The 72,089-nt window shown below is 38.1% G+C and overlaps 2 protein-coding genes and 1 long non-coding RNA gene across 6 annotated transcripts; 2 read left to right on the top strand and 1 right to left on the bottom strand.

Annotated features, from left to right (window-relative positions):
• Nucleotides 1–15,887: 15,887 nt before the first annotated feature.
• LOC139117852 (pulmonary surfactant-associated protein D-like) lies at nt 15,888–22,428 on the top strand. Its single transcript, XM_070681084.1, has 7 exons — nt 15,888–15,973; nt 18,142–18,237; nt 18,684–18,816; nt 19,226–19,375; nt 20,607–20,642; nt 21,117–21,230; nt 21,789–22,428. The coding sequence occupies exons 2-7, from the start codon at nt 18,160–18,162 to the stop codon at nt 21,923–21,925; spliced, it is 648 nt and encodes a 215-aa protein (XP_070537185.1). The 5' UTR covers nt 15,888–15,973; nt 18,142–18,159; the 3' UTR covers nt 21,926–22,428.
• Nucleotides 22,429–24,675: 2,247 nt separating this feature from the next.
• Nucleotides 24,676–68,368, top strand: LOC139117414 (carbonic anhydrase-related protein-like). 4 transcript variants are annotated; one of them, XM_070680514.1, is made up of 10 exons: nt 24,676–24,806; nt 26,027–26,098; nt 29,034–29,228; nt 39,908–39,970; nt 42,572–42,696; nt 56,664–56,759; nt 57,350–57,412; nt 57,887–57,938; nt 66,403–66,515; nt 67,650–68,368. In XM_070680514.1, exons 2-10 carry the CDS (start codon nt 26,050–26,052, stop codon nt 67,782–67,784), a joined length of 891 nt encoding a protein of 296 aa, XP_070536615.1. In that variant the 5' UTR covers nt 24,676–24,806; nt 26,027–26,049; the 3' UTR covers nt 67,785–68,368. The 4 variants fall into 4 exon arrangements, with proteins under 4 accessions (XP_070536615.1, XP_070536617.1, XP_070536614.1 ...); XM_070680516.1 differs by lacking the exon at nt 26,027–26,098 and having other exon boundaries at nt 24,701–24,806; XM_070680513.1 differs by lacking the exon at nt 24,676–24,806 and having other exon boundaries at nt 25,709–26,098.
• On the bottom strand, nt 46,058–60,732 carry LOC139117415 (uncharacterized). Its single transcript, XR_011548532.1, has 3 exons — nt 60,603–60,732; nt 47,419–47,507; nt 46,058–46,191 (listed from the first exon to the last, which is right to left on the bottom strand). It is a non-coding gene; the product is annotated as an uncharacterized lncRNA (long non-coding RNA).
• Nucleotides 68,369–72,089: the final 3,721 nt, after the last annotated feature.

The following is a 72,089-nucleotide window of genomic DNA, read 5'->3' as shown; positions in this document are numbered from 1 at the left end:
TAGAATAGGACGACTTTAAAATGAATTTTTTTGACAAATTTGAAATTTTTTACCCAAAATACCATGTAACAATTGTGATTTACTTGTTATTAAGCAAAATTTTGACAGCTTTTTGTGTTTGAATTATTAATTCCCACATATTAAACAAGAAAAAAAGTGTTAACATTAGATATTTAACTATACACTACTTCTCTTGAGTCAATTTTGAATTGCGTGTATCTGTATGGGGTGTGCAAAAGCTAGGGGTAGGGGTACAACATTCTTTCCTTGATGAAGTAAACTGGCTTGAAATGCCATATACCTTATAGTTTTAGAAAGCTTAGATACTGGTCTTTCTAAAATGCATAAAGTTTCAGTGAAAAAATATGACGTCATAGAATTGGATAACTTTAAATCGATTTTTTCTGGTAATTCAGTATTTTTAACCGGAAGAAAATACGATAACTATTCTTTCCTCCTTATGAAGCGAATCAAACACATTTATGGATGTTATTTACTAATTGCAATGTGCTAAAGAAGAAAATAAATGTCAAAATTGGGTATTTACTATGCATTATTGTCTTTAGTCGCTAATAGCAAGTTTTGCTACATTGGTATATCGTGAATGGGCATTTTATTGTTATGCAATGAACTAATGCACAGCCTTAAAACAAGACTCGAAAACGTGCACACATAGTCATATTGCCATTTTCTCCTTCAAGTAAATAGATTATTGACAACTGTCTATTGTTATAATTTAATTTTTAAAATTTTTTCTATAAAATAATTTTGTTTAAGGCGTATTTGGAAAATTGTCTATGCCTCCTTGTCTTACTTTATATACAGCAAGCATTACTAACAATCTATTAGGCCGAGGCTAGAGGGACGTCTACGTGCACCTCCCCCCTCACCCCACAGGATAACAAACCTGTAATTTTCAGAAGCCTTGGGATCCCTAGAATAAGAAATGGGATTTTAACAGACAAAATATAGGGACTCAATAGCTGTTACGGTCATGTTTTGAAGTGTACCACAAAATCACGATTTTGTGACCCACGTGGATTTTTGTCAAACCTGTCTTCTTGTACATGATCTGCTGAGCTTACTGTTTAACATGACCTAGGTTATGGGGTATCATTAGAAAGGTGATTTATTCTTCTTGAAAATGGTATATAGCAATATGCAATATCTTCTATAGTTTTTATGAAATAAGGCCATAATTTACCCCATACCCCAAAGTTTTATGTCACAAATTACTGTCAAAACTAATCTAAATTCCACCAATTATTTTACCTATACATAATACAAAGGGCATACTGTGTATTAACTTTGTGTTATTTGCTACAGGTACATGTTAGAAACTTGGAATAAACTTTTAAGAGAAAGAATATTGGGATCCTGTAGCTATAACAGTCATATTTTGAAGGGTACCGAAAATCACAGTATAACTGACTCGCATTCGTTTTTGTTAAACCTGTCTTCTTGTAAGTCTTCTGTTGAGCTTATTTTGAACATAACGAGGCCAATGGGGTACCATTAGAAAGTTAATTTACTCTTCTTTAAAGTGATATGTTGCAATATGCAATATCTTCTATAGTTTTCATGAAATAAGATCAAAACTTACCCCATACTCCAACATTTTATGTCGCAAATTACCATCAAAACTAATCTCAAATTCTATCAATTGTTTTCCTAGACACATTACAAAAGGCAATTCTTTGAATAAAATATATTTTATTTGGTACAGGGACATGTCAAAAATATGAGTTAGACTTTAAAGAGACAAAATATTGGTATTGAATGACTGTTACTGGCACGGTTTGAAGGGTACCGTGAAGTCAGAGTATTACCGACTCGCATATGTTTTTGTTAAATGTGTCGTCTTGTAAGTTTTCTGCTGAGCTTACCTTTTACCATAGTCTAGATTATGGGCTGCCATTAGAAAGACAATTTATTTGGCTTTAAAATGACATATTGTAATATGCTATATCTTCTATAGTTTTCAAGAAATAGGACCAAACCTTACCCCATACCCCAAAGTTTTATGTCACAAATTACTGTCAAAACTAATCTTAAATTCTACCAATTATTTACCTAGACATTATACAAAGGGCAATGATTTGTATAAAATTTGTTTTATTTGATACAGGTAAATGTTATTAACTTGAAATAAACTTTTAACAGAAAAATATCCAGATGCTCTAGCTGTAACAGTCATATTTTGAATGGTACTGCAAAATCACAGTACTGCCAACTCGCATACATTTTTGTTAAACCTGTCTTCTTGTAAGTCTTCTACTGAGCTTACTTTTTAACATAATGTAGCAAGGTGGGCATCATTAGAAAGGTAATTTACTCTTCTTTAGAATAATATATTGCAATATGCAATATCTTATATAGTTTTCATGAAATAGGACCACAACTTACCCCATACCCCAAAGTTTTATATTCCAAATTACCGTCAAAACTAATCTCAAATTCTGACAACTATTGACCGGGACACAATATAAAGGGCAATGATTTGTATTAAATTTAGTATATTTGCTTTAGGTTTATGTTAGAAACTTGAAACGAACTTTTAACAGAAAAAATATTGTGATGGTGTAGCTGTAACAGTCATATTTTGAAGGGTACCACAAACTCACAGTATTGCCAACTCGTATACGTTTGGTTAAACCTGTCTTATTATAAGTCATCTGCTGAGCCTATTTTTTAATATAACCCAGCTATTGAGGTATCGTTAGAAAGGTAAATTTTTCTTCTTTGATATGACATATTGAAATATATAATATCTTCTTAAGTATTCAGGAAATAAGTCCAAAACTTACCCAACACCCCTAACTTTATATTGCAAATTATTATCACTACTAATCTCAAATTCTACCAAACTTTTACCTAGACATACTACAAAAGGCAATGATTTGTATGAAATCTGTTTTATTTGCTACAGAGACATGTTACAAATATTAGATAGACTTTTAACAGACAAAATATTGGGAATGAATGGTTGTTGCTGTCATGTTTTGAAGGGTACTGTAAAGTCTCAGTCTTGCCCACTCGTATGTGTTTTTGTTAAATGTGTCATCTTGTAAGTCATCTGCTGAGCTTACTTTTTACTGTAACCTATCTTATAGGCTATCATTGGAAAGAAATTTATTTTGCCTTAAAGTGACATATTGTAATATGAAATATCTTTAATAGTTTTCATGAAATAGGACCAAACTTACCCCATATCCCAAATTCGCAAACTGCAAAGTTTTCGAACAGATGTTGTTTGTACATAAAACTAAGGGCTGGGTAAGTTTTTTGCCATTTCATTACAACTTCAGATGATAATGCACTTTATCATATGCTAAAATAAAGAGTGATAAAAGCTTTGTAATGATACCCTATAATCTGCGTTACGGATAAAATAAAGGTTGGCAGATAAATTTCATGGAAACTTGTTTAATAAAATTTCCCGGGTTTCAGCAACACATATCCTGCTATCCTTCAAACTATGATGCTAACAGCTATTAAATCACAATAATTATCCTGTTAATGGTATCTTTCATAGTTGGAAATGTCTCTGTAACAAATAAAATAGGTTTCATACAAAGTTTGTCTTTTTTATAGAATTTATCGAAATTAATTGCTAGTTTTGACAGTAATATACAACATAAAACTTTGGGGTATGGGGTAAGGTTTGGTCCTATTTCTTGAAAACTATAGAAGATATAGCATATTACAATATGTCATTTTAAAGCCAAATAAATTGTCTTTCCAATGGCAGCCCATAATCTAGACTATGGTAAAAAGTAAGCTCAGCAGAAAACTTACAAGACGACACATTTAACAAAAACATATGCGAGTCGGTAATACTCTGACTTCACGGTACCCTTCAAACCGTGCCAGTAACAGTCATTCAATACCAATATTTTGTCTCTTTAAAGTCTAACTCATATTTTTGACATGTCCCTGTACCAAATAAAATATATTTTATTCAAAGAATTGCCTTTTGTAATGTGTCTAGGAAAACAATTGATAGAATTTGAGATTAGTTTTGATGGTAATTTGCGACATAAAACGTTGGAGTATGGGGTAAGTTTTGGTCTTATTTCATGAAAACTATAGAAGATATTGCATATTGCAACATATCACTTTAAAGAAGAGTAAATTAACTTTCTAATGGTACCCCATTGGCCTCGTTATGTTCAAAATAAGCTCAACAGAAGACTTATAAGAAGACAGGTTTAACAAAAACGAATGCGAGTCAGTAATACTGTGATTTTCGGTACCCTTCAAAATATGACTGTTATAGCTACAGGATTCCAATATTTTTTCTCTTAAAAGTTTATTCCAAGTTTCTAACATGTACCTGTAGCAAATAACACAAAGTTAATACACAGTATGCCCTTTGTATTATGTATAGGTAAAATAATTGGTGGAATTTAGATTAGTTTTGACAGTAATTTGTGACATAAAACTTTGGGGTATGGGGTAAATTATGGCCCTATTTCATGAAACTATAGAAGATATTGCATATTGCTATATACCATTTTCAAGAAGAATAAATCACCTTTCTAATGATACCCCATAACCTAGGTCATGTTAAACAGTAAGCTCAGCAGATCACGTACAAGAAGACAGGTTTGACAAAAATCCACGTGGGTCACAAAATCGTGATTTTGTGGTACCCTTCAAAACATGACCGTAACAGCTATTGAGTCCCTATATTTTGTCTGTTAAAATCCCATTTCTTATTCTAGGGATCCCAAGGCTTCTGAAAATTACAGGTTTGTTATCCTGTGGGGTGAGGGGGGAGGTGCACGTAGACGCCCCCTCTAGCCTCGGCCTAATAGATTGTTAGTAATGCTTGCTGTATATAAAGTAAGACAAGGAGGCAAAGACAATTTTCCAAATACGCCTTAACAAAATTATTTTATAGAAAAATTTTTAAAAATGAAATTATAACAATAGACAGTCGTCAATAATCTATTTACTTGAAGGAGAAAATGGCAATATGACTATGTGTGCACGTTTTCGAGTCTTGTTTTTAAGGCTGTGCATTAGTTCATTGCATAACAATAAAATGCCCATTCACGATATACCAGTGTAGCAAAACTTGCTATTTTAGTGACTAAAGACAATAATGCATGGTAAATACCTAATTTTGACATTTATTTTCTTCTTCAGCACATTGCAATTAGTAAATAACATCCATAAATGTGTTTGATTGCTTCATAAGGAGGAAAGAATAGTTATCGTATTTTCTTCCGGTTAAAAATACTGAATTACCAGAAAAAATCGATTTAAAGTTATCCAATTCTATGACGTCATATTTTTTCACTGAAACTTTATGCATTTTAGAAAGACCAGTATCTAAGCTTTCTAAAACTATAAGGTATATGGCATTTCAAGCCAGTTTACTTCATCAAGGAAAGAATGTTGTACCCCTACCCCTAGCTTTTGCACACCCCATACAGATACACGCAATTCAAAATTGACTCAAGAGAAGTAGTGTATAGTTAAATATCTAATGTTAACACTTTTTTTCTTGTTTAATATGTGGGAATTAATAATTCAAACACAAAAAGCTGTCAAAATTTTGCTTAATAACAAGTAAATCACAATTGTTACATGGTATTTTGGGTAAAAAATTTCAAATTTGTCAAAAAAATTCATTTAAGTCGTCCTATTCTATGTACACAAATTAATTTTGCTAAAGTTGGTGTTCCTCATGAAGAGCAGAATCTCAGCTTTCCAAAATGTATGGTTTGTGCTATTTCGCTGTTTACTCAATGTAGGGGAGGATATAGTACCCCCTACCTCTACTCATTTTTCGCCATTTTTTGCGGTACATGCAAATCAAAAACCAGCCCAGATAGGTAGTGCATCCCAAAATATCCAATGTTAACATCTTTTTTCTTGTTCAGCAGGTCCTAAAGAACAAAAAAATACCCAAGAAGTAGGGATGTGGGGGGGTGCACGGTGGGCCCACCAGCCCACGGACTACAAGCGTTACATAAAAAGGGTCAGACCCTAAAATATGCAGAAGCATTTATAGAATTCCACTGAAAGGCCATCAGAACTTGATAACTTATTGTTGGCCATTGTCTTTAAAGGTTGAGAGCTTCTTCCTGTGTAATTTGACCTTCTCAACACTATTTGTCTTGAGCAATGTTAGTTTTATTTATTAATTCCCTCTGTAGTATGGTGTCAACATTTTCTTGTTTGTAAAGATCTTCATAAAATTCTGCTTGTATATCTAATATAGAATCTATATCAGAGACAATTTTGCCATTCTTGTCTCTAACCTCCTTGAAAACTTTTTCTTTCCCTCTCTGTTTTTCTAGATTGAGGAAATATTTTGAAGACTTCTCTCCTTGTTCAACCCATAGGGCCCTTGACCGAATTTGCTGTCCTTGTATTTGAGCTAATTCATTATGATTTTGACTGGTTTTTAACCCCTTCAGTATCATTTGCGGATCGATATGATGTCATCATATTGTGAAGCCTCTTTTCGAAAGCAGATATCCATGTTCTTATTAATTCCGTTTCTCTGAAAACTATACTTAATGGCCAATTCTCGAAGTTTATCATCCCACCAAACTGAAATGTCATCAAAAGAGGTTTTTGACTTTGCCAATATTTCCAAAGCTTCTCTACTTGGTTTTTGAAATGAATAATGACAAGTGACTGTTATTGAATTTCCAAGTCCATTTTCCACGTTTTACACCTTCCAAAGATTCCATATCAACTGCAACTGGTTGATGATCTGAAATAACACGAGGCAAAATTTTTTTAACCACAGTGAGCAAGTCGCCCGTGAAGAGCCGCCGGTCCAGCCTAACTTTTGTTTGAAAGCTCTTTTTGTCTTTGCAGAGTCTGTGCCACGTGTACTGGAGAAGATGTGGGTGTAGTATTCTCCATACATCAGTCAAATTTAAGTGATTCATCATAGCTTTAATCTCCTTTACTCTGCTGTCATTACACAATCTAGCTGAGGATGTCTTATCTTTGGGTGTATCTACATCGCAGTTGAAATCACCGCCACATATTATGGATTCTGATACATGATCTCGTGAGACTTTTTCAATTTCCTCACTGAGTAAATTGCAATAGTTTTTGGTTCCTTGACAGAGTTTGGAGAATAGATGTTTAGTAGTAAAATATTAGCATTGTCATGTTTTAACGTAGCGATAATTGTTCGTCCTTTGTGAGCGATTCTAGTTATTTAATGTCAAGTTCACAGTCTTTCTTCCAGAGTATGGCCGTTCCTCTTCTATTATTTTTATAGCTGTTAAATATTCCATCTCCACCCAATTCTTTTGACCATGCGTCAGCTTCAATCTGTGATGCATTTCCTATAGAAAATGGTGTCCGCTCTTTGTCTTTTCATGAACTCGAAATTGTTTCCATTTTGTTGGGTTTCTCAGACCAATAGACCTCATGATTTCACACTGTTCCCATCCAAAGCGCCACCTACGACAACATCTGATACCCAGGACGAGTAGATGAAGACTCGAGTCAAATGTTTTCTTCCCATGAAGTACCGAGAAGGAGACATTTTTCAGTGCGATGTGTGGTTTTACGTGCAATGGTGGCCGGTACAAATTCAAATTACTTTCGGCTTTTTATTTCCATACAGTCACAGCTTTGCAGATTCGACAAGGAACAGGGACTGCGCCGTTTTCTTCACAATTCGATGATGGTGATGTCCGTTTCGAAAAGGTTATAATTTCTAAAAAATTACATGGTCACACCAAATAGCTCATTATTCTGTTTAAAAAACGGCAGCTCAATCTTTTTTGGCAAAGAAAGTATTTCTCTTCCTTTTAGAACAATATTTTTTTATCTTTTCCATAAGAGCACCATAGGAGGCACCGTGGACCAGTGGTTAGGGTAACGGACTCACTACCAGAGGATGGTGAGTTCGGGACCCGGTTCAAGTCCCGGTAGATCCAGAGTAGCGGATTCACTGGCGCAGGACGGTGAAGTAAGTCTGCGCGTATAGACTAGACTTACCCCAAGTCTGTGGATATATAAGAGTAAGTTGAAAGCATATTAAAGCAATATACTCTGAGGCCATGGCAGGCCGTTTACAGCGTGCATCGTGGGGTGACCGTTGTGGCCCACCAGCCAGAAACTGCTGCCAAGAAAAACCAAGCAACTGTGGCCAACGTACAGCGAAACGTACGTTTCGTTCCATATGTCATTATTTTCCCTTTAGATTCCACCAAATATTGCCGACAATATTCTACTTTGACATTGAAAACTAAATGCACGACACAAAAATTAAACTTTAATTAGTTATCTTTACAACGTATCAAATGGCTGAATTTGTCTCATTCGCACAGGTGAAAGAAAATAAAAGTTAAACCACGATTACAGTGTAACCGCGGACAAACGATCTTTCACACGCATAAGCTTATCACTGTTGTCAGAAACACGACTCTCGCGACTCAACGAGTATATGTTACATCCACTTAATAAATGTTTGTGAGCGTGCGAAAAGACCTTAAATGAGGACCTGACTTCAAAGGTGTCCTCGTGCTAAATGTGCCTTAAAAACGTGCCCATTGCAATCCAGTGTAGTGATTGAATATAGTACACACAGACTCAAACATATCACCATTCATTGTTGTTTTTAACGAGGCAAAAATGTCAACGGGTATTCTTTACAAGCGATACCTTTTAGACATGTTTATTTTACAAATTTCCAATAAGACGACATGATTTTCTATTCCTTGATGCTGCAAGCTACATCTGAAAAGGGCTTTACGAATAAATTCAAATTGACGCTTCCAATCGCTAAGAGTTTCAATTTTAAAATGTGTATTCTATAAGACAATGGCCTGACTTCCTCGTGAATACAATTTCATGCAGTTTGGAAACATTTGAGTTTGGACGGGGCAGTTTGGAAAGGTTGGCTGCGTGGAAGCTATGAAAAGTGGTTTGAATTCTGAACGAGAATTTGATACAGGACTGGTCATCACCAGTGAAAGTGCCGGTAGTAGCAATCTTACCGCTGTTTTTGCCGTCATGTCCTATTTAAGCATAAAAGTGTTTAGCCTTCTCTTGTCATGTACATGAATTACCCCTCCTCTCTCTCTCTCTCTCTCTCTCTCTCTCTCTCTCTCTCTCTCTCTCTCTCTCTCCCACACTCACAACCCTTTACATATACTTCAAGAATATTTTAGCTGTGCTAAACATCATGATCATCACCATGAAATGATTTCAGGAGCGGCCACAGCTTTACCTGCACATCAATATTCCAGTTGAATGTAAGTTGTCCAAATTTGGCCATGAAAGGAAAAAGTTTGCATGTTTTGATAATCCGTAAAATTTGCCTCCTCACCGGCATCTGACGTTTCACTAGTCAAACAAATTTCCTTTATTTACGGATTATGATAAAACGTATATACGGAGTTTCTCGGCAAAAACTGTCGAAATTCAAAGTATGGTTTAGCTTTTTTCGCAATTCTTCAAACAAATGTACCATAGAGCAGGAAAACATGGTTATTTCATGGAAATCTGATAATAAGTTGGTTTAGACAATCCAAACAGTACTGCAATCTGTACAACTGGTTAGTTCAAGTTGTAACCTTTACCAAAGGGGCTCTGGGTGTCAAGATCTTCAAAAACACACTTGACCTCTGACATACTGTTGCGAACTTCGGGGTAATTTAGCAGGATATGGCCTTACCATTTAGTTTTAAAGAAGGGTTATTGTGTCACCATTGACACTGATAAGAGAGAGAGCACATCTTTGCAAAGAAATGTGCTAAACATTTGCTTCGAAAACTGTCACCAGGTCAGCCGAGCACAAAAATCTAGGACAGGGTCGTCGAAAAACTGTTAAAAACGAGATGTAGCAGACCGAACCCAGACACCTACCACTTAAGGGTTGTTCTTTGTCGATTGTGAGCAATACAAGGAGTTTATGCAGCTACTGGTCGTTGGTGGCCTCGGGTGATTGAGTAGGTGACTGCCGTTTTGCCCCACCAAGCTACACACAATAAACGTTTAGACAGAGGTATTCTAAGGACCATCTACTTTAATTACTACCATACGCTATGTGACACCGTGTCTGCCTTGAGGTCCGCACATTGAGAGTGTGGCACTGGTTTCCATTGTCGCGTCGAAACACTCAATTTCCAATTCTGGTCTTTTCATGGTAAAAGCCCCGTTTCCTCCAGCCCTGAAACTCGTGACCGGCGGATGTAACATAAATCGTAGCTGGGAAATGGGTATAATTTAGTATTTTGATCCGCTCAATGACTGTTAACAGTAAACGTTTGTTCACACTCTTCGGTAAAACGATCCAGAAATTGCAATGGAAGACGACTTTAATGTTGTTCTGTACTCTCCGTGAGGTGAAAAGTAACAAAGACGTGTAGACTGTAGCGTCTATATTTTTCCTCCATCACCTTATTGCGAATACATGTGCGGTACCCATCTCACCCCTGACACTTATACTTTGGGAAAAGGGAATTTTATGACTGATTTTTTGAGCTCACAAACCTTAAATGTACTTTCATAAGTACCGGTTGGACAGTGGCTAAGGTTTTTCCGCGTCATTTTGAAGTGAAATTTTCAAAGTCTTCTTCGAACTCCAGTCAAAGAGTCAAGGCTTTGTAACTCGAAAATTGCTGGCAGTGTGCAGCAACTCGGAAGGCTCTACCTGATTGGTAGACTGTCATTATTTAGAGCAACTAAGGGAGTCTGAAACTAAGGCTATTCTCTGCCTGACTGGCTGTTTGGAAATAATTCAGTAAGAAGAAAAAGTTTCAGCCAACAAAATGCTTACGAGGCGCTGCACATTGGCCCTAAAACTGAGGCTAGCGGTCCGGCTCTTCCGTAAATACTGCCCGGAGCTACGTGTGCTGCAGATATTGACTTAAGGTACCATACAATATAAGTCTTAAAATATGATGGTTGTCATCTTGAAGAAGCTCAATACGGTGACTCTTCTCTGTGAAAAATAAGCTCTGTTTTTTCTTTATTATGTTTGTTTGTTTGTTTTGTTTTTTGTTTGTAAAATCACAGTAATTATTCAAATGTACGTGCACTTTCCATAACCGTTCCCTTTAAGGCTGTATGCGCCTCGAAAGTGGAACACTTAATCTTTTGTTCAAACTTTCCTCCACTAAACCTTAAACTGTCCCCTTACCAAATCAAGAATAAAAATCAGGGGTCACCGTGCAAAGATTGGTACTAGGGAAACAAATTACCATACATTTACAAATATTTGAAATTGAAAATGGCCGCAATCCCTGTTGAGAAAAATAAAATTTTACATTTTCATAAAACTAAAACAATTAGCATTTACTTACTCCAAAGGCTATCATGAGCCCCAAAAGCGGTAGATCAGAAAAGAAGTGTAAAATGTGTGAGTCTGAATACCTGTCCCAAAGGCGCGTTCTACCTTAAAAAACTTAGATTATGTTGTGTGGATAGGGATTACTAGAGGTCACGATAATGATATTATTGGATGATATAAGGAGCCTTTATATTTAAAGTAGTGAATTTCAATGCACCCCATAACAGATCAAGCCAACCTAATTTTTCCGTTACTGTTTCATGGCATTGAGTCGTCTTTTATAAGTAAATGGTTTGTAAGCGTTTATAATAATGATTCGTTAAAATCTGTTATTGTGCTTCTCGTTTATATTCCTCTTTTCTTTGACGCCATGTTTTTACTAAGTCGACATCCAAATTGGCCATTTTTTCGATAAATGCGGATAACATCATTCGGCCCCGATCTGGGAAGCAGTATACGCTCGGGATTGGCAGTTCTTTCTATATTTCATATTCGCATGACTTCGTTCTTCAATTAGTGTTAGTTGATATAATTGTCCGTGAAAATTAAGTTTTATGCTAAATTAAACTTAAGAAGGCCTAGGCAGGTTCCCGTTTCAAATATTGCTTACACTGTCCACACGTAACAGGCGTTTCTTACAAAGACAAAATCCAGACAAATACCTAACCCTTGGACTTGTAGTAACGATGATATAATGGTGCCACGACCAAACAGCGATGGTCAAAAAGCCTCGATTTCGCAAGGTTTATGGTACCCCATCCACACGTATTACCCCAGAAACTTAGCTACACCTAGTCCACTACCTGTTCTTCGTATTCTAGTCACTGCTGAAATCGTGAGAAAGTTCTAGATATCACCCATGTGTGCTTATATGTGTGTGGAACACTTCAAATTTGTCAAGAGCGTGCCTTTATTGTGTCAAGTCTCTCTTCCGCCCTTTCTGCATTTCTTCAAATCCCAAATAATTCCACTAAATCCCTCCAAGGTATTTGAGAAAACAGCCGGGCTAAGTATTTTTTTTGTAGAAACAAGTCATGTTCCACAACCATTCACAATGTTTCAGTCAAACGATTTGTTGACTTTCTATTCTTTAATTCGCCTTTGACTCCGAGTCGTTGTATCTTGTAGAAAGGTAATCTCAATGCTATATTTCCTCTCTGCACTGAATATTGAATTCATTTGCTCATAGCTCCCTTCTCTATCCGTCTCTATCTCTGTCTCTTCCTGTCTCTCTCTGTCTCTTTATATCATTCTGTCTGCCTATCTGTATGTCTGTCTATCTGTCTGTTTTTCTTGTCTTTCTGTCTATCTGTCTGTGTTTGTCAATCTGTCTTTCTGTTCGCCTCTCTGTGTCTGTCTCCCTTACTCTCCCCTCCCACTTCTCCATCTGCCTCTCTCTCTCTCTCTCTCTCTCTCTCTCTCTCTCTCTCTCTCTCTCTCTCTCTCTCTCTCTCTCTCTCTCTCTCTCTCAAACATATGTTAACCGTGCTGTTGGCACTCTTGTATGTCAAACGAACAACTTTAAAATGACTAATTTGAGAATTATTTTGGCGAGTTTGTTTCAGCAGCAATGTACGTACTTTTTCCGTCAATCTTGTCACAGCGGGAAATAAACAATGAACTCGTGTTCTGAAGGGAGCTTGTTGGTCTACGAGTTTAAGGCATTGCTCAAACAATGAACGAATTAAAACATTCCAATCTACGTTATGGTCACTGAGCACTTAAATATAGCCTGCGTGTTCTGCGAGTTTGAATTAAATCGGCACGGCCAAGGACGCAGCGAGCCGAACTTTTCTTTCTGCGCTCTCCATGGCCAGGAATTTCATCTAGTTTCAGACGAAAAAGGGCTGGTTGGATAAAGGAAACCGTGCGGAATAAACATGATACTTCAATAGCTGGTACTCATGCAAAAGTCAGGAGGTGGAACACCAAACACTTAACTTGGAGAACACATCAATTACAGTAATGTTGTGGCAACTGATAGAAATCTTCTCGCTATGGTGGTAGCTTCTTTAGACTTTATTCTGACACTGTCGAACAAGGTCGTCACCTTTTTATCGACCTTCACACATAGCTTTTTGCAACATCAGTCTTCGTTGCCGATGTCCCTATATTGTAGGTTATTTGTCAAACACATTTTACCTAGAAAATCGACTTTTAGTCACATAAGTTACCATGCGAACAAATTCTGACCCAAGACACGCCAGCGATTACATTCAAATGGTTTGCATTTTTCTTCGACCACAGGAACTAAGCTTTGATGTTCTCGTTTTAAGGAGAAAAATTGATTTTTCACGGAAACCTGCAATCGCCCGTCCCAATGAACTGGAAATGTTGCAAAGATTTCTTTCAGGAAAATTACTGTGACGGCCAAAGTCCCGATCTAGAAGTTCCCATGTTCGAGAGTTTCCCATGTCTTCGACGACCGGAAAAGGGAAGGAATGTAAATGAGTTTGATGATTTTAGACACGGGATTATTATTTGTGAAATTCTGTCACCAGTCCATGTACTAGTATTTTGTTTTATGGTGACGAATATCTGTATCATAATAAACCTCGAATCTCCAATATTACATAGTCAAGGTGATTCATAATCACAAGAACCATTGAAAATCTATCAAAAATGTTCTGATGAGAGCCTCTAATCAGTAAAGTGATCTTCTAACCAAGGCCATCACCTAGTCTTAACTCGATGGGCCATTCAACAACGCTGTTAAGGTAGTAAACGCCTAAAACTAGGTGACTTAAAATTTCGCTCAAACTTTCCGCAAGGATAATTTAAACGATTACCTTTCGAAATCAAGATAAAAAGCAGGAGCCACCGTGCAAAATTTGGTACTACAGAAACAAATTAGCCACCGACTCTTTGCATTCAAAATGGTCGCCATTCCTGTGTTAACTCTATGGGATAAAATAAATTTTCTATTTTCATAAAATAAGCTGGTCAAAACTTTAGTTAGTCCGCAAGCTTCAAAATGAACCCCCACAAGTGGTAGACCAAAAAAGTATTCAAAAGTTTGAGAGTTCGAATATCTGTCCCCGGAGCGCATTCTACCTTAATTGTAAATGTAGGTAGTTTTCAATACGCGGATTAACAACTGTGAACCAAGCAAGAAACAGTACAAGGTCAGTTTTTACAGCACAATATCCATTACTGAAACTGTCAACAATCTGCAACGCACTCTCAAATAAGTACGTTTCATACCATTATTTTTCCTTAATGTTCAGAAGCAAACTATCCCTGTCTCGACTTGTGACGATTCTAATTTCTAATGTCGTTTGACAGAACTCTTAATCTCTCTGAATCTTTTACAATTTCTGGCGCTTCCAACTCGCACCGCATTAACCAGAAGTAATAAAAATTCTTCATCTCCAAATAACCGGGAAAGCCGCCCATGGCTGCATTGTGTGTACACATGACAGGTGCAACAAAGCACCTGGATTACATGTGACGGGAAACACCACACAGATGTGAGATGTTGGCGAATTCTGTGGTGTGCGACGAATATAATTGTTAGCGCTCAAGGAGATAGGGTGATGTATGTTCCCTGTAAAGATAAAAACAGAAATATCACTGCAAATATGAGAACGGCTACAAAAATAAAAGACTGTAGTTCGCTGAGTGGCTTAACATGGCGATTTAGGGTTCGTCTGACATTTTTCAATTAAATATATATTTTTGTCTCCGCTAACAAGCCTCGTCGAGCAGCCAACAACCACTTTGCAAAACTATCACTGCAAAAAAATCCTGTCTCACCAGATATACGCAGGAACGGATCATTCTATGAATATCTTATCATCATGAAATATTCCATTTCGAAAATTGACAGGTTTTATCTCTGCAGGAATGAAGTACCCATCACCAACAGGTTTGCCATCCATAAAAATTGATTTAAAATGAATCATGACCCCTTTTTTCAATGAGGTCAGACAAGGTGCGCAATGGTCGACTCGTTACACTGAAGGTGGTGTCTAGTACTCGTACCGCGTGACCTTACAGGCAAAAGAGAAATGTATGGTTTTTACAGACTCGTTATGTTACATCGCCTTTCAGTCAACACCAGACTACCTTCAATAGTCTGATACGCCCCACTGCAAGCTATCAAATACCATGCACTTGTTAATTTGGACGGATTTTTGGACGGGACAGACAGACTTTTGGTTCAATGAAGAACAACATATGAGCTTGTCATGGGATATTTTAATGGAATTCCTTGCTCGCTGCCATTAACAATAGATGGAAAGGGTACATTTTAGCTGCCTTTGAGACTTGTAAAAACTGAAATATTGCAAACATTGAGCAGTCGCAAAAAATATTTCGAGTAAAGATAATTGCTCCTGATGCGTAAAAGATAAGCCGATCAGAAAATAGGAAAACCTTTGTGGGTCGTTCAATTTATTGCAAATTCAATCTGGCCCAGAATTGCACAAGGTGTTTAGAACATACCGCTGGTAAATGATAACTGTAGTGGGGAATTAGAATTGGACAAGTACAGGAAAGGACAAGCAATTATCGAATACAGGAAGGTGATATCAAATGTCTCGCCGGGGTTTCGTTTACCGCGAGACTTGGCTATAAAAAGAGGAGACTCTGCCGACTGTACTGTACACTTGGCTAAGTTCCAGTCCGACCGAACCAAGCGAGTTCCTGGATTGACTCCAATTTGCTGTGTGCTGCAAGTTACAAAAGGTAAGTGTCCTGCCCTGTTTTGACTTTTGGCTTTCACTTGTCGTTTGTTTAACCGCAAACCGCTATGCGGTGAAGTACCTGGCCGAGTTCCACGGTGCGCCCACTCATTTTGTCGGAATCCAAATATAGTAGGTAAAATAAGTTTAGAAACGGGAGTGGAATTTCGTCTTTTTTCATTGCCATGAAAGGGATCAAAAAGAGAGTAGGAATTGAGCGACTGATAGAAAACGCTTGTTTTCTTATTTTTGTCAGGGTAGTGTACGGTTTTGTCGTCATTTTATTGTTTGCCAAACTTTTCATCTGTTTTTCTGTAACACAGCTACCACTCACTTGCCGTTTGTTTAACCACAAACCGCTATGTCGTGAAGTACCTGGCCGAGTTCCAGTGTGCCCACTCATTTTGCCGGATTCCAAATATAGCAGGAAAAATAAGTTTAGAAACGGGAGTGGAATTTCTTCTTTTTTCAGTGCCATGGAAGAGATCAAAGGGAGAGTAGGAATTGAGCGATCGACAGAAAATGCTTGTTTTCTTGTTTTGGTCAATACAATATACGGTTTTGTCGTCAACTTACTGTTTGCCAAACTTTTCAACTTTTTTTTCTGTTCCGGAGAAACTGCCACCCAATTACCACCTTCAGGGCGATAAGCTAGAACCCGTCAAATTCGGTAAAGTGTCTTGCCCTACTCTAACTGTTTTGAATTTTCGCTTTCACTTGTTTGTTTAACCGCAAACCGCTATGTGATGAAGTAAGCTTACCTGGCCGAGTTCCAGTGTGCCCACTCATTTTGTTTGATTCCAAATATAGCAGGCAAAATGAGTTTAGAAACGGCGGTGGAATTTCGTCTTTTTTTCATCGACAAGAAAGGGACCAAAGCAAGATTAGGAATTGAGCGACGGACAGAAGGCGCTTGTTTTCTTGTTTTGGTCAAGGAAGTGTACGGTTTTATTTGTCGTCAACTTACTGTTTGTCAAAATTTTCAACTTTTTTCCTGTTACTGAGAAAGTGCAGCCCAATTACCACTTTTAGGGCGATAAGCTAGAATCCGTCAAATTCGGTAAAGTGTCTTGCCCGGCCCTATTCTAACTGTTTTGAATTTTCGCTTTCACTTGCCGTTTGTTTAACCGCAAACCGCTATGCGGTGAAGTACCTGGCCGAGTTCCAGTGTGCCCACTCATTTTGCCGGATTCCAAATATAGCAGGCAAAATAAGTTTAGAAACGGAGGTGGAATTTCGTCTTTTTTCATTGCCATGAAAGGGATTCAAAGACAGAGGGAGCAACAGAAAAAGCTTGTTTTTGTTTTGATTAAGGCAGTGTACGATTTTGTCGTCAACTTACTGTTCACCAAACTTTTCAACTATTTTTTTTCGGAGAAACTGCAGCCCAGTTGCCAATTTCAAGGCGATAAGCTAGAATCCGTCAAAGTAAGATAATTATTTCAGATTAGCAGTCAGACAGAAGTTCCTCATATTTATTCCCAGTTATTATTTGAATCCTTTCGAATGTGGTTGTTGAGGACTCAACACTTCAAATTTATTTAAAAGGTATAATCAAATTTCCAAATAAGGCTTTCGCGTAAGAAAAGGACACAATACTTCCGTCGAAACAAGAAAGATAAACTTCGACTTTCTTTAATGTATGTTTGAGAAATCGTTCTTCTGGTTAAGAATCTCACATTTGAACGCCCAACTCCACGGTTTAAAAAGGCAGTCATCAAATAATAGCGTTTTCTGACCCTTTTTGAACGCGAAATGTATTTCAAACACAGTCAACTTAACCTTACAAGTCCTACATTGGATCTTGCATTAATAAGAAAACGAGTTTTTTCGTTTCTCGGGATAAAACCAGTTGAACTTTTCTTAAAAGAATGGTTGAGCGAAGACTGTCGTCGCACTTGATTCTTGATATTAAATGTTCTTCTTACAACGCCTTATTCCTAGAGCTAAAATTAAACCTAAAGTCAGGTCATGTTAAACATGAGAGAGAGTGTGTGTATAGGTTTGCAGACATCAATTTCTCACAATTTTGTTGTCGTTAGTTACGTACACTGTTGAAATAAACTCACGAAAATGCTGAGTGAACACTTCACACTTCAAGTATGACACTGATCTATCACGATCAAGTGAAGTGCGTCTGTCTTCTGATTCTAATATCTATTTGAATTTCAGGTCCTTATACCGTCAAAAATGATGAGATATCTGCTAGCAGTGTGTTGCCTTTTGGTGATCTCAGCACGTTACTCATCAGGGTACTATGCGGTGCGGGTAAGCATGCCACCAGATATTCCGTTGACATTCACATTTCATGGGACGTACTCAGAATTTCACGTCACAAGGCCATCTAATCATGGAAATGATGTGGGTCATCTCCTGTTTTGATGTATTGTCTGTCAAAAGCGAGAACTGATAAACTGATTACATTCCACGAATTGTCATTTATCTCCGAGATAGTGCTTTGCGTGAAGTGACTTCCGGGTGTTAACTTTACCAAACAGCTCGTCTCTTGCCTGATCCTTGCTTACCATATAGGAGGAAGACGGTCCGCTACACCTTAATCAGCTGTCAGTTAGCTTGACAAACTGTATGGGCTTTTAAAGATATTTAATTCAATCATCATCAGCCATACTGTGAATCCTTATTCTAATTTGCATATGTGATATCTACGTCATGCGAATCCTTTCTCAGATTTGTTCCTCTTTTCTGTTACTTAGCAAAACGACTGCGCAGCTGCGATCAGAGACTTGACTTGCATGCAATGTCCGGCACAGCCAGGTCCCCCTGGTCGCGACGGAGCTCCAGGTGAAGATGGCAGAGATGGTGAGCAGGGAGAGCCCGGATTCCCAGGTAATTAGCACAATAATTGTGAAGTACACCTGTCAATCGTAATCCTTCATCATATTCAAAATCCTATTTCTTGTAATATTAAAGATTCTTGCACGACTGTTAGAAACGATGACACTTTTACTGTGTTTTGTAATGGTTCGCGCCGTCTTTCGAGATCAGCAAAACGTAAATGTCCAAACAGAAGTCTTCGTAAAAGACAAAAAAAAAACTTTATAGAAGCTGACAAACCTATTCTAAAGATGGTCAAAGTTTATATATATATATATATATATATATATATATATATATATATATATATATATATATATATATATATATATATATATATATATATATATATATATGACAACCAGCTTTACAAGTCGTAAGCTAACATTTTTATCTAACCTCGATGTTACCTCCTTTACAGGCCCCAGAGGACCCCAGGGTGCGCAGGGACCTCCCGGAGAATCCATTGTCGGACCCCAGGGTGACAAGGGCGACCAGGGAGTCCAAGGTGAAGCCGGACCCAAAGGACCACGTGGGATTCCCGGGGCACCTGGAGCTCAAGGCGTACAAGGCAAGGCGTCACTTTCCAATCGTTTTTATCTCTCTTCCTCTTCTTTTATAATAATAATAATAATAATAATAATAATGATAATAATAATAATAATTTATTCATTTATAAAGCGACTAAATCCACACAAATAGTGTGATCAGAGACGCTGGGTAAAATACAATCAATTTTTAAAAAGTTACAAGAATTAAAAACAAAAATAAATCAATACAACGGATGAGCTTAGTTAAAAGCAGAATTAAAAAGAAATGTTTTAAGACTTGATTTAAAACTAGGCAGGCTCGGGGGGGTGACGAACCTCAATCGGAAGGTTGTTCCATAAAAATGGGGCAGCAATACTGAAGGCACGGTCCCCATATTTCTTTGTGCGCGACCTGCTTTGACACAATTTAAATTGGTCAGCGGACCTTAGATTTTAGTCAAATCAGAGTGATTCAATGCTTCAACCTAAATGTTCATGATTGATGTTTTAGAAAATGAGAAGATTTTATATTCGTTTTGGTTTTAAAAATGCGAATATTCATTTGTACACAAGACTGTTCAGAAATTCGTGTGTCTTTGTCTGTATCTATGTCTGTATGTGTCTACCTGTCATTGTCAATGTCTGTCTCTCTGTATGTGAGAATTCATTACTTTTTAGTTTTTTACTTGAGGTAGTTTGCGCCTCGAAACTGAAATACTTAACATTTTGCTGAAACTTTCAACCATTCTCTTTCAAAATCTAGGATAAAATCGTGGGTAACTGTGCAAATTATGGTTCTAGAGACAGAAATTTCCAAACATTTACCGATTTTAACATACCTACACTGGTAAAAACTAGACGTTTCAAAATGAGTACCCACTAGTGAAAAGAATGTTGTAAAAGTTTTGGAGTCCGATTTCTGTCCCCGAGGCGCATTCTACATCAACGCAGAAATATTTGACGATTTTGAACTTTATATATTCTACCGGAGCCAAGAATGAATAAAATGTACGACTTCCATTTTCTACATGCATATTGAACGTTGCACGTTATAACTACAGTAGCTTTCAACCAACTCGGCAAGCAGAATGAACACTGCCATATATTGATGTGCAGTTGAAAAGTCTGGTAGACACGGCTTCCAAAACGTGATGCTATACACCTACGGCTTCATTTACTTCACAAGAATAAACAAACTTGTTGTTCGTATCAAAGACTATTTAGGTAACCTCTGTACCACGTTTCTCAGTATATTGTTTTAATTTTTTACAGGACCTCAGGGCTTTCAAGGAGAGAAGGGCGAGAAAGGTAAGAGAATTATATATAAGCTTACATCTTCATCTTAACGTAATTGACTTTCAGTTCAAAAATATGCTTAACTGGTCACTAAAATATTCGATAGCAGCAAATTATTGGTTCGAGTTTAGCGAAAGGATGATCAGAAATGGTTTTTGAGAGTGTTAGGAATACATTCTATAGTAGTTGGTTTCTCTTTGAAAGAGTTAAACGCAGTAATGATTATTATCATTTATAACAAATCTGCATGTGTACGTTCTTGATTAGCAATGCCAAAGTCTATCAAATCTTGACGGAACACCTGCAGAAGAATTTGTCCAAGCCTTAAGCTTATGTTCTTGCATGAGCGTACATTACGTACAAACACCGTGTCGTTAGTTTCACCTCTCAACGGATTATTTCATCTTATAATTCAATTCGAGCCATCGATGAGCGTAACTGTAAGACAAGACTTTCAGTTCACACGGTCGTTCACTTTGTTTTTAGGCGATCAAGGTCCACCAGGTGTTCCTGGCCCAGCTGGTTTGAATGCGCCCCCAGCGAACCTTGGCTGTATCAATGTTGAAAAAGACGGATATTCAGTGGGCTGCCCATCAGCAGGTAAATTAATATCTCTTTTAAAATACTACAGGATAGTTTCAACAGCATTTACACGTCCGCGCCTATCTAACAATGAAGATTGATAATAGCAGAGACGTACTGAAAAATTCGCCAATTGAAGCAATGCATGCATCACAGCATATTTTTCACTCACCAGTGTGTGGGACTCCAAATTTGTATGACTCACGGGAACCACAATGAATCTATTGTTCACACCTACATTCGCGTTTGGAACTTCTTTTTTCCTGTGGACTCTACTGGTGAATTACCCGTATGCAACTGTAACCCCGAGTTAATGTGTCGTCTCGTCTGTCCTAAAACTTGTCAAAATCAGAATCATAGAGTAAAACTGTAATTCGTTTGAGTTTAACGGTATGAACGATAAAGATTTCTCATAGTTCACAGTTCTCCGAACGGGGTATTAAATATTGTCGCGAATATCTTTTGCGGCGTTTGGCGGCACACTTTCTTCAAGCGTGGCCCCTCAGTGAAATCACTGGTCAGGTTATTTATACTGGTGTCTGAATCTCTTTAACATTTCTTGTTTTCATTTCTCAGATTACACTGTCACATACTGCAAATGCCTTGGCTGCCCAGGCGGAGATCAAATCACCAACGATGGCAGGTGCACTTGTAGCTGCAAGTCCGTCAGGCCAACTGCTCAAGCTCGTTGCTGTTCAGTGTCTGTGAACTAAACTTCAGAGTGCGCCCTCTATTTCCACCTGAGGGCATTAAAACGGTGCCACTTATCTTACCTCAACATTTGCAAAACAATAAATTGCCAAAATGACTAAGTTATAGGATGCCTAGAGTAGAAAAGTGTAGTTTGTAACTTCCTAATAGCTAGACAACAAGACTATGTAGATCTTTGTTTTCGGCCATACTTTATCACCCTTCTGACCACAGAACGCAATGTGCCATCAGGGAATTAGACGTCCCGAGACCTGACCTTTCATTCAAGAACGACTATTTGTTAGAAGTAATGCAGAATTTTGTTACTTTAAGTTTGAATTTAGTTTTCTGAAATTACTGCAGGAATTGACTTTTATTGTCATCGTTTTTATTTTTTAGCTTAAATTTCATTTTATTACTTTGTTAGATAGATAGATTCAGGTGTTTGTCATATATAGTCTCTTTACGAGTCAGACTTGAGTGTATATGGTATGCCATCAAAATAAAGGTCTACATATTCTGCATAAATGGTGCTTGTGGAGTTTTTTTTGCGTATTAAGGTAGAATGCGCCTCGGGGACAGATATTCGGACTCTCAAACTTTTACAATATGCTTTTGACCTGCCACTAGCAGGGGGCATATTTCGAAATAAACTTTAACGCTGGCTTAGCTAATAAAGGATTTTACTTCCTACCCCCGCCCCCCAACGGAGATAAAATAGGGATGGCGGCCATTTTTAAGTTCAAATATTGGTAAATATCTGTAAATTTGTTTCTCCAGGTTTGCGGTCATTGAAGAGTTTTTGATCCAAGTTGGACTAAATGGATCGACGTCATCATAATCTGAGCAAGCAGCATTATGATGCTTGGAAGTAGACTGAGATTTAAATGAATCACAATCCAAACCTAGCATTCCAAAACTTGGAGCTTTATTTGGGCACTCCATTCGTTTAAAGCTTCTCACTTGAATAGAAAACGTAGAAGTTGAAGTATGCGATATCTCTCGATCACAATGTCGTATTTTGAAATGGTTATGTTACGAGCTTCAGCAATTTTTGCTACAAGTCTGTCATCTTGGGGTAGTCGAAAATAAACGGTCAATAAGGCATTTGTCTTTATCAAACTAAATGAAATGCATTCATCCCTATGCACTTGTGATAAGCGATCGTTATAAAATTTATCGTAGAACCATCAAGAAACAAAATCTTCAATTGGACGGCTTGGAACGGAAATTGTACTTTTGAATAACATTCCAATGAATAAACTTTCTCCAGATGAGCTTGTCTCGAGTTTAGCTGTCGACTCCACCTTCACTCTGAGTTGCATATCTCTATCGGAGAAGAAAGTATCCGTGGTAATAATTGCAGTGACTTTTGAAGTTTGAAATACGGTACAGGCAGGAATTCATCGAGTGTCTTTTTCAGACAATGTCTGATTTCAACGGCATGTTCAGTTTTAGTCAGACAGCGAACAAATTGGCCAGGTATTCACAAAATGCTCAGTCAAGTCATTTCTGTAAATTATTCTCTTTCATGATCATTGCCCTGATGACCCCTGCCCTTCCCTAATCATCATCAATCACGATTTGCTACACACTTGAACAATTTTAAATTATATGTTTACGGAGATTACTTCTGTGGTCACTTCTACATCTGCAGATATCAATTAAATCTCTAAGGAACACTATGAAGCCTATATCCTTCGAGCTGGACCGTAAGATTCACCGGACAGACGTGGAAGAATCAATGATATTATAATGGGTTACCCCTTACTTACCTGACTCATTCTTGGTCCGTGAATTCTTTTTCATCGGCTTTTAAGTCTGTAACACTTGAAGTTGTACTTGCTTACTTTTGAAGATGTCAACTTCAAGTTGACGATGGCCAGCCGACCGGTGAGGTCTCAGAGGTCTACCTATTTAACGCCATTCTAAACCTTTATCAATCCCTCGTTAGCTACCCATTATGGTTCTGTACACCTTCCATAAAGTGGCCAAGTGTACTAGCCACTCTCAACCACGGGAGTCGCTGCATTGTTTGACTGAAAACAATGCCAGTATGTGGGCCTCGATAGACTACGCCGTCGCTTGAAGGCACATTAGTGCACGTTAGAGAACGAGCTGTTGTGACAATCAAACCGCCGGTCACAGCAAAGCCAGCATACGATCACGCGATAGGATGTGTCGTCTTTAGATGACTGAGTTCTCCTGAGAATATTGACAATCTGTCGAAATGTTGTGGTATAGATTTCGGAGAGCGTCGACTGGGATGCTACCAGAGGGCCGTAGCCTGGGCCGGGGGTTGGGGGAAGCTGCCCGCTACCCCCCCCCCCCCCCAAAAAAAATTCCACACTGTCAATATGTAATTACTTACCCAAAGCATAGCTAGGTTGTGCCCCCTTGGCAGTTTGTTCAGGCTTCGGCCCTGTACTGTCAGACCATGGTCCGTGTGCCGAGGGCTTGTGATTAGACTACTGAAATATTATCTCCAGTTTCTTTGGACAACCAACCAAACAACAGGATTTCCATTTACCATTTGTTCGAGTCCGCTAATCATAGGGTTATTTTAGGCCTAATCGTGTTAAGTTTACCTGTGATGTGGCTTGTTTCCTTGGGCCGTTTCACTTTCGTGTGAAGACATGAGGGACCAGACTTTCTTTTGTATAATTTTATACAAGTTCCGAATTCCTACTGTGTTAAAATTACGGAAGTGTATATGGAGTTAGCTTAATATTGCCAACGAGCCCATCAAACATTGCAATGAACTGTCTGTGCACGGAGAACGACAGAGGGCGCTAATGGAGGCCCACGTTTGATGATACTCCGAATGATTCGATGAGATGAATCTCCAGGTATTAAATATGTCTGTTTTCCTTCTGCCGAAGCCAATTTCCATCAAATATTGAGGTAAGATTTGAAAAGAATCATTCTATATAACTGCATTGCTGTTGTCAGAAACTTATGTTAAAACATACTCTGAAAGGAGTATAGCATGTTTTTGTCTGTTTCCGAAACGTCGTCGTCGAGGTATGGATAGTTAGTCTGCAACGAGTACTTTCAGAGCGACACATTTATTAGAAAATCGATGTCCTTCGAGGGATTATTTCAATACAGCTCAAACCAGATATGGAGATGCGGGATCACATAACGATGAAAGGTGTTGTTACCATGGTAGTTTCTCATTGTGACGTCGTGTGTTGTAGCGCTTATCTCTCTCTGTTGACTGAGGTAAATGGATACGTCGTTCAGTGAACACATTTTCAATAAGCGGATCTTTTTTCAGGTGACGTTAAAAGGCCAGTTACCTGTATTATCGGGCCGAGTAATGCCGAGGAAACGAAGAGACAGTGTCATCAGCATATTTGTTTTTTCTTCATGCGGGCGGTTGCTGTGGCGTGAAATCTGACTAAATATTCGCAGTATTCTGTACCCGGTATCATATCAAAATAGGGAATTTAGCTACAAAATCCGTTAATTTTTATTTGACAGGAAAGGGATATATTTTATGGACGTAATTTCCTATACCTATTCGTATTTCAAATGAAACCCTTCAGCTGCATGTACAAATTAATCGGCAAACGTTCATTTGTATGCCCGTCGTCTTATTTTTATCGCCAACATCCGTACTGTGTAAGATGTGATTAATTTCTGCGAATGGGAGTTCTAGGGATGAAACGGATGAGTTCACAGCGCTGCAGTCTCAAGCCAGCCATGCTAAATCTATTAACGCGGTTCGAATATCGTCAGCTGATGGTTCAAAGTCTAATTGCACTAACGCACAATTCCACACATGCGCAATTACAACTGTTGTATTGTGTGAAATCCAACAAAGAAAACCGACATGGGAATTTCACAAAGCATCTCTGTACGTGCACAGTTAATCGAGATGCATTTGTCCACCTCAGTGTAATTCATTCTTCGAACGACGCTTTCATTCATCGCCGAGCCAGCCCCCGTCTCCGTCCTTTTGCCGACGAGAATACCCACAATCCTTCACAACTGATTTCTTTCACATGAAAGCGTGTAAGGACAATTACCATGGAGACAGCAATTGTGATCTAATGAAAGCCCGATCAGAAGTGTCGCAACTGCTTCGGTGATAACGCTGTCTTTTGCATTCATCACAGCTGAATTTGAGGTTTCCTCGAAGATGGTGGACTCCCCCGATTCAAGTCCAGCTTGGGGTTACAGCGATGACGGTACGTACCATGCAAAATTGCACGATCTACGATCTGCCTAGCGAGATATATCTTTACTTTTGACTCTCATTATTTCTATGTTGAAATACCTTACTCCTTAAAGAACGGCTATCTATTGTGTGCATGCGAGAAAATATAATTGGAAAGAGGCGTTTCCATGGTAATACGGCTATCACTCGGTGTTATCGGTTCTATTATTAGTATAGTATTCTATTTGTGCACAAACATGACATCCTCCTGTCCCGTTTCCTCGATCGCGATTCTGGAACAGGCTAAATTGTCCGGCTGGTGAACAGGTAAGCGTGGCCTTAACGGTGTAGCACATGGGTAAGTCGATCTGTTATCGCCCACGGTGTGCAATAAATGCGCTTATTTCAAATAGTCAAGACACGATGTTTGTCGGTAAGCGGATGGGGAAAAAACGACATCAACAGGAGACTGACAACCGGTGTAATTTTACATCATAAAGAGACCCCACGTAACTGTTTTTATGATTTGCGTGTGCTTTATGAAGGTACGGTATCACCTACTATCATTCCCGTTACAGAGCACGGCGATTTTTATCACAATTCATTGATTATCGGAATCCTTCAACATCAAGTTGTCAAATCAAATTGAAAGTTCTACATAAATTCGCTTGTCAGGAGACTTTATCATATATAAATGCAGGCTAGCTGTGTTAACCCAGTGAATGCTATAATGTACTTGAGCATTTAGGAGAGTACTTTATTATGTGATACCACAGCTTACCACTTTATATTTCAATAAGTGCGTGAGCGAAACTGGAATAAATATTCTCACTTTGACCAAACTCAAAACTCATCTGGATCAAATGCATCGAAGCTAGGGAAAGATTCGTGACCAATAGTGTAACGAACCTACGACCACTACATCTTCCTGTGGCGTGGAAATGACAAAGCCGCCAGACTCATTAATATTGCAATAGCTTTGACACACGGTACACCTAGACGTCGGTAAGTCTTGATGAGTGTGAAGATCATCCGTTTGTAGTTTCTCAGATGATGACGATTTAGGTATCAGGGGCACTTTGCGACTGAGCATTTACGGTGGCGCTTGGTGCAGTCATCTAAGACTTCCTTCGTGTGCAAGGTAAATAGATTACGTAATACATAAAATGTGTCTTCATCTCAGAGGTAAATTAAAACTGTCGCCAATTATACTTAACATAATCCTGATATGATATCAAATACGATGCTAACATTGACACTACCGAATGACACTAGCGGTACGAACTCAGCTCATGGTGAATAAAGGAAAATTACATGTACGTCAATAAACATGTTGACAAATGTTGCCCCTCAGCGCACATTAGGAGCAAAATATCGGTAGTCTTGAGTAGTTGCACAAATAAATATTCAACGATGGTATAGCTTACATGTTACCATAACAACGATGCTAGCAAGAGATTATGATGATGTATGAACTGAAAAGAGAGCTTCACGTCGTGACAGACATGGTTTCGAAGGAAGTGTCGAGAGCTGTGTGATTAGCTTTCTACAACAATGCCAGAAGCCCTTCGGGTGTGCCTTGATGTTGGCTTCTTCAGACAGGGGTCATTTGACAGTATTCTTATCAAGTCGCCTTGACAAGTGATACATTGCGTACCTGAGAAAGTGACTCACAAAGTAGTGATGGATGCAAGCATAAAAATGCTGATGTGCTCTTTTTGAAAGTAACTATGAAATGAGTTGTCGTGATATAAACAATGTTGCATCATAGACAGTAGAGAAACGTTTCTCTACTGTCTCTGGGTGCATTGAGAACATTTATATATTTATACTGATCTTGCGACAACGTAAACTATGTCACGTTGCCAGGGAATTCAATACTTGCGTGTGAATTACGAAATCTCACATTTACTAGTATTCCATCATAGAAAGTATACGTCCCCTCTAGCCGTTGAGAGATAAAGGGGCCGCGAGGTAAATTTTGCCAACGATATTCAGAAATTGGGAAAGGATTTTTTCTAAAGAAACATAAATTTCTTGGAAAGCTTCAAATCCCGATAACAGAAGAACAAAGATTTAAATTAGTCAAGCTGACTAAAATGATACAACATCACAATCAGTTTGTCGGTTGAAGATCCAAAGTATCGTGTACGTTAAGTTCGCTAGCAATGCTTGCGTAATCTGCATTTCATTCATTCATTAATTCATTCATTCATTAATCCATTTATTCATTCATTCATTCATCCATCCATCCATTCATCCACTCATTCATTCATCCATTAATTAAAATAACGTTTTACCTTCCGGTGCTACTGTATATCACCAAGCAACCAGTTCGTTACAGCTTCAAATCAATCAATTTCCAGTCAATCTAAAACTCTCTCAGGTCCGCCGGAGGACACTTGTGGTGCGTGTGAGTGCATACACGCTGTTCAAGGGACGATGTCGCTGTCTTACGCCTTACTTGTGTCAATGTAGTATTTCATGAAAAGCCAGTTATTATTCAAAATCTAGAACGATGGCAAAATAGTGATCTACAAACACATCTTTCATCCAGTGTACGTACATAATAGATTAAAGAAAGCAGAAATATAAATTGCTGGAACTCAACAGATAGGTATGCTTTTAAGATGACAACTTTGGAAACAGCAAATCTCAGTATACTGTACCTTACACCATGAATTATCAACATGGTTTTAGGTCACTGATGATTTTAGGAATATGACATGACATGGAAAATCACTAGGGGAAAACTTCAACATATTTGAGGATAAGGTAGTCTAAGGGGCTGCCATTTTATACATAGGCCGCTCTCAACGATGTTTTAAAAGATTTATCGATGAACTTATCTTATATCAGTATTTATTAGGAATGGAATATTTACAATTAATCTTATCCGTTCTCTGTGTAGCATTAGCGTTTTTCCGTAAAGATGCCTTTCTCTCTGTTCGTTTTATTTTGTCTAGGTGCATCTGAATGGGGTATCATGTTCCCAGACGCAAACGGAGATTGCCAATCACCGATAAACATCAACTCGCGAGAGGCTGCCTTCGACGATAGCTTGAACCACCCCCCGCTGGTCACCAACTACATCGTGTGCCGTGAGTGTGACGTCATCAACAACGGACACGCCGTGCAAATCATCTTTAAACACAAGACAGGTAGATTATTGAGATTTTAGAAATACATAATTTGCCTGAACGAGATTGATCAGATCGTTGACGTTCAGTGGTGCGAAAAAATCAAAGTGAGGGAATACATCGACACATTTTGAGAGTAACATTTCAATCTCTATGAATTCAAATTATGATGGGCCCGGACGGGTAATATTTGAAGGGCAAGCATTTGTAACTTGTTTGTCATTTTTCAGCAATTTTGGGAACAATTCTTGCTTTATATGTCTACTGCAAGTTCTCGTTCTACTCCCAAACCACGTTGAAAAACGCACTATTTAACTTTTCAATACAGCATCTGTATGTGTAAATGGCTCTTTTATTGTTTGCGATTGAAATTCTAGTCCGGACCAGAATTCACTTTTCGACAATTTACACGATTGGAACTAATTTGGGATAATTGGATAGTGAACTAATATCTGTTTTATCTGCAAATATAAGCTCATCTGCTTTTCTCTTTAAGTAATGCACTTGTTTTCGTGAGTAATTTGTGATATTGCAACATTCAGCTATTGGGCACCCAACACTTTTGATAAATTTGAAAAAAAATTAAAGATCCGATTCTCCCAAATTAGTTCCAATCTTGTTAATATAAAAATGTAGCTTATACATGTATATTTCGAGTTGACAGGCTGGCTACTGCGTATTTCAACAGATTTTGGGGAGTAGAACGAGAAATTGTAGTTGATATAACAGACAAAAATCGTATAACTGGTGTTTTAAGATATGAGGGCCATATAACCATATCAGTCATAAATTTGTGTACTCTCCCATTGACATCTCATTTCACTTATTCAGGGAGATTATAACTATAATCACTTATTTTGCGGACACTGCCATAAGAAGCATGCTCTGACTTGATGTAGGCTTCAGGAGCTGATAATTTGCCTTTCCTATTTCACGCCTGGAGAGGAGAATATATCTTGGCCTAGGCCTGTTTCCATGACAACCTGTTGTGGTTCCAGTGTACAAAGTGCCCTCCAATATCCGGGCAGGTGCGACCACTCATCTGCTTCTCGATGTATTTCAAGTACAACTGTCTCTGATGTTGTCTTTTTTTCTAAACCATCCTTGACGCGTTGGTAAATTATCTCCGTTGCCATTGTCAGTCGCCACGCAATTTCCACTGTGCCCACACTGACCTTGCCGGTGCCGTTGATAGCGCTATATTTGCTACGATAACGAGTATCTCTGCATGTGTCTTGTCGGCTTGACCAGTCTCCCTGGATGTCATCACATTTTCTTTTTACGACAGCTTTGCAAATGTGACCTTATCAGAATGTGATGTCGGCATTCGTCAGGTTAGGGTCCAGTAGATCTTGACAGAAACACGACAACCGATGCGAGATAAATACAGACCCGTTTGGAGTATTTCTTCATCAAAAATTGCTCAAACAACTGTATTAAAATTAATACCTATGCACTATAGAATACGTATACCTCTGCCATGTGGAAATACAGTAGACGGTTTCTGAAATCTAGGTTATGTTTGTACCTAGGGACATAAAATAACGAAACCGTACATATGGTGGTGCGGGAACGGAGCCAAATCTTAATGATATGTCGATCATATATATTTGATAAATATTGATTTCATACAGGATGTAATATTCATGATAAAATAATTTAGATATTTAGCAAAGATTGATCATGTTACAACTCCGAGATGATCATATATATTGCGATATGAATCCGTAGCCGAGCGAGTTCCATAATTTCGAAGTTTCTAGTGCAGTTCCTCCGACCCCCAGGCTGTAAATAATGACGTCTCCCTAATGTGAGAAGGCAATTCAAGAAACATATCGCATCAAATAATACAGTAAGATGAAACTCGATTAGCCATTATTGATTGATGACTGAATATCGTTCCTGGAGCGATGTCTGATATGAGAACAAGTAGACATGACTGGCGGTATACACATTATCTACGTTGACGACAGATCACTCGGGTCAAAGGTCAATAGTATCATGACAATCTCCGACTCGACTCGAAATCACAAGGTCTGTCGATGACATCGCTGAACTTGGCTGCTAAAACAGAATTGCGCCATTAGAGATGCATTTTGCACTCTTTCCCTTTGAAAGTTCCAAAAAATCACTAAATAGAAAGCGTCACGTCAGGAGTGCAATTCCAATAAACTTGTCCAAAGGATGTCTTCTCATGATAGGTTTTTAAATTTTAAATACACAGCTGTTATCTGTGTGTTACTGAAAGAGCGTCTGCCAAATACTGATGTATCGTGGGTGAAAATCCTAAAAGCTACTTTGACACAATTTTGAAAATCATAATTTGTTTTAATTGTAATTCTGATAAGGCTAAATGCGGGGGAGTTGAAAGAATTTTAGATAATTTAATTTTTAATCGACTGTCTCTCTGTCGTATATCATCTACAAATGGAGGCATTCCAGATACGTGTGCGATTCACACGGATGGCAGTTAAGGACTTGGTTTAAATTGATAGCACAGGAGGAAAGATTTGAATAAGTGACATATTTTGTGATTATTATATAATTAATGAAGCGTTCATCTATACAATGATGAAGGACTGTGAGAATTTAATTCCATAAGGAAATAATTGTAATGCAGTAGTCGTTTAGACAAGTATCGTAATCTCCGAACAAGGCTTGTCAGGAAGAAAAAATAATCCGTTCCATTTATGAGCCAATTTTTATAGCGGATTATTCAAGAGAAAAGTAAACAGTAATAGGGTAAAATATACCCGTCTACGTTCACAAAGTAACGTGTGCGGTAATGGTATGGGTGTTTTTCGGTCAAAATGTGCATCCGTAGGTAATTGTAGACGGCGTTCCTGTCAGAAACAACGGTGATGTGATAACTTCAACCAGATGGAAACACCTGGCTATTGTTTTATCGACATTACACGACTGGAATTCAGAGATATAAAAAATATTTTTTGTCACTCTAAATACACCTCCCGTGTATTCATCATTAGTTTATCTCAAGGTGAATGCTATATTGGGGTAAGTCTCGAATATGTGAATGTAACTGAATGTCAGTCCTTCAACTAACTCTACAGAATATGTAATAATATTCATTGCCACAGGAAAATATATAAATATATGAATCGCTCCTAGAAAGTTTTTCACGATAAAATCATAAATCTAAAATTCAATTTGTGACTTCAGTAACGAGCAATTCATTCGCATTTGTACAATGTAATTTCTCTACATCCTTGCTTTTGGACGTCATTTTTTTGCATTACTTCTGAGGTCAGAATCTTGAAACACAGATAAAGAGTGGGAACGTAAAATATGCTTTGAATCTTGGTTTTTAGGCGGAACAGATACTGGAATCGAAGACGCCATCTCCAGTATCCTGCAGTACTTAGTACGGTAAAACTGCTCTGGGGACCAGCAAATATGTGTGTACAGTACAGCGATAATATACCTCAACCGCCCTACCATGAATAGGTGCTGCACGAGTTCATGACACGTTTTAGCAGCGTGGCCAATTTCTCTTGACGTACTAAAATACTAAATAGACGTGTACTTAAACTTTGCTCGTTACTATCAACAATTTGATATTACTAGAGAAAGATCAAGGCCGTATCATGCCATAGCAACAAGAATACATTCTAAAATACTGGTTATGATCGTAAAATATAATTCTTCCAATTTTTAAAGAATCAATTGTGTTAGTCGGGTCAATCTTGAAAATCCAATGCAGAGTTTTCCCCCTTGATATCAATGTACTTACATAATTTCTGCAACCCATTAGGTTGGTGTCACGTGAGAAAGGCAATCAGCCTATTGTGCTGACCTGGAGTCACGGTCATCGATTTCCTTTCCAATTAAAAAACTACACATTGTAAGCTTACGCTTGCAATATTACATTCACAGGCTCTACAGCCGCGATTGCCAATAACTGGACAAAACATTTCGGCTTGCAAATGTCTGTTCTTAGCCACCGCGAGGTGCAACAGAATAACTCAACATGTTTTAATACTTGAAACATATTCACGGACGTTGACTTGAATATTCCCTAGCAATGCGGGCTTGCGGTCGTCAATATCACCTCATTTTGACGTAGCCAATTAAATTTTAACAGTTTTCAAATACACCGACGGCAATATTTCATTTTGTATATGCCTAAAGCATGACGGCTGAAGAATTGCACAGATGGATTGGAACAGGAGAAACTGGATATGTAATTATGATCGAGCAAAATGTAGCCCGTGAGCGAACATTCCCCATCTTTGTAACACAGTGTCTAATAAGAAAGAATCAATAAGGGAAGCAATTTTGGTTACAGATGTGGCTTCCGTCAGTTAAAATTCTGTTAAAATTGGCACGGCAGATGTTAATAGCGGGAATTAGTGCCTAATAACGATAATATAACCGACCTCATGAGAATATGATATGCAACAGTCACACCCGATCGTATTTTTTTCTCCGAATTCGTCCTCAGTATGTATACACAACGTAGCTCTTTACTACTTAAATTGGCCATCATTTTGATAAAATTGGAGAACATATTAACCAAATAAGCACTCCAGCTAGTTTCACTTCAATGAACCCACTGAATAAAATATTAGTTTGACTACAATGCCACCGACCATCATTAGAGCTGATAAGAGCCAATAGAAGATAATGGAATACCACAGTTGAAAATACGACATTCTCCTGATAATTGATGTATTATTGATATTCTATTGTGGTTTATGATGCTAACCTGATTAAAAATTGAAGTCTACTAACTTAAGGATGCTTTTGAAATTTAGTGTTGAGGCGTTTTCTATGCTTTGTCAGTTCGAGCGCCGCTCACTGTATCGGCCTATGTTTTGAGTCTTCGCACCAGGTGTGTAAAATACATCCAACGATTGAGGGCGGGACGTTAGATTTGTGTAGGATGTCATTTCCTTGTCACTCGAGGTCAATATACTTATATGTAGTTTTGAAGTATGATAACCTTGGCTCCCACAAGTATTGTGCCTTGCGCAAATCCGAGTGACCTTTCTTAATAATAGATCTGAAGACTCCGTGAGTGAAATATCAAATGATAAGGATATTTTTGTATCGCCAATCATTAATCCATCTATCAAAAGAAAAATGCGAGGACACCGTCTTTCATAATTTTTTATTTTTCTTCCTGCAGCTACCGATGATTAGGCCCAATAGCGATTACTCTTCTTCTTCTTCTTCTTCTTCTTCTTCTTATTATTATTATTATTATTATTATTATTATTATTATAATTATTATTATTATTATTATTATTATTATTATTATTGTTGTTGTTGTTGTTGTTGTTGTTGTTGTTGTTGTTGTTGCTGTTGTTGTTGATGATGATGATGATGCTGCTGCTGCTGTTTCAAACTTAAAACAAATCCATTATAATGTTATCACTACACTACGTATGCATATCAAAATGTGAGCGCTTTGGGGCTTGAAAATTTTGACAGAAATATTGATTTTCTGTGCATGTTCAGTGAAAATATGGCGCTGCGTTCAGCAACATAATCTGCAGTAAACGTTATCATTGAGTTTTTATGGAACAAAAGTGTGGTTCCCTGTGTACGTGATGAGGAATTTAAAGATCACATGTACAGACCAAGTTTGTCATCTCTTAACAGAAATTACAGAATTTATCCCTTGTCGTTCTACGTCATGACAAGCCGCGTCTTTGTCATCAATTTTTGTGCGTCGGAACTTTTTTTGCTTCGATCTTCGATGTGTTCGTTAAAGAGGCACTCCCACTTGGTAACATTTTTAAAACACATTTTTATAATGCCAACGGTCGATATTTGACATGGCGACTGTGCGCGGATCGCGAGATATCGATAAAAAACATTTCCTCAAAAAAGTTAAAGTTTGAATTCAGGTGGCCCACCTGAATTCAACTTCCGAACATAGAACGTTCGGCACTGGGGCCATTGTCAACTAAGCTATGCAGTACAGTCTACGCAGACGCTGCTGTACGCCACAGCAGTACCACTCGCGTCGGTGAGCGGTCATGTCCCATGGGAGAAAGCCGAGTCCTACTGACTCGGCAAAAAAACCCCAAAGTTTGCTGATTCCACCAGAATTCGCATAGGTGACTAGCACAGATAGGTGCGGTTGATACATAGTATGCATAGTGGCCGCCGCATGGTATGCGCGCTTACCACGCGCGGCGGCCGCTATGTATCGAACCACGCGTAACTGTGTGGCAGACGACAAAATGTAGTCATCAGAGGCAACTAATATTTTACATGTAAAAACTGACATCTATGTGGTATTGTTTGAAAATTTAATACAACTGATTGAGAATAATGAAAACGACAAAAAGCTACAGAGAAGTTTTAAAAAAGAATTACCAGAGGTAAAGGCATTGATAAATGATGTATATAAAGTCATGGCAGTAGGAGGTAAATTAATTGCGTCATTCGAACGTTTTAAGACTCCTTAGAATATCGTCAATCAGCACAACAACACACTTTTGGGGGATTTCGAGTCATAACCAGAAACGATCGTAAAACTTCGGGATGTGAAAAATACGCTCGGGAAATGACATGTTTTTTATCGATATCTCGCGATCCACGCGGAGTCGCCACGTCAAATATCGACCGTTGGCATTAAAAAAATGTGTTTTAAAAATGTTACCAAGTGGGAGTGCCTCTTTAATGTATACAAACAACATGGTTGCCGGGATTTCTCCTGCAATCGAAATTTGTGCATGACACGAAACCTTCGTAAAAATCATTTGTAATCCTGAGGCTGACAAAATACATCAACTTGGCAAATTTTGAATCCTTGTATTTTATTTTTGTTGCCAATAATGAGGTTCGTATTCGTAGACCTAGACCCAGCTGCCTGAATTGTCATGGTGTATCTAGGCGTACAGTTTCCAATACAACGGAGGTAAAGTGCTGCCTCTTGGCCGCGCACGCACGCTAAGCTTCATATTATTTTGAAGTCAACAATCACAACAATTTGAGAGAGATTCTATGGAGGGAATAAACAGCTACAAAAATAATAAAAAAGGACGTATACAGAGAAACTGTCCCATATTCTGAAACCACCAGGCAAGCAGACCAGCAATGCTGATAACGTTGCGACAAAGATAATAATCGCTGGATTACTCTCATCAATTGCCGCTCGGATCTGTCCAGCAGAAGATAAATGGAATAAGTTGAGAGAAGTCTAGTCCTTGGGCAATAATAGAGTCAACAAAGCAAAATGAATTTACGGAAATCGATCTCATATTCAATTTATTGCACAGCGAAGATGAAGTGTTCTCCTCCGAGATGAGTTTGTCAACAGACAGTTCATAAAATTCTTAGGTCTGTGTACTCAGAAATAAGTAGATTAGTATAAACTCAAGACGTTATCGGCAAGCTATTATTATCCCAGACGTCACTTGAGTCACGTCAGTCTCTCGTGATCATATGGTCAATGAATTGTCAAGTGTTGCCGGGTATCCACTCAGGCTGTCTGTGTAGGTGTACTGCAATATTAGAAATTTCACGAGCTTTTCCCCCCGGACCATTAGATTTTGTACCAAACCAACGCGAGTAGAGATGTCATGCCAGGGTTCATTCTTTCGCCCACTAATCAACGTGTTTGGTTTCTTTCAGTTGTTTCAATGCTTCATTAGCGTCTGTGATGCGTGTAATCACAACATTGAAACTCATATATCAAGTGAGTTGTATTAGTGTATGGTTCATAATCCTGCCAATGTGCTCGGGTTAAGTGTTCTATTTATAAAAGCGAGTACGTCATCACTGGATCTTAGAAGTCTATTACGATGATTGATGACGTGTACGCTTTCTTTTTTTAGATATCATTATCGCCGCCTTCTCAATTTGATACTTATCGCAAAATTCACAAAACCAAGCTTTCGGCAGACTTGAAACAACTAAATGTCGACAGTCAGTGTGAATTGATGTTGGAATGTATTAGTTTTGAATGTCTCGAAACGAGTTGTGCGACTGCGCAGAGATTACCTTTGAAGAATAGGCTGTATTTGTCGGGAACGATAATTGTATTCTACTGGGAATATCTGACCCTTTTTCACTGGTGGGTATTCTGAGATGTAGCGGAGCAGCTTTTCTAAAGCTTCCATTATCACAAGAAATAATCTGAAAGGAATCATCACCATGGAAACACGTAACACTTACGTGTTCGCCCAATCACCAGCTGTAGGAGTTGAAGCCATTTACGTGTTATATTGACATTCGTCTGGCTTTTTAAAAATCACAACATCCGTTGCGCTGGGCAGTGTATTTTGGATCTAATTCGTCCACAAAACGATCCAGTACCGTGCAATATTTGTGCAATGTATAGTGTTTTAAGCACAGTCAACATAAGTTAATATGCGCAAGATCGGTGTATGCTATGCATGTCGGCCCAATGGCTGTACCGACAGTGTGTAGACAGCAATAATTGTAGGGATACAAAGATGAAAACAATTTAGCTGATATTCGAAACACAAATGACTAGACATATCAACAGTTGTTGGTTGGTAACACACTTCCCATAATGAATAAAGACAGAATGTTAATTTCTGCTATAATGACGCTTTACTCAAAGAGAAAACAAAAACTCAAATATGGCGATGTTAAACTTGAGGCATTTTTACGTTATTATACACCATTCCTCCATCCCACATTTTACCCGTTGTCAGACTGAAGATATTCAAAGTGTTTAAAATTTAAAATTGTTTGATGTGATTATTGTAGATCATGAATGTTGAAATCTTGAAATGACTTATAAAACGACATTATCTGCAACGTATCTATTAATTGTTCAGGTGTGACTTATTATTTTGTGAAGCTAGCAAATAAGGAACACGTATCCATGTATAAATTCATAGCATAGTCTTGCCTGTGGGCATTTTCTATCTTTTCCGAAATTGTTTAACCAGGACAACATACAATACCTTACGAGTGAAATGTTTATGTAAAGTAATACACCTCTAAGTGGATTGCACCAGGTACAGAAAAGATTCCCTTACATGATTTTTATACCCTTTCCTTAGAAATGATTTATTCGAGTTATACTGTGAGTACAATTTTGACATTTTCAACTCTAACAGTAAAATATAAAAAAACAGGTTTTTTACAAATTCGCAATACGGTTATCGGCTAACTTCACTAGCCACGGGTGTTTGGTCGGGCGGAGACCCTAACTCAAAGATGAGGGAGACTTCTTTCCTACTAGCCATGCAGCATTCAATGACATTCACTGTATTTCACAACATAGACAAATGTTTGGCGACATGTTATGAGGAATACTTTGTTTTTGGACATATTTTAGAGAAAGAATAAGAAATATAATTCCTCTACCATACGAAAATTGTTGAGAGTGTCATACGAGATTACACCCATTGTCTTTTCAAGTGTTCTTCTTTATTTAGGTGGTATGAACTGTCTTCATGTCTTAAGTTTGACGTTCATGTCTTGAGACTGATTCTCCCAGTATATTTCGGGGGTGGGGGTGGGGGTTCTTCTACACGGTATCTTAAATAGCCCACTTCTCCATGACATAAAATCTTTCCATTTCCTGGGATTATTTCGGTCCAGTAATTTGGAGTAACCCACCCGACTTTCTACCCACGCCCTCACGATTTTTTGCATGTCAATAATTTTCCATATGGAAATTAAGAACGCTGACAGTAGAAGTCAAAACCTCTTGTGTGTGATAGCCACTACTTTGTACCATCAATGTTGAACCTCCGTATCCACCTGATTTTAAAATACGAGAATTTTGAGTATATTAATATCCCATTTTAAAAAACTGCAATGGTATTTTTGATTTTGTCTTTGGCTATTCCAGAGACTTTGATAGAGATATCATTGACTTGCCAGACAAAAATGTCTAGACATCCTAGACCAGTGGTGTTAAATGACTTTTTAGAAATTTCAGTGACTTGATCATGATTACAATGAGTCAATTTTACATTTATCCGAGCGCCAAGTGCTGATGTTTAGTCTTTCGTTTTCACTTATCAGTGAAATCAAGTAGTACCTTTAAAACTCGTAAGGAGTCTGTGTGAGAAAGACAGACAGACAGACAGACAGACAAAGAGACAGACAGAGAGACAGAGACAGCACAATGTGTACAGAAGGCATACGAAACTAAATTGTTCAGCGTGCAAGTACGTTTACAACTTGTAGTTTTAAGTAGCAAACACTCAACCACTTCTTAGATACAGTGAAGGTCGACATCCACAAGTGCGAAATGTCTGCTGATCTGGTCATCCATCATTTTCATCTTCTTCGACATTCAACATTCACAATCATGCCGTCAATGACTTCCTTCAGCCTTTTCTTTCAGTAATTTTTTTAACTACGGTCTTCCATTCTTTTTCCTAAAGCGTGTTTTTACTGGAACTTGTCATACCGTCAGTTTATCCATACTGTAAGAGGTGTGTATTGTAATTGTTGGCTAGATGTCTGTGACGTCCAGGCCTGAAATACATTTGACGACAACCTGATTTGCAATATATAGAAATATTAAAAGGAGCCCCCTCGAAAGGATTCATCTTCCCCAGGGAAATCGAACCAAACTTAAAAATATTCAAAGAGGCATCAAAAGTTTGAATTTTTGTGACTTCCTCTGTGAGAATGGCACACCAACTTCAGCTCAATTTTAGTAAACGCCATAGATCGCGCCTGTTTTGTCTTTGCGTACTGATGATTGTTTTTTTCATTTCCATTTATGATAGCTGGATTTGAGAACCCACTGAACTTCTCATGCGAAGGAAGAGCTGAACCAAGTCCAAAGTCAAGTGAGTAAGAATCTAATTATCCAATCCAATTATCCCAAATTAGTTCCAATCGTGTTTATTTATAATTTGTATGTCACTTAGTGATTCTGAATGAATTGTTTATTTAACCAGATAAAGGTACAATTACAAGAAAAATATTACAGTGAAAGTATGACTTTATCTGGTTTGGACCATAGAAATAGTCCATAAGGACTTGGAGAACATTTCCGACCATTTTCGAAATTTTTGGAAACGATTTCTCTATTTCATGATATCACTCTCATTCAATTCTCAGATCCAATGCTCTTGATTGCTTTTATTCAGAACAAAATTGGTACAGAAAAATTTACAAAGCGTAAACTAGAAAGGACCGCTGATGCTTTGGCAGCAGCCAGCATGCATTTGTGATTCAGTAGCTAATATACATATTTGTTACAAATTTATAATTGTGAAACAAATTTTCACACTTTTGGAATTTTTGACAAATTTGCAAAATAACTGTCACAACAAATAAAAACATTCACCTCAAACTAACATAAGAGGCTGCTTCCAAGAAAAACAGCTAGAGGGGGACAGACAACTTGAAAGACGCCCTCTTTCTTTCGACTGCGCTAGGCATTTGCAAATTTTCCAGCACCTTTCAGGTATTGAAGTTCCGCTGAATGTAAATGTCATGTGATTCTTCTACGAGTTTATTATCCTTATACATCGCCATCACCGGTGCGACTGGTTAAATCTTAGTGATACATTTGTGTGAGCTGAGTCCATGCATTGTTCCAGTCTTCAAAAGTGCTGTCAACATTGAGAACAAAATACATAGATCAATTTGGCTTTTTTGCTCATTCGATAGTATTTTACAACATTCAAGGCGGGGTGTGATTCTTAAGTATTAAGAACATAGGGCATTAGATCAGGACTTAGCCCTGCGTACGATTTGTGTGTTCCCGGCGTTACACGACCTCCCACCACATGTTATGGGATGTAGTGATGTGGTGGGAGGCCGCGGGAACATTCAGCATCGTACGCAGGGCTAATAAGGACTTTGATAGTAATAATTCAATGCATGCCTGGTTTTTATGCAGACTAACACAGAGAAAATTACCTTTAATTGTTATATCATTTGGATGATACCATTGGTTCATGAAATAATGCAATTGAAAATGTCCTCTAAATTAAAAACCTTGATTAAAATTCAATTGTTAAAAATAACAATACATGTTTATGAAACTCAACTCGTATCTACAAGGCTGGCTCGGTAAGCTAAGACTGCATTTACAAATAAAAATTTTTGTTGGCAATTTTCTATGAAATAAAGATAAGCGTACCTAATATACACAACAAGAAATCCATGGGTGTCTGTTGCTCTGACCTGTCCATTTACCTTTACAGCAATGCAGGCATACAGGTACAAGACAAACAAAATTTTCAGACAATTTTCCTGTATTGAAAGTTCTATATATAATCATGTACTACAAGTACTATAAAAATGATAGCAGTATACTTCTCAGGCCACACACCCATGATACAGTCTACTTCAATTCCTATATGGCTACGTGTATTTGTCATTCTGCAACGAATACATTGTCCATAGAGATTAACAAAGATGTGAATGATCAGTGGCTATATTTAACTTGACATTTCTCTTAACACTTTTATTCTGTAGGTCAACGTCATATTTTTGTACTTGAAATGTTTAAAATCATGTTGAAATGCTTTCAGCTTGTTAACACAGCTTGAGTATGAATATTCAACCGTGTTATTGTAAAATTGACATTTCAATTCATCGCTGGAATGAAATGCAACTGCCAGCAATATAATTGTAAGTAACACAGGTGCGGGTTGTGTTGGTAAGCTGAATACTGGATATTTCAACATATCCTAGGGTGTAAAACAAGAGATTGGAGTTATTACGAAGAGCAAAAATACTGAAAAAAATATCAATATTTCAATTAAATATTTTGATAAATGTTTAAGCATGTAATATTTGGGTGATTTGAATATTTTTATCATATAGAGGGGGTATTTGAAACGTTTTCGAGGGTATTGAGGGAGGATCTGAAACTAATTAATATTTCAATCGTGACTTCTCAAGTCCCCCTTACCCAGTATTTGCAGCGTGGCCGATACACAATTACATGCACATGCATCATACCACGTGGCAAATTGATGTGCACCTGGATCAGTGCAGTCAGTTTGTTAGCCAGTGAGAAAGCTATATTATACTATGCTATTGTGTCACAATTTCAATCCCTAATGACACCAGGTGTTTTAAGGCGCAATGTAAATTGATCATTCTGATAGCACCGCACAACTAGGTCGTGATATTTTTCAACTTTCCTCTTTTTTCGTGGTATAAGTAGTATAGGTAATGGTACAGGTTCTCGTGTGTTTACAATTCTAAACCTCACAGCTTTAGCTGGCAAGTTGTAAACCGCACTCGACCTTCGGCCTTGTGCGGTTTACAACATGCCAGCTAAAGCCATGAGGTTTAGAATTGTACACCCACTCGAACCCGTACAGTCACCTATACATATTTGAGCAGAATGACAAAGCAATTTGAATACATATAGCATATTAATAGTATTGTCAAAATTCACAGTCATGCATTTTATTTTCCCGCAGTCATCTCTGGGGGCGCCCTCGCCAAGGACTGTGAATTTCAATTGGCGGAGTGTCAGTTTCACTGGGGGCGTGAGGATGAACGCGGATCTGAACACACGGTCAATTTCAAGGCTTTCCCGATGGAGGTGAGTCGACGTCAGTGTTTTACACAGCAGTACATGACAGTCACAACGTAGATATTATTACTCCCTAGATCAAGTTCGCATGATATTAGATGTGACAGATTTGATGGCTCTCTCTTTTGAAGTTGTAATGATTTCCCAAGCAAGATATGAAAAGCAATGAGTCAGCTTATAATATTGTTTCACTAGACTATCTTTACTGTTGTTACGCAGTATCGGGAGAAATCAAAAGAAATTTGCACCACTAAACCCACACAATCTTCTAGAATAGTGTTGCAACAAGTTTTCTTCTTTACATTTTACAGTCATACAATAATATTTCCCTCAAAAAATGATTAAAACACGGCATGAAAATTTCTGGTAAAGATGTTCCAGCTCTTGTGACAGGCTTTCAGGCCAGTGTACTTGTATGTTTTTAGAATTTTTTGTTTAAATATGTTGTTAGCATTGTCAGCATTCAACTTAAATTCTGCTATTATATATATATATATATATATATATATATATATATATATATATATATATATATATATATATATATCCAAGTTCAGAGGTTGCCATAAAGCCATTATGGTGATAAACGGGAGGGCACATTGTATACATTTTGTGTATATATATATATATATATATATATATATATATATATATATATATATATATATATATATATATATATATATCTCGAAGTATACAGATGTCCTCATGGGAAATTACAGTGCTCGATGCTAAGCAGAGCGTTATAAAAAAACACAATCTTCTAAAATAGTGTCGTGTTCTGTCTGAAGATTGCAGGATGTATGAAACTTAAACTATAGATTTCATTACTTTGTACTTGAAGTAATTTGTGTTATATATATATATATATAAATATATATATATATATATATATATATATATATATATTGTATACATTTTGTGTATATATATATATATATATATATATATATATATATATATATATATATATATATATATATATATATATATATATAAATAGACGGTTTTAGAGTTTTTACGTTTTGAACATCTACGGCATAAGGAAAAGAATTAATGTTAACGACTGCCACTCATAAATTTGACATTCATGTACTCAAACGTCAACATTTTCAAGAAATTTTCAAGAACAAGGAATGGTAAAGGTTTGACTCGGCAAGTGAAAAAACTTCAGACATTAATGGCAGATTGCTTGACACAGGACAAGAAAGCCTCCAATTTAATTATGCGGCATCATTTTAATATAAAAAAAAGTTATATTTTAGCTGATGTATTTCCTATTATGTATTTTCCGTTTGTGAGTGCATTTTGTTTGTTTGTTTATTTGTTTGTGTGCATCCGAAATAATATCAAAAAACAGCTACCGTTCATCTTGTCAACACTGCAATCTCTAACGGTCTTGTTGACAACTAATGTAGTCCGGATTAGAATTCTTTGCCAATTAAACAATACCGTAATCGTAATATCGTATATTATACACAGTGAGTCGCGTTTACTATGTCAACACATGAAAGTTACTTTTAAACATGCTGTTGGGACGAGGACGAAGAAAGTCGACTTGGTTTTTTTATTCTAGAATTACCGAAAGTTATGATTGTCCCTTCAATTTCCCGAGTTGCCAAACTTAATGGTTTTGGAGTCATTTTGTCGTTTAGGCTCGGGAACAGTAGATGGAAACTCGATCCAAGACAATAGTTTATAAATACACCTACAACTTGCACGTGTTAGTGATGATTTTGACAAACCCGATGTCTGCCAATTTAACGACGTAAATTACAATGTGTTGAATTGTGAGTGATGACATATTTAAAGGGAGGGGTAGTCGGAACTGTCCCTGTCTTGTTTACAAATAATGCATTTCATGCACCATATTAAAATGCATCACATCAATATAGCTGCAACATTTAAATTTCACGATGTGCATTATGACAAACATGTTGTAACAATCGCCGACGTTCCTTTGATACAATGTTTACATCGGTCCAATGGATCCCGTACGACCTTTGACCTGCTCACCCCCATTCCCTGTAAGCAGGTCCACAATCACTATTGATAGCGATATAGGCTTGGGCAAAACCACGGTGGTGAAAGGGTTAAGCCCTCCCCATTTTAGGGCACTACAGTGAGGCGTGATATGAAGTAACAGTGACACCATTTGCAACACCACACCATCAAGCTTACTTTACTACATGACGTAAAATGACATAACACGATATGATATGATATGATATGATATGATATGATATGATATGATATGATATGATATGATATGATATGATCTATGAATCCATGTATTTCCGGAATGATGACAGGGACAATTTACTTACCGAGCGCCCTCTGTGATCCATTAGCTAATACTAGCGTCATGGTGGCGCTTTCGATGAATCCCTTTGCCTGCAAAACCATCCTATTAGCATGTCATTATTTGTTGCAAACAAACTACAGTCCATTTACCTTCATTGGTTTAGCATATTTAGATTGATTAGCTCTTCCATTGTCAACCTATCCATTATTAAAATCCCTTTATCTCACGAGATTTAGTCAAGGGACTGTAACTTTTTACTAAAAGAATTTTCTTCTAATTTCTACTCCCTATTTCAAAAAGCACTTCAGCTTCTCAGCCACGATCGCGGGTTTAGATTACCCAAAAACAACCACTGGATGTTGTTCAAATACAAGAACCCTGTTAGCTTTATCCTGAATATCGAAATGCAGGCAATCTTCGGATAATGATTGCTGCACATGCGTCGTAAATATGGTCGACTGTTTGATACATCCAAGAGATATCACGATGTCCAGAATTGATCTTTGATCTAAGAGTACTCAGCACAAAAAAACTCGATTTTTTATTTCCGACTGCTTGACCTTTATACCAACGTAAACGTATCTCTTGTATGGCTTTCCTCAAATAACCCAACACAGTAAATTTTACTCTTTGTCCGTCTGTCCTCTCTCTCTCTCTCTCTCTCTCTCTCTCTCTCTCTCTCTCTCTCTCTCTCTCTCTCTCTCTCTCTCTCTCTCTCTCTCTCTCTCTCTCTCTCTCCCCCCTTTATTCAGCTTCCACAGGCTCATTCAAACGCATGATGATCATTTAGTTGTACACATAATCGTAGACGCATGATTTATTGCAGTTGTTAAGTGAATTCAGACACAGATGCATTTGTTTTGTCTGACATATTGATCCGCTGTGTACGTGGCATCTTTAATGCTGTTGAAATGCGCGGACTACAACCTGTTTCAGTACCAGGTTCATCACGTGACTAAAGACTTATAATCTAATATGTAATACATCAAACCGCAGCGATTAAATACAATAGCATTTATTGAAGATTGATAATTTTTTCATGCCTTTGAAGTCGCCGTTCGGATAAAATGCTTTTATTTTTTCTCGGCTTGATGGTATGCTAATCTCCGATAATGATTTGTACACAGGTTGCTTCCATTCATATTTCCATGGAATTTCTCCCACCGTCGTTGGATCTGTTTGTCTGAATCCTCAGTATTCTATTTCAAAAGCAAATGTTAACATGAAATGTAATCAGCAAACAAATAAATCAAGAGTAATGACTGGAAATATGTCAGGAATAGCAAAATTGACGGATTAACGGGATGTTAAAAAAACGAAATGTTTTCGTTCGCAACGGGGAGGGCGCCATGCAAATTTCATAGGCATTGCGTCGCTCTTAATTTCTTGATGTCGTAGAACAGCTCACATTTTTTATTAAAAGAAATAACAACTCGGAAAATAATCACGTGAAAATTTTGATCCTGGGCGAAATATTTTAGCTTATCCTTGAAGGTAAAATCAAAAGACAAAATTAATGATAAGTTAAGGAATACACGCCCCGAACAGAAAGTTGTAAACTTTTTGCTCAAATGTTTCAGAGGGAAACCTTAAACGCTTCTATGTCACAATGAAGCCGAGCCGCAACTTACCTTAAGATGTTTTGCTAGTTTCAATTTTCAGTTCGTTCTTCTTAGCTTTCTAAATGTTCAATTTGCGACGCTTAAACGTTCCTTTCAAAATTTGCGACAGGTTTTGGTAACACTGACGATTATTAAATGATTTTTAGCTTCTCATGTCATTTTGTTAACTTTGTATTCTGTCTTTTCCAATAAACTCAAACAATTATTTAGACGGAAGGATTTGTGATGACTATTTCATTAATTTTTTGAAACCTTTCAATATTTATTTTACATTCACTACATTGGAGATATTTAGGAATTTGTGATCCAGAGTTCACCCTTGATTTTGTCGTCCCATCTGCAGGAGTACTGTGATTGAAGAAACATTTTCAAAATTTCTAAGAATAGAAAAATTGTTTTGAACCTGTGTGTCGGTAGTTGTCATTAAACAGGAAGGAAGATGACTTTCGTCTGTTCACAGGCCAGCAGTACACACTCATGTCGTCTCGATTTGTTTTGTTTTGTTTTCGGCATTAAATAGTTTTCAGCATCCCAGTACGTTCACCTTTACGGGCAACGGAGTTCTTGCATGTAATTTGTGATCGACGGGAAATGTAGTATTTCATGATTTTTTGGGATGAATTTTAACAAATTGTAAATAGGAAGTAATGTTAGTATGCTAATGCATTGTGGTTCTATTGTCTGTATATCTTTAGTTGAACTCCGTAATGATATTTTTACCAGAACACTTCAAGTTCATGAATGCGCACTGTGCTGCTCAACTTGCTTCAAATTAACACCAGTTACACTTGACATATAACTCACCTCTCAACAGTTCGCTGAATGTGTTTCCCTCCTTCAATAACTCGGTAGGGTAGATTTGAGGGTAAAGAAGATACATTAACCCAGCACATCTGTGTGTAAGAAGGACAAAGATTCACCTGACTTAAACCTACCTTCAGGAAACACCAAGATTTTTAGAATGCTAATTTTGAATTTAAGATTGCAGAAGAATCGAAGCATATTCGCTATACGCATATCCTCTGACTTTACCATCTTCAGACCAGGATTATTTTTAATTGAAATTTCGCATCATTTTCCATGTGTCACAGTATTTCGATAAGTCAGGAGATCTGATTATCTCGAACATTCAAAAATGTCATCCGAATTTTATTTTTCCTCGTATCTCCGTCTTTTTTCGAATTTCCATTTCGTGTCTGGTGCCGTCGCCGCCCTGTAAACCACGCTTACACCCAGAAAGCTGTTTTTCAGATATGACTCGATGGTGACAATCGATAAGGGGGAAAAATGGATGCACACACCCTGGTCACAAAGAGACTTTGCACGGCGAGTCTATGTCAGCGCTAATGGCAACACTTTGTTAGAAGGGACCTTTCCAAATCAACAAAGCTACTTCCTAGGGGCAGGCAGGCAGACCTGGCCTGGCGGTGAAGGAATCGACACACGTGAAATTATTCTGAAGGTACCAACGTTGCCTGATTAACCCTTAATAGGACCGCCTTTTACCACTCAGACATGCAGCTTGGTACACTTTATTCCAATGTTTCTTTTACGATCCGGGATTCTGAAGTTTTGACAAGATTATTTGTACGTTAAAGTGGTTGATTCATAGCAGAACAGACCAAGGGTTTCACACACCATTGTCACTTGGTTTTATTTGAACACGATATGGCCTTTCCACTTAACTGCCGAGATTTAACAACTTTGCCGACTCCATCAATAAATCGCTGACGTACAACTCCAGAGTAACACGTAACCAACGACTCCAGTCTTTCACTCTTTCAGAGAGGGGGAGAGAGAGAGAGAAAGAGTATTGACGCCAAATGGCTTTTCTAAGCGTACCAGCGCAGATTAGCAATAATACTGCTAAAATCGCACAAATATTTCAGAAGCAGATTTTGTGTTCTAAAGACTGTGATTAGCCATACAAGTGGCCGGCTTTGCACTCGCGTTTCTTCTTATTTACACTAAAAGGAATCCCAACAAATCGCGATAATAAGGTCTAATTGTGCGCCACTAATCAGCGATATTGAATCCTTCGATTATCTCCTATTGCGCCGTACCCTCGGCCAAGCCGTAACCCATTTCTTGCACATTTAACCTGTCACGCCGATACATGACTCACAAACGGAGAGCATTTTTGACTTGATATTCGCATTTTTGAACAAACAAACAAATAAACAAAGAAAATTACTGGTATGCCAACAGCAGATAACCAAGGCGCAAAAATCAAACAAGATGCCGGCGATTTCTCCTTATTTAAAGCAAACTCTCGCGTGTATGAAGACTGTAATATTAATTCATACCAGGAAATGAATATTTATAGTATTTCTTTCTGCAAATGTGCAACATATTTGAGCGTCATAATGCATAGGCGTTTATTGAGAGAGAACGCATAGAAGCTGAGTCCCAATAGAGCGTATGGGCGTGACCTAGGGGCTATCTTGGCGCCATTACGTATTTCTCTGTCTGTAAGACCCATTCAACTCTTAATCTAGCCTAATGTAATTTTGCTGGCTTTTCAAGCCAATTTTCAGCTAATTTGATCCTTTTGGGGTGGCCACTTGTGCAGATTAAACTTCCATCCATTTAGACGCTGAAGACCATAGGGAGACACTCTGACAGGAGAGATTGCAACCATGGCAACGATATTTCCGCACCATTTGAAAAAGTTCCGATTTCTTTGTTTTATGACATATTCCGATTTTCCTGCTTTGATAAGTCTTCAAGCGCGCCGAGCACCGGCCTAACTTTGACCTTGAACTCGCACTTACACCGTCACCAAAATGTCCAACTCATGTTTTCCTTGCGAGAATTAGTAAAAAAAATGCAGTCAGTCTAGCAATTACTTCTGCCATAGTTTATCATATAAATCAAAGATTATTGTATTTTGATCATTGCAGTCCAACCCTTGAGATTTCATCTTTAAATAGTAATGCCATCACTTGGAAAATTGAAAATCTTTTTTTTGCCTCTAAAAGGAAACTCCATCGCAAGCGAAGATTAATGTTGTTTTGTCTTTGAGATTTCTGATCATATCTCTCCTTGTTATCCCTGGAGGATGAACTACATCAACCGGGGTTTTTTTCTATCTCTCTCAGACTGTGTTGTAGGAGATGATAGTGTGTAAAATTTGGGCTTTCAGGGAACGGGGCAACAATCGTGCCATCATCAAGGATGGCGCAATACGTCCTTGTAGGCTACAAATATAATGCATTTGCGTAGTAGTATTTTTCTCGCTGGATGAGCAGACGTTAATGTAACAAATGCATGGATGGAGCGCTAACATCCAGATAGCTTAGTTGTGTATAATTGACTTAAAGGGTTCTTCCTAAGAAACCAGGTGAATCGGTGTCTTCATAAACAGGCAAACATAATATAGTATGTTGATTGTCTACCCAAGTGTAAGGGCTGGGCAGCAGTTGTACAGATCGGATAATTGCCAACAACGTAACTAAAATGCTGGCATCGGTGATGGACAGGTATAGCCGCTCGCAAGCTCGTTCCGACGACGACGCCCGAATACCAGAATTTGCGCGCCGAGCAGCAGACAAGCCGACGACGGCCCTGTCACTGGCTGTCAAATTAGGAAACCCCGGTCAGGCACCAGCATCGTCAGCGACTAACCAAGACATCCTTCATCGCTAGAGTTTACGATGATCGCTCTGACAACACCGGAAAACATTGTGAACTAGCACTTGCCGAGAATACTACTCCCGCGCAGACGACATGAAACCAGTAGGAGACAAATTGGACGGCGGATATTTTCCTCAATTTCTAAGCTACTTAACAGATAATGGCACTCCAGACTGCTCGAATTCAATTTTATTAATGTCTTTATAGCTTATTTTGACTTAACCAGCGCACAGCGTATCTTCACCTGTATAAATGATATGTTCGCCTGAAGACTACGCTCAGTGTAAAATCAATGATAGTGCGTCATCCCAGTGTTTATTTATACCGATTGTTTACAAGTCAAAAAGGTAGCTTAATTCCCCGTTTCGACAGAACACACAGAATAAACATTTCCTTCTCTGTCATGACTGCATCCTCAGAAATAGCGGGTGATTTTTTCAGCCCCTAATGTGTTTTTGTGGTATTTATTCTAGTTGCTAATGAGATATGCAGATAGCGAAGGAGGCAGATAACTCGTAAGTCGAAGCGGCGCGTAAGTGCGCCAGGGCGTGTGACTACTGATCTTGCGAATGCCGCGGTTCAAAAATATCGAAAACTAACGGAACGGCGTCAGTTAACCAACAGTGGTTACGACTACGAAATATGGTTTCAATGAAATAATAAAAGTACGCCTGAGGGTTTCAATTTTGCCACTTATTGTCCGTGAGTTTTACGACAGCGGCGGAGGCGCAAAGCACACCGTGTCATTGTTCTCTGGTGACTTTTAAATACATCATACTATATTCAATCATATTAAGGATCAGTCAAGTTTTTTGGACCGGCAACCCGAAAACTGCTTGCACTTAATAAACCACCGTTAAGTTATGCTTCCAGAACGATCGACTAAAAAAGCGAGTTCTTTTGAGAATGGCTGTATATTGTTGCGGTATGATGAGTGTGGGCATGAGGTCAACCTGGGAAAACTATATGTACCAATCATTCCGTTCAAATTGGAATTCAATAAAATTGTAAAGAATCGGACAGAAATGAGAGGCTCCACCCAGTTACTATAGACTTTCTGAAGAGAAGGACATCTGTTCTGGATGTCGTGTTGTGCCTGTGAATTCGGACAAATAAAATACCAAGGCAAACTTGTAAAGGCAGTGTTTTGTGTCTGGCTTATGCCAAACTAGTTACCAGTGCCTTAATTAGCGGCAGAGAGACCATTGTAGTACCGGCAATTAGATTAAGTCCAAATAGCTGTCACACAACAAACACCTTACATGTTTGGGATATGCCCGCTTTTGCTTGCTCAGATATTTCTTTTATTTGGACGATTTGCCCTGCCCACCCCGACAGTATGGGGTCTCATAAACCCCCTCTACTTTGTCCATAAATGAATTCTGTACAGAAGAGAAGGACCATGGTTTATCTAGTGTATAACTCTGAGTTTTGAGACTACACTCAAGCGGCAAAAACCAGGCCTATTTTCTATTTTATGTATAAAGTGGCGTCCAATTATCTCGCGTTCACTTTGTTGCCAATGTCATCATCCGCCAAAAAGTTCAGTTGAGCGTTTGCAAGCGTCCGTGCGCTGAAAGTATCGGGCCTTGATTAAGTCATGATAGATCTGTGCGAGTTTGAAACCGGACACTCCGATAAATTCATCCCGAAAGTTTGAGTGTGGTGTGGTGCAGTTAGGTGGTATACCCCCGGGTTTTAGCGATCTGTACATTCAGGTGGCACAATCAATGCATGTAGTAACCTGATTCCAAAATAGTAATCGACTGGAAAAAGAAGGAAATCTGCCAACCCGTGAACGCAATATCTAGTGAATTTATCTGGGAGTCGATAACCTCGGGTCTACTTCATGCAGTCAGTCCATATCACAAGTGGACTACCTCATATTACCGAATCGTTGGCGGCGAAGTTTCAACCAGCAAATCGTCCATTAGCCCGCCTTTTTCAGCACTCTGTCCCCGCATGGGTGTGTACGAAACATAGGTCTTTTTTTCTGGCGAAATAAGTGACGGACAAATATTGAAGATAAAGCGAGATATAAAAATAAAAATGCTCAGTACTTTCTTTGAATTGTGTGGGGTTTTGTGACCTTGATAGGTGGGTCTGCCCATAGCATCAATGATTTCATAGCTGACAATGCGGACATGTTGAGAAGACTGCATTCATGTAGTCCATTGTTGGGTCTCCTCAAATAAATCCACGACGCCCAATGCTCACTCCTGCTTAAGCACTTTAGAATAAAGAAATCATTTCATTTGAAACCCTATTCGGATAATCGGTAGCATTTCTTTCTCATTGAACAATTTGACTCTACTTTTTTTTCCAACGGATTAAGCACCCTAAAATGCGATACCTTGAAATTCATTACCAAACGAGGGAAGATAAACGTTTATAAATGATATAGAGTGTTGTCATATAAAAGACGCAAAGAGCGTATAGGAGTTTACCTTGTAAAACACCCAGCTGATTTGTTGGAAGGCTGGCACAAACAACATATCACCTTTGTGTTTAATTATCCGCCTAGAAAAGATGTTTTCAAATGGTCGCCCGAACACACAGGGTTGACAGACCCTAACAGTACACGCAAGAAAAGCCCGACCTGAACCATTTTGCTAGGGCATTTATCGTCTATTTAGCCTGGCATCCCTAATTCTCGTGTCTTGCAAACGTCACAATTATCACGTTTAGAGGGTTGATCGTCTTTATGCAAAGCTTTTGTCACTGCATAGAATGGCCGATTTGTTTCAAATTTTCTGCCTGGCTACCTTTTAAAATACGCCATAGATTTTGCCTTCCTTTTTCTTATGCTTTCGTTGAAAATGAAATCTGTCCCGCTTTATTGAGTTTGGAAAATATCCCTATGTGCTTGTATAGGGCATTTTGTCTGTGTTCATATATCGGCCTTGTTGTAGGCAGGAAACGCCCAGTTTGTTCTAAATCCCCAGTACAGACGACTCAAACTCCGGTATATCTACGCCAAAATGGCGCCCATGTGCATTCTAGCGGTCGTGTTTATCTGCTCAAATCAATTTCAAAATTTCTTCCTTCATGTAACCAGTGCTGTTTTAGCAGATGATATAAATGAGACAGCGATGAGTGAAATATTCAGAAGTGAGCTCAATTTGTTTCCCAGGCTACAGATTGTACAAGACACAAATCATCACGTATTATCCGGACAACTATCCTCAACAAAAATGACAGAATCTGCAGACAGGGTGAACAGACAAAGAATTTTTTTGGCACGGTAGGATTACTTCACTTCCGCGACGATAAAAGTCGAAAACGACAGCTGGAGAAAATTCTACTAAAAGTAGCAGCAATTAGAATGTGTCGACTGTTTGCGCGGAGAAAGAGAATTTTTACCTCTGGGATTTAATCAAGTGCAACTTAACTGCATCCGTAGAGATTGACAATTGATGGCGCATTCTTTGGTTCGAGGAAATATCATTTATTAATAGAGAACCTTGTTAGCCATCATTTTTTGATGTTATTTTGCGTCACAATTTATTTATTTTTTACTCATATCGGTGTTTTTTGGGATTTCTTTACTCAATCCTATTCCCATGTGTTTATCAGTTTATGTGTCGTGATAGTGGCCAGACAATACGATGTCAGATTTATTGGGTGTTTTCTCACATTTTGCAGCCATTATTTCATATCGCATTGTCCTCGGAAAGAGTTAACTCTCGGCTTTTAAAAGTAAAATGTTGAATACCAAGGCGCCAATGTAACCAAGGAAAGGACATTATCGTTTAGCATTGTCCCCTGAATGTAATCGCTATATTCAGAAATTGCGCGTGGCACGCACGACAAGAGTAAAATATGAATATCTTTTTAAGTTAAATGTCGTTCTTTGAACAACTGACAGAGATTAATTTAGTCTACAGGAGACAAGCAAAAGGCATTTAATTTCGTGTTCCTTTCTGTTCGAGAGAAAAAAAATTGATTTATGTTTTTCATCGCCTCTATGGCATTGTCCCTGATTAACTCCAATGCAGGGAGTGTGGCTAGATATTTCAATGGTTTATCTATACACGTTCACAAAACCAACAAAAAGTGAGACGACAATTGACCGGCGATCTCTCCAGAATGCAAATGATCTCCCCGCGCTTGATGCGCCTCTGCTTGGCATTTGTGATGGGTATTTCGCAGAAGACGTGTGGCCGTATCACGGCATCAGATGTCTGGCAAGTAATTGCAAAGCTAAGCAAAACTGCTGTATCGGCTCCGATGCAGGTGCCAAATGTCGTTAACAGTGTAATGTGCATGTCGGATAGTCAACTTTGATTTGTCAGTTCACACAGCAAGCCTGAAAATGTGGGTCTGAGCGTTTTAATTTGCAGAGATCTGCTCTGTAGCTGCAACGGGGGAAACAGCGGAAACGTTCGTTTCAGAGGTCAGATGATTTTGGTTACGGATAGATATGCATATAGATATCAGAATGATAGTGGCCGTTTGATGGGGAAGCTATCGACTATGTGATGTTTTGATTTAGAGAGTGCTGTTCTTGGAGGTCTGAACATCCACACAGCCACCAATCAGATGTCCTGGCTAGACTTGTAATATCTTTGCCGGGTGTTCAGACAACAATCACTACACATGAATACAACCGTTGTGCGAATTTGAATGTGGATATTTTTACACCTTGCCCAGTTCCTCGTCCATTTCACGGCTGAATATACATTTCAAAATGGCAAGAAATCCCCAAGATAAAGTGACAGCTAGCCATAGTCACCGATGTTGACAACTGAAATTTTCTGAAGTTCGAACCCTATACTTTACAGATAACAATCACCGACTTCAAGCGAAACATCTTTTCTCTTTGTCATTTCAATGTGTCTTATTCCTTTGTAAGATTACTTTCTCGTTCACACAGAACACTACCAGTATACCTTAACTATTTATAGATATCTTAATTTTCAGAAAATTTAACGCATTAGATCATAAACTTTTGTAAATATAAGTCGTAATTTGTTCTTAATTTTTAATGTATTGTCTTGATGAAATTGACCTAGCTATTGTACCATACGCCGTTAGCGTGTGCTACAATTGTCTGCCAGGTAACGTCGATATTTTCGTGACAGTCACCATCACTAGTGCTCTCTCTCTCTCTCTCTCTCTCTCTCTCTCTCTCTCTCTCTCTCTCTCTCCTCTCTCTCTCTCTCTCCTCTCTCTCTCTCCGGCGTGGATCGCCCCACCTTGGAATAATCTGTGAGGGGAGTGGAAAAGGTCATAGAGAGGACAAAGAACTTCCTACAAGGATAGAATTTAAAAGCTAAATAACACACGTTTATTTTTTCTCATTTTGATGTCGCGGTGGTCTCTTTCTAACTCAATTTACGCAATCCGTTACATTAACAACGAATGAAACTGTCAATGTCAGCGTCACCCGTGTGATGAACTTGTTCAATCGTGAACCGTGTCATTTTTTCCATATTAATTGACTGAATTCCTACAGCTTATCCGATATTTAATGAATATTGTTGACACAAATTTGTAGCCTTTTCCTCAACTTTTTTGTTTTGCATCAAGATATTTCGCAATTTTGATTCCAAACGTTATCGTCTTCGATGGATATTTGTCAAATCACCGTCCCTCCACGTGAAGGGACGGTGGTCAAATGTTGCATTCATTGTAACACGCAGTACCTGTTCATGGAATTGTTTTTCTGTGCTTTATATTCGTTGAAACGCGACCAACATTGCAACATGTCCATGGCAATAAATTCTCGTGTGAAAATTTTCACAAACTACATCAAAACACGACGATTTTTACGCCTCAAAAGCAAAGATGACTCAGTTCCAACAATTACAGGCAGTGGCAACCAATCACGTGTAACCATCGTAGCCGTACATCGAGAATCTGAGGCTTCTGCTAATGTTCAATACATCCTGATATTTCCAAACACATCGTTCCAAATTGATTTTTTTAAAGTTACTATCGATTTTCGGCTTTTTACCTTCTCGCGGAACTCGCGGAAATTCATTATCGGAGATATTTTTATGGTTAACTTTGTTCGTGCACACAAAGAGATGAGCGTGGTGATAACCCCTATGACGAGCCGTTCCCAGCGGTCTAGCTCCCCCTCGCTTCATCTCATGTACGACACTGGTGAAGTATTTCTATTGAAGAAATGAAAGGAAAATGAAACTGTCTTGAAAATCCAAGTAGCAAAATTTCATCAGATTAGATGAGTAGATCTGATAAGCGGTCCGAGAGGACAATCAGAAACTTGGCAACTGGGAGATGATTTTGCTCATCCCGTCGATTGACAATAATTGCCCGCAGCAGATGGGGACTTCTCGTCATAAAATTCACCCGAAAAAAATACAGTATAAAGTTTCAGTGACAGATCAGGAGTTCACGGCCTATACCTTGTCATTGCTTCCTTGCTTTTCTCTTTTTTAAAACAGTTACATTTAATCCACTGGAATAGCAGTCGGTATAGCAGCCTGGAAGAAGCCATGGGAAAGCCGGATGGCATTGCTGTAGTAGCGCTGTTTATACAGGTAATAAAAATGGAAGTCGTAATTTGAAGATGAAGATGTTTTTGAATTCACTTGAAGCGATATCAAACTGCAATAATTCAAAGTATATCAGCATAAAGCTATTACACATGATTACTATTTAAAGGGCACTAGTCTTGCTGTATCTAACTTTGATGTTTATTTCAATATTTTTGGTATCCTGTTCTGTACAGCAACTATTGATATCATTTCTAACTCTACTTCCCGGATCATGTGGAAGGGCACGGTATTCACTTTGTCCACACAAAAGGGACAGTATTCAGCTTGCTTACTGCAAAATAAATAATATATGATTGTACGTTGTTATCATTCAATGGTAAATTCTAAGTCCGGACCTAAAGCCTGTGGCTCAAAATACCAGTTTATATTCTACAATTACTTGTGCAATTTTCAAACCGTGACAGCCAGTCATCCATCATACCTCACCTACAAGCAGGGGTCCATCGAGTTGCTACGTATCATAAAAGTACTCGAAAAAAATATTACCAACAAAAATTATGGGTTCCGCCCTACTTGTGCGTCAACTTGACAAACTAAAGTGACAAGAGGCATTAAGCATCTTTTCGTTGAAGGTTGGACGTGAACATGAGGGACTCCGCATATTTACAGAACACTTGGAGGCAGTTCAGTACAAGGTACGTTCAACGGACATACAACACTTTCCGAACACAAGAATTGCATTACAGTATACGCTTTGCAGAGGTACACTAAACACTTAGGGATATATCAGTATTAAAGTAGGCTTTATGGATGCGTCACCTTTCACACAACGACACGTAGGTGATACCGTCTCCAGGTCGTACTGTGGACATGGGCAGTAAGTAATGTGCTAAGGGGAAACAATACAGCTCGTTTTTACGTGTCATCAAGCCGTGGACCATATCTGATAGACAGTCAAGTGTGTTCTGTTTACTAACTTAGCCGGTACTTCGTAGTTGTCAACGGAGAATTTTTCACATGAATATTTGCCGAAAATAAAGTTAAGCTCTACATTAAGAAATGTTTTACGAATCGTACTGCTTAATTATCTTTTCGGCAAATATTTCTGAATGTCACATTGAGATTTGAAGCGGTACAGTTATGTTTTATGTTTCTTCTTTCCAATATAGGGTAGAAGTGTTACCGTCACAACACCATTTAATCCAAACTGTTTATTACCGGGTGAGTACGTCTATTGGATACCAAAACAATGTATATAAACCTCTTTTTAAACAAAGTATGTCAGTTGACCATGAAATCATCAGTGACATTCTACACAAGCAAAACGAGTTGCATGCATGTTCTAGCCTTACTTTTAGAAATGTGAAATTGACTTGTAACTGCTACCGGATGTTTTCTATCTCGGAGGCGTGTTGATTTCACTTTTGGAAACGCTGTGCAGTAGCTTCGCTATACAATGCTGTTGTTTTTGTGGGATCTAGAGATAGAGATGGAAAGATTCAAATACTGGAGATAACATGGCAGTTACATTTTGTCATAGCCTTTTGAAAGATTCCTAACGCTCGGCAACCGCTCCATTGTGCGAGTTTAACACTCGCCGTCTTCCCTCCCATCTCATTCACACTCCAATATATTGACTGCGCCATATATCCTCTCCGCTGTGCCTTCCATAGCAGTACAATCCATGCAATACCATTCAGTGTAAGATGTTTAATCAATTGTACGGTACCCCTGATGATGGGTACTGACCTCCAGAACTTTCTGCATCAGACAATGCACAATTGCGGCTTCTCTAAACCCGTGCACTTCCATAGCTTGAATTTAAAATTACGTGTTTCAGGGAAACTAACGGACACGAGCAAAAAGCACGATAGCAATTTTATTGTCATCTTAAGATGCAATACGTAAATATAAGATGTATAAAAATATGATATAAAGAATGTACCAAAGATTAGGAGCAACTAAGAAGGTGTTTTTCTCCTGTTTTGGAGAAATGGCGTCGCTAGCGTTACAGTCATCCGTCGTTGGATTGGTGTAACATCATTCAAGCTGTTCTAACTATTGAATTCGACATATTACTCAATAAAAAATTCGGTTATCACACAAGTCGACTCAGCCCATAAAGTTCAGCGATCACTGAATACACGATCGATTTACTCAACATAGGCTGAACATTTTCTTGATGTGTACATAATGAGAAGTTAAACGAACCTCGTACACCGATACATCGTCTTCAAACTTCACAGATAAACACAATATCTTGCATTGCCTCATCTACGCATGATCGATAAATATTGAGCATTTTTAATACCAAGTAACGTTTTTTTTTTCTTGAGTGGTACATGAATATTACTATTTTGGGAAAATCTGGTCTCGGATGAAAAGTACAATCACTTCTCCTTGGTGAAGGTGAAATTCTACGAACTTTCCACCACAATTTACGTGAAGTCATAGACAGTGGAGGGGCCCTCCACTGTCTATGGTGAAGTGATCTTCCCACAATGTTTTTTTCTTCACTTTTAGTATAACTAAACACATATACAAGTTTATGTATGTATGTATGTATGTATGTATGTATGTATGTATGTATGTATGTATGTATGTATGTATGTATGTATGTATGTATGTATGTATGTATGTATGTATGTATGTATGTATGTATGTACAGACAGACAGACAGACAGACAGATAGATAGATAGATAGATAGATAGATAGATAGATAGATAGATAGATAGATAGATAGATAGATAGATAGATAGATAGATAAACAGACAGACAGATAGACAAATAGATAAATAGATAGATAGACAGACAGACAGACAGACAGACAGACAGATAGATAGATAGATAGATAGATAGATAGATAGATAGATAGATAGATAGATAGATAGATAGATAGATAGATAGATAGACAGACAGACAGATAGACAAATAGATAAATAGATAGATAGACAGATAGACAGACAGATAGATAGATAGATAGATAGATAGATAGATAGATAGATAGATAGATAGATAGATAGATAGATAGATAGATAGATAGATAGATAGATAGATAGATAGGAGTGTTTTCTCTGCATGTTCATTGAAAGGGGCACTTTCTGCCCCGTCCATCAAAATTAGGGGACAGACGTCGTCCATGTTGCATGCAGCACCCGTTGTAACATCGACATTATGATGTTTGTCAGCTTGGCTCGGCAAGCCAAGCTACCCATATTCCATCGATTTGTCACCCTCAAGTTTCCAAAACTCAGAATTTGACGTATTTCTTCCCTTGGACACGATTCGGTTCCGAAGTTGGGTGTTGAAATCCATGAAAATATGCACCGATCCCCATGCGCCGATCAAACGATTGTGTGTTGCATTGCGATACACATACCTACACAATGCTAAAGCTGGAATTTTCCCGATTCAATTATTGATACACACAGTTCGCTAATTAAACTATGCGCTTTAGTCACTCTCATATTTCCGTCTATGTGGATGTCTTTTCTTGCTGTGTTTTGTGCGCGGTTTCTGCGCTGTCAGTAACTTTTTCAGGGCAGACAAGGGCTCGAAATACGCAATTTGCGCAATTGCGTGGTCGAGAGAAAACCCTGAGATAGATAGAGAGAGAGAGAGAGAGAGAGAGAGAGAGAGAGAGAGAGAGAGAGAGAGAGAGAGAGAGAGAGAGAGAGAGAGAGAGAGAGAGAGAGAGAGAGAGAGAGATCGTCAAAGTATATTTGAAAGTCTTAACAAGCTGTATACAGGTAGACTGCTTAGAGGAAGGAGAGGTTCTACATTCGATTCACAGAAAAGATCGACCAATTTACAAGCACCCATTACGAAACAGAATCTTCAAATCGTTTACAAAGTCAATTCAGCGTCACTGTAAATATCGTTACCTGCATATCTGATGCACTGCCAAGGCGATGCCAAGATGAGAGACTTCAAGACTTCTTTAAGAGGTGCTTTCTAAGACTTGTGAGAGGTTACAGTGTCCTCAGAAGACTAAATGTGGCAAGAAGATCTCATCCTTAATTAAGAGAAGCATCATTCAAACACTCTTCAACAGTTTAGCAGCTCTTGTGCCTTTCATACCAACGCCAAAGCCCATTATGTGCACCTGGAGTTGAAGCATTTCAAGACAGCAGAGTTGTCACTTTCGACCAAAAACAGATACAACTTAAAACGCCAATTATGCACCATGCGGGTTTTCTCTTTTTTCTCGTTCTTTTTTCCGTGCTTGTTGAAGCCTGGTAAAATGGCATTAGCCATGTCTACGGTTCAACTGGTGCAAGTGAACATCACAAAACACACCAATCTGTGTTTCATGGCTCATTAGCCAGAATGACGCTCATCAAACTGACATCCGTGCATGCGGGTTTAAATTGTGTGTCACGCATTTCGGGCACAATGCAAGATTTCTGCAAGTATTGCATTCACTTTGGAAAGCATCCGATCGTAAACGTACCTGTCAGAGAGAAAGTGTGATGAAATCCACATGTTAATATGTTAATCAAGATATGGAAATTCCTACGAACGAAAAGGTAATAATAAGCTGCCGAGATCTTCGACTAAAAACAAAACAACGATATTCCCAATATTTTACACTTCCAAAGGGTTTTCAAAACAGTCGCAACACTTTTCTCACATGAAAATGGATAGATATTTGTTTTTATTTTTAAAATTTGCATGAGATCATGCTCTTCTCCTGGAGCCAGTACTCGTGTTATTAATTAGGTACCCCCACTGAGAAATTAATCCGATGGCCCGCAAGGCTTCGTTTCGTAATTGTTCTCCTAGATATGATGTGACGGAAATTTAGCGGTTCCCGCCAAGACAAGGACATGGAGAACTCCGTGCATTTTCCTATGGCGAGACCAGAAGTTATTGATGTGTTTGGGTGATGTATCAGCACCACCTGTCTTTGATCAAGACCTACACCGCCATGATATTCCTTGTTACATTTTCTGTAGAAATTCATCTTTGGGTAAACACAGTCAAAGGTTGAAACATTGAGTGAAGAATGCTCCTCAGAGACACATATTCGGACTTTCAAACTTTTACAATTCTCTTCTGATCTACCACTTGTAGGGTTCATTTTAAAGCTCTTGGTGTAAGAAAACGTTTTACCGTCTTTGTTTTTCGAAAATCCAAAATTCTATTTTTCTCCATAGAGTTAACACAGGGACGGCGGCCATTTTGAATTTCAAATCTTCGGTAACTTGATCTCTAGTACCAAAATTTGCAGATGACCCCCCGAATTTTATTCATGATTTTGAAAGAAAATGGTTGAAGTATGCCTTGAGGAAAGTTTGAGCATAAGTTAAAGTCTTTCACTCTCGAAGCGTATACTACCTTAATCTGCAAGTTTTGATGTTTTTTCACCATTTATGTTTAAAATATAGTTTCTTAATCTACACCCTAAATCAGGTCGAAACGCCAGATGATAACTAGTAAACAGTCAATCCGCACATTTACCATGATCCAATGTTATTGCTGAAAACGCACTTAAGTCCAAATTCACTTGTTCGTTTTAATTCGCGTTATTTTGCCACGGCTAACATTACTCGAGGGAGAATCATAGTACGATGTACATGTACTTGTTTTCTAGAGCAAAAATTATGAAACTATTGTCAAAAGTAAGTGATATTGCAATTGCTTCTTTCATACTCCGTACTGCCAGTTCAGTTGAACCTTTGCCGAAGACCTTTGTTTCGCTGTTTAGTTGAGTTGTCCACGTCAAAATTTGTACCGATAAATACCTTCCTTTCAAATGTTTTCATGTTATACTAATTAAATCTGGTTAGCTGTAACTTAAGATATATTTTTCACTATTTTTGTTTTTGATTTGATTTGATTTTTTTATTATCCTGTTTTTTTGATTTTTTTTGATTTGTTTTTGTTTTTGTTGAAACCACTATATTTGATTATAAACTACAGTTCGCTTCCGTTGTACTCCAAATATCCTAAAGAAGTGCCGCTTGCTCAACGTGTGTAATGTTCAATCGTATTGTTGATTACTCATTATGATATTCTTCATCGTTCTACGATTCATTCGTCAACAATAAAATTGAAGATTGTACACAATCTATTGCAGTGACACAGCTTAGACTTTGTACTAAAAAAATAATTTAGGGGAAATATTAAAAATAACTTGTTTTGCAGAATAAAAACTACAAAAATATTGTCAAAAGCTACAGCTGTTTATACCTCTACGGTCAAACATGCCGTATTTTGATATGAAACAACGCCGTTTCGAATGAATTATTATGCAAAACAAAGGGCAAACCAAACTGGGAACTTTCTGAGTAATATTTATCCTGAACGGATTACAGATTAATCTGTTACAAGTTTGAAGTTTGTGCCAGGGATTTTGATAAGATCAAGTAAACCCTACCTACTAAAATGTCTCAAAGCCGATTTCGCTTTGCTTGTTCATCGCTGACATCACTGAACCGAAAGGACTTTTGTCGATGTATGCCAGAATGTTGTGAAGTAAAGGCAAACGACGCAGAATCCACCAAATATTTGAGTATTGTTTAACACGTGATTTAGACAGAGACACCCGAATAATTGTCTTACTCTTAAAGACGAGCCTTTTCATCCATAAGACATCGTTTAATCACGTGACTATCGAACCGGGACTTTACGCAGAAAGCTGAGGTTCCAAGCGCTATATTTGTGTGCGATATTCAAAAAATACCGTTCATCAGTTAAAATAGAAGACGACGAACCAGTTAGAAACCAGTTGACTGTTTTCAAAGGTATGCATTCCATATGAGATGAGTCTATAACTGTTTCAGAAATCATATTTTGCTATTGCAGCAGAGAAGAAAATGCAAACACGGCTCTCTGATGGGAAAAAAGATATATTTTTTTAATAGAGAGAATGGAGTGTCGTTGAATGCTGATGACACTCTAAGTTGTGAACTTCAAGAGTTTTGTCAGGATATGTGACGAGTTGAAATGCCAAGATGGAGCTGTAACTGCCAGGCTGCGATGTACTTGTGATTTGAAGTGTTCAAATCTAGCTAAACGACCATGGATCTGATGTATTAATGTCAGATACTCGTGTTAAATTTGATATCACCCGAATGCTATTGTGTCTTGAAGTGACCAAACCTTCAGCAAGCCTCGTGGCCATCGATACGATTTGTTAGATTGCCTCGATAATTTCCATGGCATTCTCTTTTATCGTCATCATGCCGTTTTGCACGCAAAGATTTACTTTCCAAATGCAGTATCTCATCTACGTCTCTATATGATGCTTGCAAATTGCAACCACATCGGTCATTTTTCTTGACGATTCGACAAACTCATCGGATATTCTTTCAAAACCTGCTACTCGTAGAGGACTGCAGCAACATGATATCAAGTTTTACCGGTTGTCTTTACACGTAAATAATTTCTTATCAAGGATTGTCTTTACTTCTGACACTAGCCGCCCTAGTGTTTGTCAAGTTAAAAAGGAACAGGACACTCAAGCAACTGTTCATCTTCACGATAAAGAGTTCGACAAGCATGTTGAAATCCATTAAAGCACAGTCGTTCTTGGACAGTTATGATAAGCAGATTTCCATTCTGTAGGCGAGCAAAGCATAAGAAAATCGCTTCCAAAAGAAGGCAAAAGCTTTGTCAACTTTACAAATCACACAGGTGGACATCAGACGAGGATTAAGAACAACCATCCCTTGAGTAAAGCAAATCTTCAATTCCCATGGTAACACCCTGAGAGACCGGTAAAGTCAGAAACAAAAGTAAAGTTCTAAGAATTTGAAGCTCCTTGATAGAGATGTCTTGATTGCACTAAGTTTCCAGGCGGAGTTATGAATAGTCCATCTTTTGGGTATTGTCTTGGAAATGAACTCGTCATTATTACAACAGCTTGTCTATTTCGATTTATCAACTGTCAGCACGGTGTCTGCGTTTCATCAAACTAAACTGGGGGAGGGCTCTGGCGCATTCTGTGAGTTTTCTCTCGCTCTTTTCAGTGGTGGCGGCGTTTGTTAAATTGAAAGGGACGGGTCAAAACAGTAATTCAAGCAAACAAGAGATGAAACTCTTAATTGTGGAAGCCATCAATGGACCATTGAAACAGACTGACTGTCTTTACAGCTCGAGTGTTGTCCAGTAAACGGAAAATAAATATGCTCATTGTTGGGTACATTTTTATCGGTACAGTTGTCTAAGTCAATCTCGCCATACAAAGGATGGCGGCATATGAGTTACACAATAGCACAAACCGATTAGCAAAGGATTTAGTGTAGACATTTGATGTCATATCGACAAAAATTACTAGATTTCAACAAGGGCATTTTCCATGAAGCTGGAGATCAAATTCTCGGAGAAAGCGGGCAAAGTTGAGAAATTCGACTGAGAAATCGTGGCTGTATCAAAACTTTGAAAGTAATATGCTCCAAACCGAGTCACGACATCGGGCGGCAGAAACAGCAAAAGGCACTTCATTTAATGCTTTGGTCGGCCATCACTGGAGGCTGTGCCATGGAGAGCATGTAATTAGACGGTTGCAAATTGAATTGAGGAGTTACATTATCGCATATATTATTCCAAAACTTTGGGAAATGTTTTCTCTTGAAATAAGTGCTGAAACTGTATATGGATCATTGAGGCTTCATTAGCCATTATTCTTTTTATGCATATGTCAGTATTATTGCCCTGTTTGTAAAATGTAGTTTTGTGTCCCAACTACCAAAATCATTTCGAAATGGCGTTGTATTGGTAAATACAGGCTGTATGATTGTGATACGTTGCAACTTAATAATAGTCTTCGACGGGATACATTCGTCATCAGAAACAGTGCATGTTGAACACAATGTGTTGCGACGGCGAGACTTACACTTTATATTCGACAGAAGCTAAAGGGAAAAGAAGAAATTGTCTTGCTGTACAGAATAAACATGTTGAAAATGTTACCATGTTATAGAAATTTACAGTTGTTGTGCGTGTACGGATTATGGCCTTCTTTACTTCGCAAACAATAAGCATTATGCCGCAGTGTTTATTTTTATTTTGTCTTAATCCATTAATAGGAAGGTCCCCATAATTTTCATATCTAATTCTTTCTTTCAAATTGCACAAAGAAACAAAACAAAACAAAACAAAACATTTCTTGTTCACGGTTTGTCATTATTATTCCAGTCCATTATCAGTGGCAGACCGGTTTCAGTTTTTGTTCGATGGCATTAAGACGATCACTACTGAAGACTTGATTGTACACGATTTCAAATTTCAGTAATGGATCACAGACAATGATTTCACAAACATATGGAAACAGGTGTTTTTGCAGATGATGATGTCACCGGCTTAAACGGTTATTTGTCCTTTAAAATCCAGAGATGATAATAGTTACCGTATGGCGATCACCTATTTCGTCAATTGTGCTCAAATATGGAATAAACAAAAATAAAACAAGTTTTTGCACGTTTGTAGGATTTCGCATTTTAATTAATGATGACATTTTCAAAACCCATTGTCTTAGTTGTATCTAGATGTCTGGATTTTGTTATAACTTCAATCAATGAGATAATACAGGACGTTTATATGCAATTAGAAGGATACACTCCATATCATGTATACACATTCTAATTGGCGGCATCACTAAGAACTGTCATTCATGATTGACAATATGGGCTATTTTTTCTATTAATCATTGTCTCTTCATATTCTCTCCACGTCTAGATCCTGTATTGAGGGATTTCTGGGCCTATACGGGCTCACTGACAACGCCTCCGTGTTGTGAAAATGTGACTTGGATACTCTTCCGGTATCCACTGACAATATCCCATTCACAGGTAAAAACGGCAGGATTTTTCTCTTCATTTCTGTAAAATTACGCTCAAGATACCCTGTGTGTTCGGCGGTGCCTCAAGTGACCCATAAATTCAATTGCTCATCCATAGTTCGCTAAGTCTTACATTCACGACACAGCTGACGGTTGACAAACTACAGACACAACAAACACCTGACAACTGAAAGAGAAATATGAAGTCGAAGTAATACTGGTAATAAAAGCGGGGACACATCTTTCTCCACGTATCACTTACTAGCAAACATTTATAACTTAATATGAAATTCGTGGCTTGCCAGTAGAACAAGGCTACATTGATAGAGAAAATTGCAAAACATCCGGCTTAGACTGTATCCCTAGAGAATTACTATTTTGTCAATCAGCTGCGGTTATCTAATACCAGATAAAATATATCCCATTGTATCAAGCAAATAAAAAGCAAACAAGCAACAAAAGCAAGATTTCCAGTTAAATTCTTGGTTTGTCAGCCAAGCATGTGAAGAATACGTATTGTTGAAACGGGCATAAATTTAGCAGAAAAATCAATCAATTATTTACTACGGTATTTTTGAAGAAATCATGGATTCTTGAAGACTTCTTTCAGTTTACGGTCTTCATTCAGTCAGTGAAACCTCGGTACATTGCACGAAAATAATTGTCTATGAAAATTTATAAGGAAAATAGTTTTTCATTTCATATTAATAATGAATGACTCTTATCAATTCGTCAATTTCATCGCTGAAAAAGAATATACTGTTAACTATCGAAGGAAACTGACATCATCGTTTGTCATAAGCTAAATAAACCCCCCTCAGAGCGGGGATTGTAGTACACCGTGGGGATATATTTCTTTCTATTATACTGATTAAAAAAATTAAAAGAAAATTGTAGGTACTGTCACTTTAATTTATATCGCAAAATAATTACATTGTTTCCTCTCTTTCAATTCCATATTTCTCAACGCGACTGAAACTTGCCATAAAAATACGACGATGTAAAAATTAACAGTAAATACATATCTTGTAATGTCGGCTCTGTATATTTCCCTCATCTTATCGTTTATTTGACCATACTTAAGAATGTATCAAAACAGCTTCTAGTTTCTTTTCCTTCATGTTCCTGGTGTGGTTTTTCACAGATGGAGGAGTTCAGGAGGATGCGCACACACCACAAGGGCGAAAGTCTGTCACACGGTGAAGATGGAATCTTGGCCGACAACTTTAGACCGACCCAGCCCCTCAACGACAGAGTGATCCGAGCGTCATTTCTCTAAATTGTTTTATTTTGTTCGTTGACTTCACATTTTTGGTCTGATGTGGTAAACGATGGAATACAATCACTTTATGTTCAGTCGAAGTACAGAAAATTTGGTTCTGTAGACGGGATAGGCAGTCAAGTTTTCACTGAGTAAATATCCACTATTTACCAATTTATGTCAAAGAAGAGCACATTACTGTTGTTTCGTAGTGTTATTCTTGTTTTAGTATATTCTATAAAAGGAGAAATTTTACGTTTCTTCGAACAAACTATGGTCACATTTTATTAATGGATGAAAACGTGAAAATACAATGATACAAATGTCCTACGTTATCGTTTATTTGTTTCCATAGCTGCAGTTGTTGTACTTTAATAGAATATTTTGACTTTGTTCAGAAAAAATACAAAGCTCTACTTTTTAGCTATAAAAGAGATTTATTGGTGGAAAGGAATGGTGATATCAAGTACAGGCACACCACAAAATTTAATATACAATTTACAGCATATTTTTGCAGTATATTATTGCATTTCAGCAATTCTAAGATTTTGTGATTTTTTTCTCATCCTCGGTGAAATAAAGGCAGTCTTCATTCCCTAAAATTTAATGACCGTTTGTCAGATTAATGTTTTGTGCCAACAGGACACGCTGGATTTTCTATACAGATAGAAACTATGAAACATTTAATGATAAGTTCCCGTTCTGATAGCGAGTGATTTGAACTCCCGTCCATTTTTATTATTTCATGTATTAGGTCAAAACTGTGGAAATCCGGTCACGACATGCGACATGCGACTGCGACTTCAAAAACTGTGACCTGCGCCCTGCGAGTTTGAAACATACGACCTGCGACTTCGGTATTTACACCAAGGTGTAACCTGCGACTTCACAACAGCGACCTGCGTCCTGCGTGTTTGTCAAAGTGCGACACATTCTTGATTTGTTCGCACCATTGCTCTGAACACGAGCCCGAAAAACACGAGGGACACCATTGCACTGTATTAAAACAGCCGGTTTACCGCATTCTCGCGACCAAAGCATAATTTTCGCACCGCTGGCCTACGCAAAAATCGGCCAGCGAAAGAATTCAACCAGCGATAGAAGTGCACGAAGGTGTGACGGTAGAGAATTCCACAAACGAAGAGCACAAATTTATTTTCCTTCTTACGAAAGGCAAACTGATCTGAAATAATGCAATAGCAATAGGGTTTTAAACGTCTACATCAGAGTTAGTTTCTGGAACTTTTCTGCCCACATGATCTAAAATATTATATACACACAAAAAATAATATGTGCATATTATAGTATGTACATATTAGGCTTAAACACTGAAAATAGGATTGTAGGAGGGTTTAATGATGTCCTGTTTTACAGTTTTAACTCGCGTTATATATAAAGAAAGTCGGTCACTGGCTATTCATGGTTAGCAAATATGTTTGTACTTCTGTCAATATCAGTATTATTTTAACTGCTTTACTTTGCATATGTTATTTGTGTAGACAAATGTAGTCAGAAGAAAACCAGTAAAAATATTTTTATTTTTCCAACTGAACAAAAGTTGGATCAATTCGATTTTTGACGAAAAGTAAAAATGAAATTAGACGAAAAGATGGCAACATCCGATGATCAATCACTGGAGAATTGGAACAAAACTGGAAATGTTAGAAAAATGAACGACAATAACTGAAAATTCTAATGTTTGCAATGACACTGACGCAGTTATGATACAGGGGGACAACTGATGAATTAAAACAGACAGCTAGATGGTTATACCACAGTGAAATGAGGATAAATACCAGAGATATCTGAAAATCAAAAGGTTTGACGATAACATAAGGAAAGAAGCGAGGTAAGGCAGACGAAGAATATCTAAAATAATTTGAAATTATAATATGAACATATAAATGCCTATCACGTAGCATATTATTTTCCATGCATTAACACGGACTATCAACATTTCCGTCATAAAATTATCTCTCCAGATGAAAATGAGTGAACTGGTGTGTACATGAATTGAGTTTTGCCAGACTTGGTGAACGATTTACTAAAGCGAAAGCAATGGCTTATTATTGATCGATGTTGAACGTTAAATCTCCTTTCCACGTTTTACCCTTTGAGCGCTGTAATTTTCTCCCACCAAAATTTTAATGCAAAATTTTACCAATTGTATAAATTTTCTGTAATTTTTTGATAATTTTGGACCAAATCGACATCAAATCTCATTGGTACAGGTTTTTTTCCCCAAAATTTTTTTCCAAATTTTTGCAAATTGGAGAAAAATTGACTGGGGTTTACTATATAAAGGGGACAAATAGAATCAAAGGATTAAAGTTCACGCAAGACGCCTCCAATCTAATACCTCAGTATTAGATTGGAGGCGTCTTGCGTGAAAACACCATGAAACGTTACGAGTTGTTGTCGCATGTCGCAGTTGTGAAGTCGCAGGTCGCAGTTTGACAAACATGCAGGACGCAGGTCGCTGTTGTGAAGTCGCAGGTTACACCTAGGTCTAAATGCCGAAGTCGCAGGTCGCATGTTTCAAACTCGCAGGACGCAGGTCGCAGTTTTGAAGTCGCAGGACGCATGTCGCATGTCGTGACCGGATTTCCATACAAAACAGTGTTCAACAAGTGTAACCACGCATCGCTGACATATCATATTGCTAAAAACGTTAAATTTTATGTAAACACACAAGTGGACCAAAGTTTGTTCAAACGTTTAGATCTTGTAAGCAACCATCTACTATCTTACCAGCACCCATCCTTCAGAGCTGATTAACAAAATTTATAGCACACGTGGACTAGATCCAGCAAGCTGGGACACTACTGAACACATTGCTTGTTGAATAATCGCACAGCGATGTTTTTGGTGATGGGTATATATCAGGGATTTATCACATGATTTATTCTATTCTGGAATAATTTGCAAAGGTGTTCGATGAATTCCAACTTCTCCTATGACGTTTTTCACCCACCAATATCCTTTTAACAATAATTTTTGATCGGTTTTACATGATGGTCTTGCAGTGCACTCTATACAAATGAACACCGAAGCCAGCTACGTTTGATACAGAAATAATTCATGAAGACTTTGCACACGTGTACAATTGGTAACACATTTTAGAATTACCATATTGTTTTCGCTGGAAATTTTACACTACTGCAGTTAAAATTCGACTGAGAATGATTTAAAAAATAAGTAAATTTGTTCACCTAGCAATCAGTAGTCATGCTATGTAAGTGTTTGTTTCATTAGATTAAACAGACATTGCAGAGTGCTACACGACATGAACAATAACGACAACTCATAATATACAGGGTGTCTGGGACACGGGTTTGCCTGGTTTTGTTCATCGTGGCATCAAAACGCTAATTTTTTCTACATTTCTGTAATGTTTTGAGTTTGCACCATTTGCACTCACCTGTTTTGTAGACTGATACTTGCTCTACTGGACTGGAGTACTCTCCTCTCCCAGAGGTAACCATGACATTTCCTACCCTACGCTGTCGATGATTTTGGCCCTCTGTGCATACGCCTTGGTAGACATCTTGACTCGATTGCAAAACTTCGTCGTACTTCCCCCTGCCCGGAAGACGCAGTGTTGTCCACAGCTTTTTGCCTCAAGTCGAGGATGTATCCGTGCATAATGTATCACTCTATCCTATCGCACTGTTAAATTTGTCGAAAGTGTCCGAACCAATTTTTTTCTACTAGGAGTCAGCCACGGAATGAATCATTGATGCAAGGATATATTAGCAAGAATCTGCAAATTCGTCTTTGAAGAAATTATCGTATTTAACATAAGTTTTATCGCATACAGTTAAGCTTTTCTCAAAAGTTCATTTGGTGACAAGCACTATACCTCTTCCCAGCCACTCTGAGCTATCAACGTCGGGGTTACACACTGCCCATCACTTACATTGCAGTTTTCACACGTTCCATAATTGATCCTCTTTCTGCAGAGCCAGCGGATTTCATTAATAGTTGTATTTTTTGTCCATTTTCGGTGGTCTGTGTCCGTTCTTTAAATTAACTGGTTTTTGATGAATTTGCGGAACACTGCGCCTCTCATGAAAGTGGCAATCTTCACAATAATGGCGGTAGGCTGTGTCACAAAGAGGCAATACTCGTAAATGGTTAGGTAGCTGTGTTAAGATAAAAGATAAGCATGATCGCTATCTTTCAAGTAGTTCTTTACCAAATGGCTTCTACAATCCACAACACCACTTAGAATTTAAGTGTAATGTTACTCTCACTAACTGCAGAGATACAAGACTAAGTTCTACGTCGCCTGTATAGCTACTTCTCGCCGCAGTCACTACA

This window comes from Ptychodera flava, chromosome 18 (assembly GCF_041260155.1).
Source record: "Ptychodera flava strain L36383 chromosome 18, AS_Pfla_20210202, whole genome shotgun sequence".
Classification (NCBI taxonomy): Eukaryota; Metazoa; Hemichordata; class Enteropneusta; family Ptychoderidae; genus Ptychodera; species Ptychodera flava.
This window is presented reverse-complemented; position numbering and strand designations above follow the sequence as displayed.

Coding starts and splice junctions, on each gene's coding strand:
- LOC139117852 (XM_070681084.1), top strand. CDS start 18,160: ATGATGAGATATCTGCTAGCAGTGTGTTGCCTTTTGGTGATCTCAGCA. Junction 19,376..20,606: donor TGGAGCTCAAGGCGTACAAG/GCAAGGCGTCAC, acceptor AATTTTTTACAG/GACCTCAGGGCTTTCAAGGA. Junction 21,231..21,788: donor AGTGGGCTGCCCATCAGCAG/GTAAATTAATAT, acceptor TTCATTTCTCAG/ATTACACTGTCACATACTGC.
- LOC139117414 (XM_070680514.1), top strand. CDS start 26,050: ATGGTGGACTCCCCCGATTCAAGTCCAGCTTGGGGTTACAGCGATGAC. Junction 26,099..29,033: donor TTGGGGTTACAGCGATGACG/GTACGTACCATG, acceptor TATTTTGTCTAG/GTGCATCTGAATGGGGTATC. Junction 42,697..56,663: donor TCAAGGCTTTCCCGATGGAG/GTGAGTCGACGT, acceptor TTTTTAAAACAG/TTACATTTAATCCACTGGAA.